The sequence below is a fragment of the Callospermophilus lateralis genome, chromosome 5, assembly GCF_048772815.1.
Source record: "Callospermophilus lateralis isolate mCalLat2 chromosome 5, mCalLat2.hap1, whole genome shotgun sequence".
Taxonomy (NCBI): domain Eukaryota; kingdom Metazoa; phylum Chordata; class Mammalia; order Rodentia; family Sciuridae; genus Callospermophilus; species Callospermophilus lateralis.
In genome coordinates, this window is record NC_135309.1 from 76,076,270 (window position 1) to 76,148,358 (window position 72,089).

Sequence of the window (72,089 nt, forward strand, 5' to 3'; positions counted from 1 at the left end):
GGATTCTAAAATAATTTCCTTTTACTTATTTTGGAATGGCATTAAGCAGCAGTATTATTTTTAAAGTTTTGCACCAGGATTCAGGTCAGTTTTAAGGTAAGCAGAAGGACAATTTTTAAATGCATTTCATATGCTTTGTTTTGTATGGTAGGATAATCTGGATAAATTTTTCCTTTGAGACATTCCTTTCATTTATGTCTTTGTTTCTGCAACAGCCTCCTTGTTCTTCACCTCCAGGAGAAATAACTTGTCTTTTCCAGGGATTTTCAATTGTTTGCAGATGTTGGACAAGATACAAGTTTGAAAGCACTATGGTTTTCAAAATTTCCTCACCTCTTACCTGCATCCTTACCTGTATCCTGTATCATCTTTTAACACCTTGTTCATCACTTTGTTTTACAGACTGATACAGGGTACAAGTCATGCTATATCCACTTTTGTGTTCATATGTTACATTTTGCTAAATTCCCATCTATTTTTCCTTATATTGCCAACATGCTAGATGTCAGTGTTTCAGTTCTTAGATATTTTGTGTTCCTTCCTGAAGCTTAGAGAATTCACAAATTTGAAGGCAATTTTCTGAATATATTCTCAGTGTGGGTTTCTCAGTGGCAAGGTGGAGAGTCTCTCATCAATGCTGCCCTTAGCAGCTGTGTAAATATAGCTGGAAAGTCGCAAGTGGACAGGGTCAATTGTAAATAGGTTTTTTTTTTTCCTTTATGTGTTTTGGGATGCTGTTCTGAGAACCACAAACCATGAATTCATTTGAGTCCCCAGGAGTGCAACTTTCATACACATAGTTAAGTGGCCTTCTGGGTTTGAACAAAGCCTTGTCCTGGGTGGGATATATCTTCTTTAGCTATACAATATCCCAAATCTCCTAACAAACACATCTACATATTTTGTGTACATATTTTGTGCAAAGGAGGTATATTCATTTATTAGGGCTGCCATAACAAAGTACTACAGACTATATGGCCTGGACAACAGACATTTATTTCCTTATAATCTGTAGGTTAGAAATCTGAGATCAAGATATCATTTATATAGGTTTCTATGGAGCTTGGCTTGTTGATAGCTGTCTTTGCCCTGTGTCATCACATAGTCCTCTCTCTGTGTCCTCATTGCCTCCTGTTAGAAGGACATGACTTCAAATTGGCGACCAATTGTATGACCTCATTTTATCTTAACTCTCTCTTTAAAGACCTACCCTTCAAAGGCAGTTACAATCTGAGGCACTGAGGGTTAGGGCTTCAGCATATAAAGTTGGGGGCGACACTGTTCAACCCATAAAAGGAAGGAATCATATGGAAAATGGAGACAGTGATAAGAAAATTAGTCCAGCTCTTAGAACATTAAATAGGTGGGATTTACATTCAACAGATACAAATCCAAGCTCGCTATTACCTACTTCTCTGCCCAAATCTAAAGTTATTCCTGTATTTTCTGTTTTATGAAAGGCCACAATCATCCAAGAAGGCACAAAAACAGAAACCCAGAATCATCTTAGATTTTTTTCTCCAGTTAATTTTCCATGTTCTATGAAGGCCACAAGGAGTTCTGCAATTCTACCTCCAAAATTAACTACTCCCCTCTTCTTTTCCATGGCTTCTACCTTAATTTGGCCTATTCATAATTACTCTCCTGGATTACTTAAATAGTCATAAATAAACACACATACACACATATATACACACACACACACATACATAAATTGCTCTCAGAATAATATTTTTGAAAGAAAATCTGTTCATGTTACTTTCAGTTTAACTTTTTAAATAGTTTATATTACTTTAAGGCTTGCATACAAATTTCTTAACTCAAATATGCAATGTGATTCTTTCCCTTTAGTCTGATTGGTTGAACTTAGGTCACAAGCTCATCCTTAGCCAACTATCAGATCCAGGTAATTCAGTACACTGATTAGCTAAAATAGTTAGGATCCTTTTCTAAGAATCACCTTTCTGGGCCTCATGGGCTATATGATGAAAGGTGGAGACCAGGACAAAATCAAGGTTCATTAAAGAGGAGGAAAGTGCCAGAGGATGTTAGGTAGGCAACCAGTAATGTCTACTCTAGTCTATTTCTTCATGACATTTATGGTCTAATGGTGAAGACAGAAAAATAGAGTCAAAGTTAGAATCCAGTGTGATGAATGCAAGTTGAGAGTTCTGCACAGGGTGTACTGTGAACACGAAGATTCCTTCCTAAGTGAGATTAGGGACTCAAAGACAGTTTTCTAAAAGAGGAATGCCTATTTTTTTTTTTTTTCCAGTGCTGGGGATTGAACCCAAGGACTTGTGTGTGCTGAGTCTACCACTGAGCTATACTCTCAACACTTCAGCTAAATTTTTGAAGGAGCAAGAACCAGCAAATTGAAGAAGGGAAAAAGAACATTCCAGCCGAGGGAACAGCTAGTGAAAAGGCCCAGGAGTTGTGCAACCGTGTGAGTCACTGGGGAGCTACACATCATCCAGCTCACCAGAGAGGCAGAAGCTGAGCAGAGGGAGAGGCCCAGACCGACCATGAAATATCTTGTAAGTTTTAGTCTAGAAACCTACCTGTAACACCTATTATTACCATGTATATAATGCTATGTGCCAAGCACTGTCCGCAATTTCACTTAATACAATACTTTGGTACTGTGGTATGAACCCCAATGGAAAGATGAAGAAATTGACAGGTTTCTGTTAAATAACTTATCCAAGAGCATATAGAACCAGCTGTAACTACTTTTCTACATAGCCTTTTGCCTGGAACTCAAACTCATGGAACTTGTTACCCCAAGCAATGACATTGACTGAAAATTAACAAAGTTGCAGGAATATATATTTATGAGAGTTTGGGCTATATCAGGATACTTTTCAGAATGTATTATCTAAAGGAGAAGTAAAATCCTATATTTAAAATACATCCTCTCCTTTTGCCCAAATAATGAAATATTCTTTGGTATAATTGCCAAGGATAGAATAAAAGGGTCAGATTTTGATCCAGGATTTTAATTTTTTCACACCACCTGGATATTACCAGCATCAGTCAAATCTCTTAGCTCTGTCCCTGCTTCTGCTTGAAATGCCCCCTTCCCCCTTCTTCAATTTGCTGATTCTTGCTCATTCTTCACAAATTCAGCTTAGGCATCAGCTACCTTAGGAAACTTCTTGAATCCCTGGTTTGATTTAGAAAGGAGCCTTTGTATTCACCGTGTACCTTCCACAACTGTCCTTATTACACTTCACCATGACTTTGGCTTTGGCTCTCTTTCCATCCCTTTACCCTAGACTACAAACACCATGAAGATAAGGACATTGATTGCTAGCTTTTTCTCTTTCCTAAGAAAATCCTAATTTCATTTAGGTGTTTGTCCCTCCATGTATTCCATAGATTCAAAGGGGACCACCTGTTTATACCACAAGGAATAGACTTGATTAAGTCAGTGTTTCTCAGCTGGGATGAGTTTTCTTCTCCAAGGAACACTGGCAATGTCTGGACACATATCTGGTTGTCACAAGTAGGGATTGCTACCAGTGGGCAGAGGCCAAAGATACTGCTAACCATGCTAAACTGCATAGGACAGCCTCCTCCCCACCTCAATCCGTGTCCTATCAAATATTTATTGGGCCCCAAATGTCAATATGACTGAAGGGTTAACATATGCTGGTTTGACTCAAAGTCAATCTTTGAGTGACTTTGCTTCCTGACTGGTGATGGTCTAGGGATGAATATATGCCTTAATATATGCCTTCAGTGCAACCAGACTAAAGTGAAGGACTGATATTTCATGATTGGGAGAGAGATGGATGAAAAGCCTGGAAAGTTAGGTCTCTGTCATAATTGAGGCTAAGTGTGACCTTTATCCTGTAATGGAGCTGAGGATATCCTGATTAAAAAGCACTGTTAGGAGAGTGAGTCTACTGTGCAATTCTCAGACTAGATGGGGGAAGAATAGATCATAGTAGTTAAGGAGGACTGTGAAACAGCTATTGCTAGAGTTCCTGAGTGAAATGATATGGTGTGAGTTCCTTATTATCCTACAGGGGTTGGAACAGGCCCCTACACCTAGAAGGGACTCAGGAATATTTCTTGGGTAGTTGGAATATAGCTGTTATCTGGAATATAGCAGATGAATAGGCTCTGATTCTAAGTCAATGTTGAGTATTAAAAACCTATCACCTGAATATATATAGTTCCAATGAAGAAAAACTAACATTTAAAAAATTCCCAATTTTCCTGTTTTAAAAAACATCTTGGGTAAGCTTTGCATAAACCCTAAAGTCCACATGTCTGTGTATGTTTCCTTGTATAAATAACTTTTGAACAAATATTCCTGGGATAGATTTTGGTGATCTTTTCCAAACTTATGCTGAGGTGACAAAGTTCTCCAGGTGGAAGAAGTGGAAGTGCCTTTGACCAACTGGTTAGGATTTAGATAGGAGAAGCTGCCCTGGACTTCACCTTCTTCCACAGGGGGCCTACTCTTCACATTTTACTTCTAGCACTTCCCTGCCAGGTGAAAAATGGCCCTGAAGGCATCAGGGAAGTTTGTTGAAATTTGTTTTTTCCTTTTTTTTAAATTCATGATCCCCAGGTAAAATGTTTTGCAGGAAAATGATAGAGATATTTTAGATGAATTCAGAGAAACTCCTACTGGGCTCCTCAAACATCACACCTGGTGTAGTCTAAACAAGTACCTGTGGCTACAGTGACTTTTGTAATTTGCTAGGCAATCCATAGTCCTGTAATGGGCTTATAGGGAAGTTAATTTATTCCTTTTGAATTATGAGTGTAAACTATTGCTTTTTAAGGTTTGCTATTTCTGTACTCAATATGCTTGAATCTAAAAAATAAGACATTCTGTAAACATATGTCTAAAAATTGAGTTTTGTAAATTTGTCTTATTTTCCTTGACTGTTAAAATGGAAAACATTGCTTACAGTGACTAGGGATAAAATGTGGGTAGCAAATTTAGAAGATATTAGGATCCTTTATATATTTTTTCTTGGCAAAGTAATTTAATTAGGAAATAATCTTTCCCTCCAACATCTGACAATTACCATAAAATGATATCCTGACCTGTGGCAAAAAAAAGCCAGTTCGAGTTCTTTGCAAAAATTTGAGCTATTATTGTACTATGAAAAGATAGATATGAAAGAAGACGAGCTTTTTTTTTTTTAATCAGAAATAGCAAAGCTCTTTATTTTTTTTTAAAGCAACCCTCAATTTTAAAAAGTACAATTTCAGAGGGGCAGTGGGGAACGCTTAAATCCTTCCCGGAAGGAGAAGTAGCACCAGGGCAGTAGGTCTTGGGCTGATCACGCCAGGCCACAGCTCTAGCTCTATGTGCTTGTGTGCATGAGTGTGCCCCAGTGCTCTCTTGTGATTGTGTGCACGTATGTGCACGCGTACACTGCGCGCGCAGCCACAGAACCTGAGCCCGGTTTTTAGGGGTGCTCCCAGCCTTGGGCTTCCCCATGGGCGGGAGTGGGCGCGCGCACTCAGCCCAGGCGGCAGAGCCGGTTCCCAGCCGTGAACAAACGCGTGCAGCCCAGGCTCTTTGTGTACGGTTCTACGCCGCCGTGGGCACCATTTTCTTCTTCGCTCAGGACAGGCACATAAAAGGGAAGGCGGCTGCCGCCCGTCGCTGTCCTCTTTCCCTCAGATGCCCTCTGCTGCAGGTTTATTATTACAGTACGGGCCGCGCCGCCTCTCCCCACGGCGCTGGCGGGCCGCCGGGCTGTGCAGCGCCCTGGCCGCCTTCACGCCTGGCGCGCCCCCAAACCACCTCCTCCGCCTCCTTATTTGTCTGAAAAGCAACCGCACGTCGAGGCGGAGAAGCCCGCCAGGGCGTGGGAGGCAGGGCCGGGGTGTGTGCGCGCCGTGCTCCCGGGGCGGGGCCGGGGCGGCGCGTAGATCTGCGGGTCCGCTTTGTCCCCCAGGGGCCCGGCACGGCACAGTGGGGGCTGCGCGGCGAGCCGGTCGCCCCGGGCACGGGCGTGGGGTGCTGGCAGGGCGCGCGCGCGCGCGCGCACTCGCGTGCTGGCCGCTAGCCGACGGGGCCCTGAGCCGCCGATTCCTGCCGAGTAAGCAGTCTGGCTCCTCGGCGGCAGCACAGTGGCAGCAATGCTGGGGCGCTGGCGCCGCGCCAACCCCATCAGAATTAGCTCATTGTTCACTAGTACACTAGCGGGAGGGAGGGCGGGAGGGAGGAGAGAGAGAGAGGGAGAGAGAAAGAGAGGGAGAGAGAGATTGATTTAGAGAAAGAGACACAAGGCACACTCTTGGAGAGAGCGCGCAAGGCAGGGAAACCTTCCCCTCCTTCTTTTCCAAGGCTGCACTTCTTGGAAGTGAAGCCGGTTTGGGTTGTTTCCCTTCCCCCTCCTCCCTCCTCTTCCTCCACCCCTTTCCCCTCCCCCTCCCCCCAGCTGTCTTTCTAGCATGATGCCCTTTTTCATCCACATTTGTGTTTCAGGTGTAGAGAGGAGAGAGAGTGAACAGGGAGCGGGGCTTTTGTCTGTAAGTATATGCCATTCTCATCCCCGGCTGGGAGCGCTGCTTTCTCTTTTGTGTCGATTCCTTGCCGTTGCTCTTAGCTGGACCCTTCAACCCTGCAGAGTTCATGCTTCTTCCCTCTAAATTTTAAAGAGCTGAAACAGATACCTTGGAGAAAATCTAGCATTTTGGTCCTGCTGCATTAAAGGCTAGAATTTAACTTGAGCTTTTTTTTTTTTTTTTTTTTATGCACAAGTTAAGAGGGAGAAATGAATTCTTTTGAGAAGGGGTGGGGTTTTGCTTGCTTGTGTGGGTAATTTTGTTCTTCTTGCTCATAAAGCATTGTTAGCAACTATTTTGTTTCTTTGCATTAAATGCACTTTGTTGCATACAAGCTGCCCCCCACCAACCTCAATGAAATGAATTTGTGTCCTTCCATCTGTGCACTTGATTACTCTTTCCTCTTTCAAAGCTGCTGCGGCTGAGGGTCTTTTCATGCTTTCAATCTTGCAACACTTTTTTTCTGCATTTTCTTATAAAGCATTTGAACTTGGGGTGGGGGGAGCTTAAAAATACATGACTTTTTTTCTCTTGGTGATGATGATAATCTGATTTGCATTTATATGTATCTATAATAACATTATAGGAAAACTCCAAGAGCTTATGACACCCTTTTTGAGAACTTTAAGTTTTTCCATTCATCTTAATTTTTGCCATAACTTATATTAACAAAAGAGCTGTGCTCTGATAGCATAAAGGTATAAAGGTTGAGGGAAGATCACTATAGCATATACGTTAATGTTTGTTTGGTTTGGGGAGAAGGGCATAATGGTGTATATTCCTGACTTTTTTCCCTGTGTAGGTTTTTTTTTTTTTTTTTTGTTAACACGGAAGGTTATGTAATGCAGTGCCATTTCCAAAAATATCCACTCTGAGGCATTACACTACACAGTGGAAGGCTGATTCCTATTCTGCCGTCTTGATTGCAAATATACTGCCAGTAGTATGTCTGGGAACAAAGAGCAGCCAGAAAACAATCTATTTTTATCACTTGATTCTACTTTTAAGTTGCTAAACCTTTTGAACTCCTCTAATTTAAAGATGAACCAAACACTAGGAGTAGCCCAAGGCTCTGCAGAGCCAGGTACCAGGGATTCCTTTGTCCCTTATTTAAACCTATAGACCACTTGGAAAGCTCTTTCAGAAACCCCAGTAGTTACTGTAATTTGCATGCATGTAACTTATCTTAACCTTAGAAAGTGGTTGGTTGTTTGTAACCTCTAAAGAGGCTTTTTTTTTTTTTTTTTTTCATTTGCTGACCTGTGGTGAGGCCATGTGTCTACTGTGTTTAAACGTATTTTGCAGGTTGGTCTCCCTGGACTGAAGAGAGGGAGCATAGAAGCCCAAGACTTTTAAGATTCTCAAAATGGTAAGAATTGGTCATCAGAGGAAATTCTCAGTAGCTTCTTATCAGTCTTTATTACATATAAATATCAGCCACCCACCTTCATCTGCCACAACCCTTCATTGTTCCTACCCCAGCTGACCTTTAAAAGGTTCTATCTCCAGCATGTGGGAGTTTTGCAGTGCAGCAATTTGTGTGAATTGGATGTAGTGAATTAGATCTTTTGACTTGCAATCATTTTAAATAGAAAAGGAAAATTCCTCTTTCAGAGTGAAGATTTATTCAACTGGAACAACAGAAAGTATTCTGTTCTTTAAGAATGACATGTTGTGATGTTCATGAAGGGGGTAACACTGTGTATCATTCAGACAAAGCAATGGGTCTTATATTACAGATAGCAAGAACTTAGCCAAAAATTATGGGTCTGTGTCCAGCTCCAGTATATGCTATCTTTAAAAAAATGAATTTTGTATTAGTATACTGTATCTGTGTAATTCAAATATATTTGTGGAGTTTTGTTGTTGTTGTTGTTTTTACTGATTTATTACTGTATTTATAAGAAACATCTACTCAGTTTTAGAAGTCAAGCATGTTACCTCTAAATAAAAGTGCAACTATTTCTGACAAGGATTATGATCCATAGAGAAGGCAGTTTAATGTCTGATAACTGATCAAATAAAGAAATAGAGGGAATGCACATTAAAAGCATCTGAATTACTATATTAAACTTGTTTGAAAGATTTCCTCTTTGGAAATAAGGTTGAACTAAAAAAATAATAAGAAATGCTATAAAACTTTTCACGTAATTACAGTATGTCTTACTGCAGATGTTTGTACTTTTTAAAACACCTTTGCCACTTAGAATGTGTACCCTTCAGAATTAGTTTTAGCTTTTTCCTTTAAAAGAGGGTGGAATTTAGTTAATCAAAATTGAATCTGATATACTTCATGTTATCTTTGAGAACAACCCAAGAATAAACTTCTAAGGAGAAAAATGAATCAGAGGCAATTAAATGAGTCCAGATTGACTTTTATTAACAAGTAAACTTTTAAAATTTTTTGTTTGCCTCACCTGTCATTTCAACAAGTGGGTATTAAAGCACTAAATAAATAGATCTTACTTGGGCCAGTATGGTAATGGCCAAATTAGGACACCTGGGGTAGGAAGACAAAAGAAGTTAACATAAAATTAAGGTAGTCAATGGGTTTCTACAAATGGTTTCTAACTTCATATTAAATTCCTTACTGGCCATTGGCATAGAGTAATAGGATGATATTAAAATAGACTGCTGTGAAGTTTTTGTTTACTTAATTCTTCTACTGTTATTGAACAGACACATCATCTTGCCTCTGGTTTTGTATCCAGAACCGTACCATGGTGTGTCACTGCAGCTAGACCACGAAGATTTTATGTTGCAATATGTCAGTGATGATTTTGGTTAAACATAAATATGACCACTGACCCTGCCATACCACCCCTATAGGTCAAGAGCAAGATGCAAATATCATGTTTCTTCAGTAGTGAGTGGAATGAGCTTTGAGAAGGCAAGTATCCCTGCCAAAGCCAAGAATGAAAGTTGGAACCATTCAAATGCAGAAAAGCAAATGCAAATTAATATTACATGTTAATTTCTTACAGTTGTCATTTATGTATGGTGGCAGAAAGGGAAATCACAATTTGTTGCTCTTGGAAAGATTTTTACTCATGAAAAAAATTCTTACAACTTTTTGGTGATCCTTTCATCAAGATGTCAGTCCCTTTTGGCACAAGCCCATTGCTTGAAATTAAACCACTGACAGTTATTGTCTGTGGGTGATTCCAAGTAACTTTCTAGCAATTCTCTTATTCTGAAAGTCTGAGCTCTTAAAAAGTCTTTGCACATATTAATGTAATAAAAAAGTTTCAATTTTTAAAAAATTTATATTAGTGAACTTATATTTTTAAGAACTTTCTCCTTTTTGGCAAAATGAAGTTAATTTTCTTTTCCTTGATTAAAACTGGAATTACTTTGCAGATCTCTATATCTGGCTTACTTAGAGACTTAGCCCACAAACAATAGAAACTTTGTGATGGAAGCTGATTTAGCTCCTAACCACCTCTAAAAAATATATATATATCCATACATACACGTGTGTGTGCGCGCGCATGTATGATATATATGTGCATGGCTTTTTTGTTAAACTTGTATTTCCATTAATATAAAACACTAAAGAGTTCCTAATTTTAGTGTATTTAGGCTGTTTGGTAAAGGGTTTATTTCAAATACAAATTAATAATCAACTCAATTCAGTGTAAGAGACTTACCAATAAGCTCCAGAATTCTAAACAGTGATTCAATATCCAATTTTTTCATACCCTAAAATGGTAATGTTTCACAACAGAAATTTGGTAACATGTAGGAATCCTACAGTGCCTTTTGCATTATCAAAAAAAAAAAAAAAAAAAAAAGACACCACTTTGTTTACCTCTGAGGCACCATTTGTATTGTCTTTAGTGTTTGGGCCCCTTTAAGTACAACTGCAGGGGGCGCCATTCACATAGATTATAGTGTGTATGGTAATAATACCTGGGGTTGGGCAACCTTGAGTAAAGTGTTAATTTTGAGTATAAAGTTTTCAATATCTTAGTTGATCCTTATATTCTTTTCAGTAACTTCTTCAACATTTTCAGTTTCTAGGGAACATGCTCCTGCCCTTAATTTCTGCAACTGGTAGAGTCTGCAGAGTTTTGCAATTATTGTGAATCAGCAGAGATCTTCAGCATTTTTTTTTCATTTATATTTTACTTTTTTGCTATATTTTAATTTGTAGGACTATATTTTTACTTAGGTATTTTATATTAAAGGAACTAGACACAGGTATGTCAATAAGAAGAATACACTTCAGAGTGAGCTGATGATCCTATTGAGTAATTTGAAAAGCTAAATTATTTAATCCAAGGTTAAGTCTTGATTTTCAACATGATTACCCTCTACACAGTAAACTTGCCTCCCAGTATGTGTGTACCGTGGAATCATCATGGAATAAGTAAGGGCTTATTATGTTTCAACAGAGACCTAGGAATTAGAAAAATTTAAGTTCTCTTTATGGCTGATGCTGAGCTTTTTAAAAAGATGAGTTGACTCCATTGTACCATTCATAGAGCTCTGCTTTCTGCTTAGTCTGTGATTTGGCATTCATGGGCTTACAAGAAAACTCTTTTCAATAATCTCTCCATTAACATAAGGTTTCCCTGTTTAAAAAATATACATGAAGATTGGAGAGGGCTGAGGTCCTGTTTGTAGCCTGTGCCATTGGGTTTGGAATGTAAATTGACAAGTTGCTCTGGTGACTCTTGATTGTAGAGATGCTGAAGATAGTTTCATGAAGGTAATTTTATATTGTACTTTATTCTGTTTCACCAAACCTTCCAATGCACTGTGAGGGGGAGAATTAGGAATTGTTTGGGGAATTAGGACAGTAGAGAACATCTATCTGGGTTTAATTTCAGTCAAGCTTCCTCTTGAGCTATGTAGATAATTCAGATAGAAGAAGATATTTGAACAGAAATCTTAGAATAAATAGCTATTCAAACTCCATTTTAACCTGATACAGTTCTAAAACCTTAGCTATAAATCATATGAAATACGCTGAAAAATCCACTATATTTTAAATCCTAAGATTTCTTTTTTTAAAAAGATATTTTTAGCTGTAGAGACAATACATTTACTTTGTTTATTTAGTTTTTTTATTTGTTTTAATTAGTTACACGTGACAGTACAATGATCTTGACATATCATACATTTGAATCAGATGGGGTATAATTTCTCATTTTTCTGTGCCTCACACATGCTAGGCAAATGCTCTACCACTGAGCCTCATCCCCACCCCTAAATTCTAAGATTTCTAAAATAGGAAAATATGCTTCTATAATATAAATATTTTGTTAAAATAAATGAGTAACCCCCTGATATGAATTTTGCATGTTTGAATGTTCCTCTAGCTGGTCATATGAAGAACAAGTGCATTCAGATGAATCAGAATGACTGGGGAGCTTGGTAGGATATACATCGCTTCCTTGGTCCAAGTTTTTCCTTGGTGCTGTTCCTGGGTGGAAAGTCTTTTAAGGCCATATCCTCAGAGCCTAAGTGAAATGGAGGATCAAAATAATTATCTGAATAATTATGCTTTAAAAAAAGGCCATGATTTTGTCTGATTCATCTTGGTAATTCAGAATGTTGCTGGAGTGATGTAGGAGTGGGAGGGATTTGCTTGAATTATCTACATAATTCCTGTGCTATACAAGAACAGACTAGTGATAGGAAATCTTACCAGCAAATCCAATTCGAATATACCAGGGGAAAATGAATCAAAAATACTTGGACTGTGTCATCTTTGCTGATCAAGATATATTGCAAGATTCCAACTTTAAACTCCTCTGCTTTGAACTGGAAAACAGATTAATCATTAATCTGAACCCATATCTGTAGAAATTATGATTGCTAAAAATATCATTTATCAGATCTAAATTTATCTGAAATAGATATTTCTAGAAGTATTTTTCACCCAGAGAATCCTCAAGAGTACTTCATCTCAGTGATTGAAAAAATAGCAATGATCCTAAAATATCAATTCCATTATTAGAAGCAATGACATGGTATTAATCTAGCTGGCATTATTTGTTAGATGGGTCATATGCATTTCTTTGACCCAACTGAATTATAGCCTTCCCACCCTTGCCAGAGAATTTGTGAACTTCATACACAGTTTTAGGAAAGTATTAAATACGTGATAGAAACAATAAATATTTGGTGTATGCATGCTAGTATCTATTGTTGGAATTTTTATTAGGTTTTAGTGAGTTAATAATGATTAATTTTTGTAAACTAGAAGTAATTTGCAGCCTTAACCTCTCCTTCTAAAGAGCCAGGAAATGGAAACAAATGTAATTTTAGTTTACACAGCAAATTATTTCCCATTATTTATTAAAAGGCTAAAAACCTTTGTGGTTAAGCTGTAAAGTATGGCACTTGCCCAAAAAAAAAAAAAAAAAAAAAAAAAAAAAAAGGCTTGTGATTGCTCACCTTTACCAGCTTTCAGAGCCACATTGTGGGTAATATGGTGAGTGCTGCCTGTCTGGGTTTGATCCAGCTGTGGTGTTCAGAACTCACAGCAGCTATAAAAATCCCCTTCTGAATCCAGGAGGAGATTTGCTCCTCATATTGGAACTTTAATGCTCTCACATATTTCTAGTATAATCTGATTCTGTGATCCTCAAAACACAAAGGCAATATACCTGAAAATACTGAATCAAATGAGAAGAGTTAGAAGTAGGATTATATATACCTTGATTCTCATGTCAGTTGAGCAACAAGTGTTGTTTGGACATTGTGTTTTTCTTTGCATTGCAGAAGGTACACACTTGGCCCCTGCCCTCAGCAGATTTATATTTTGTTGTGGAAGGAAGACAAACATGCATGAGAAACTTAACAAGGCAAGACAATATAATCTCGGGTAGAGTTGGTAAGAATGCAGAAGAATGATTGAGGACAGGCGACTGGAGATAGCAGTGGAAAACTTTTGTTAAGAAGGTACAAATGAAGCTAGAGCCAGAGAAGGCAAGAATATAGCATGTCTGCTACCACTCACTCCTACTCCGTGGCAGGTATTGCTAATCAGCCTTGACACCCATTATTATTATTCACCTTGAATATAATGTCAGAACCCTCAATATAGTGTTCCAGGAAACCATTCACAGTTGATTGGCATTGACACAAAATTTCGAACCTAGAAGTGAACTGTTTGCTCCTTGAGAGCAAGTACCGTGTCTTATGAAGCTTATTATTCCTTCATTATGGACTTAACACTAGTCCATAACAAAACATTGAGTGAATGCAGAATTAAGAATATTTGAGTAGATTTAGATGAGAGAGGAGTATTCCAGATAAAAGGAATATATTAGAAAGTGATGCTTGCAAAAATGCTTCCTCTCTGTTCAGGGTCTCTGTGCTGTCAAGGATGGACCTCACAAATTAGACCTATTTGTCAAGGATTTGATGTGCTAAGGAGTAGGAAGCCACTGAGCAGTCATCTCAGAAGTTACCCAGTGTTCTCACAGCCTATCAAATTCTTTCAGGTTCTTTGCTTTTTGATTGTGTCTAACAGAAAAGAACATAGATCCTCACTCACATATATGTTCTGATTGAAGATAGAGCTTTCTTTATTGCTACCTCTCACTACCATTGAGGTGGTGGGGAGAAGAAGGTCTCTAACTAGAAAGAACTGGGAACTTCCCAGGAGGAGGCAATAGCACTTTCACTAGGAATCCCTGCAGGTTCAGCATTGTCTGAACAGGGGATATTGCTGCTGTGCTGGTCACCCAGAGGAGGCACCATGCTCCTTTCAGTGAGGCAGACTGGGTGCAGGCATGAGCTAACCACGGGTGCTCAGCCACCTGACCCTCTGTGTCTTTCTAACGGGACATAGTGAGTTGCACTCAATGTACAAGCCAGCGATGAGCATCATCATAATGAAACAATTTACAACTTGAGGCCTACAGACTGTTACTCATGTAGTGAAAGAATTTGGCATTCTTTTCCTACCAAGTGGAAGGAAACCCAAACCTTCATTGACGTATTCTAATGTGACTTTGGAATGGATCCCACATCTGTGAACCAGTGTGATCTCTGCTTCCATACCTAACCAGGGTCTGGCATATCCCCAGTGATCAATGAATGCCTAAATGTCTCTGGAAGAAGTGAATGAGCCAGTGGCCATGAGTACCAGACAATTTGTTGTTTCTGGCCAGAACCATGTGGCCTAGTTTGGGATTCAAAACCACCAACAGCCTGACCTTTGTTATAATAGCCCAGGAAATGAATAACCACATACTGAGTATAAATTCACTGCTCAGAGCCCCTCTCACTGAGTATTTCAGAAGCTCCAGTGTTCGGAAGGTAAGGGGGAGAGTTATGTGAAATCAAAGCTTCCTACAAACACGGCTCCTGAATTTCATGTCCCCTTCTTGGTTGTGAGAAAGTTCAGAAAGCTAGGTTTGTATGGGCTTCTGAAAGAAGAGGGTCAGCTTAAGGTAGAGTCCCACATTTCATCCAAAATGTTGGCTGTGGAGTGCCATCGCACACTAGGTTATTAGTGGTATTTTTCCCACAGGCGACAGTTTGTCTCTCAGGGTCTCATTGAGGCAATCTTGACAGTAGAGCAAAGTCTGCTCTGGTTTCACAAGATAATGAAATCTTTTTAAATAGAATTATTGCCTTGATAATGCTTTTGAATGTTTTCTAATCTAAGCTTCCCCCACCCTCTTAAAGTGTTAAGATTACCTAGCTGGATGTATCTAAAAACCCTTGATCTTAGACTCTTTGGTTCAGTGTTCATCCTTACCTTCTTAGAGTACGACATAAAAATAACTTGAACTTGAGAAGAAGGAAAAGATCCATAAGAAGAGAGGGTAGCCAAAGAAAGAAAGGTCTGTTTGCCTCTTTTAAGGCTGAAATGGGGAACCCAGAGCCATTGATTAGAAAGGAAGGAAGAAGAGCTGAACATTTTGTTGCCAATAAATAAAATATTGAGCCAAAACCTCACCAGTAGGTAATTAGAACAAGAGGGGGATTCATAATGTGCACAGAAGTGTTGGTGTGACTGCCTGGTTCTGGCTGATCACCCCCTGCACTCAGATCACCATCACACACCACTGTCCTTTGATTACTGGGGCAGGTAACAGCCTTCGTGGCTGGACTGAGTTTGATACAAATCCAGCAAGGAAAAGTACTACCGTCCAGTGACTGAACAGAGAGAAGTTTACAAAAGTTGTTTTGTTTAAAACAGGTCCAGGCATTTTGAGGACACTTTTATTGGCTAAAAGTTGGTGTGTATGTAAGGAGCCTATTCTGAGGGAAGAGTAGAAAGGAAGAGAAAACATTGCCTCTTTGACAGCCCACATTCTGAACTGTCAAGGAAAAGCTATGGTCAGTACTGAGATGGATAAAACTTATTGACTAAAATAAGTTTGACCCTGGTAGGGATTTGGTATGAAGTGCTTCCTCTGTAAGGTACTGCTTCATGCCCTTCACTAAATCATCCTAGTGAAAAAGATCCCAAAGGCTTAGTGGGACCATGATCTCAGAGTCTGTCCTTATGCACATCTGCCCGGTGGTTGCTGAATCTCAGTATTTGTCAGTGTGCTGTGCAGGTTTGGCAGCACATTTTCAGGCACTTAGCCCAGTGTCTGCTACTTTGTAGGAACTCAGTTACAACTCGCTGAAATGAGGACTACAGTGCAAGGGATTCACCCATGGTTTGAAAGCTTGCACTATCAGGGCAATTCAATTGTATGGTTAAGAACATTAGGGTTTGAAAAGATGAATTGTATTAACTAGCCCACCTGTCTCCTGAATAGACCTTCCTAGGATTTGGTGGCTTGGGTTGTACTTATTTATTTATTTATTTAAATGTGCATATGTGTATATGTGGGTGGTTGAGACAGGGTTTCGCTAAGTTGCTTAGGGCCTCACTGAGTCACTGAGACTGTCCTCAAACTTGTGATCCTTCTGTCTCAGCCTCCTTAGTTACTGGAATTACAGGCATGAGCCACGATGGTGGTTTTGTTTTGAAAAAAACCTTTTTTGAGGGGATTAAAAGTTTTCTTTGCTCCTCTGACAATTCCAGCCCAAAGTGATGGGACACATTCTTTGATAAGATGCTCATTCTATAGGGTTACAAATTGTCTACCAAATATCTAATACCTCAAAGAAAGTAAGTACTTAGTAAATATTTCTTGGGGTAATTGAGATTATATACCTAACCACTTCAGGTAATACAGAATCAGAAGTCATGCTCTTCTCTTCTATGAACTCTTCTCATCTTCATGATTTTAGTTCTTCATTACTTGGACTTGTCTTTTCCAAATCCTGGGTGCTACAAACCAGTGCTGACTCTCCACTTCTTACTGCTCTGTGGAGACTTGGGTCTAGTTATACATTTTAAAGTGCCCTGGCTTGCATATTTTTTTTTTCTTCTTGATAATAGAATCTTGAATTCTTCTGATCTTGTTGTTGTGGTCTGGGAGCCAAGTCTCCATGTCTTTTCATTTAGTCTTAATCATTAAGTAACCCCTCCCGCCTTTTTTTTTTTTTTTTTTTTTTTTTCTGTGAGGACTGCTTTTTAAACTTTAATTTTGTTATCTGAGTCTTGGCTATCTACACTCACAATCAATTCAATCAGAGATTCAATTAAATTTGTTCCTTGGCCTCATAGAAACAATTCATCTGATAATTAATGTTTGAGTTTTTACTGAGCTGTTCTTTTGCTGTTTAGACAAAGCTGAAGGGATACCACATCTTTGAGGCTGAATAGACCACTATGTATATAATCTGAGGATCAAATATGGTGTACTTCATTGCTTGCTATTTGATATCTTTGTGATGTGAGTTACTAATAATTGGCTTCTTACTCCATCTGCATCATTCCATTAGTCTGTCTCTAGAACTGTCTGGATTTCTAATATATTCATTTAAAGTTTCCAAATGGAATCAAGTTAAATTTATTTTTCTTTATGAATTTACAATTCTTAGTAGTTATTCACTGCATCTCTGCTCTAATAAGTGTTTATTTTCCTCCTTTTCCGATTAGGATCACTTTATATTTTTATGCAGTGTGTGGTTTGTGTCTCTGCACATCATTCATAGAAATGAGATTTTAATTCTCTTCACTAAGCAGTTTGTTTTTAAATTGATTAGAATTTTGAAAAAGCAAAGTTATAGTGAACATGATTCCAAATGTTATTTGATGACAGATAGATACATGGAGTTAGATCATCTATTGGTAGCTCATCTGAGGAGGAGCTGTTTGAGAGTTCATTTGGGGGTCATATTAAAACAATTTGGTTTCTCAGTAAATGCCTTGTATAATTAGCTGCAGTGATTGCTAGATATTTGTATTTGCTGAACATTTCCTTCCAGGGAATACTGAAAATAGACAAAACTGTGATTACCATTATTGCTTGGGTTTAATTAGATCCAAAGTCTTAATGCAGCCACACCAAGTTTGCTGCTCTCAGACTAGTCTTTCCTCAGAAGCAATGCAGCTCTTGAACACTGGAGAACATATCCTCTGTGTCCTTAAATGTGGCTTATTTTTTTTTTTTTTTAAGGTTTAGTCATGTTTGAAGGGTGGCTATTGGAAACAGGCAAGAGAACAACAGATAATTTGGAGAAAATTACACTTGACAGTAGGTATCAGAAATCTCTCTACATTTTATCACAAGAGCACTAAAAGGAGACGCTCAGCACCTACTTGGGAGATGGATAATAGGCCTCAGCTTTCCAGGGGCCTCCTGGTGACACTCCAAGTGGCTCTGGGGAAACCCTAGTATGGATCACTTCTGACAGACAATCTTTGAGAAGAGGGGCTGAGCTTGTCTTCTCTGTTTCTTGGTTTTGTGACCTTGGGCCGGTGCTCATGCTGTCTCCCTCCCATGGTATTCTCATCTGTGGAATGGTGAGGAGAATGAGCAAAGGTCCACTTTGGTGTCTGATCCTATCACCAGCACTTTACATATATTGGTTCATTTCATCCTGGCAATAAAACTGTGAGGATTAAATTAGTGCACCAGGAAAGCATGACTAAAATTTTAAAAAACAAACATTATAGGCTGGGCGTGTATAGCTCAGTGGTACCGAGTGTGCTTAGTGGTTCATCCCAGTACCCCTGGCAGGGGAAGCCAACCCTTCCCCCATCATTATAATGGATTCTATGATGCTTTTTTACAGGGAACTTCTGGTCCCCAAATACACATATTATGCTTGTGTGGGTTCCAACAACCCACATGTATTGCACATAGTTCTCTTCTTTGGGGGAAGTATAATTTTGATGTTTGGTTTACAATGGAAGAAAGACTGAGGGGGGAAAAAAGTAAGTATGAGGTTGAAGTCTTGTTGAAGACAGCATTTGGATGAAGGTCTCTAGTTTCCAGGGCCATCTTTTTCATGGTAATAAGAATACAGATGATTCCTTTTCCAGGGCACTCCCCCCTCTTAATTTGGTGTTCTTTTTGCAATTACTTTCACGACTCCTGAAGCATGTACTTCTTCACTGACTCCTAGCCCTGAAACATCCTGTCTCTCTGGGTTAGGGGCTTCTCCCTTTGTTCTTTTGTGCTTCCTATGTGTGAAGGAGCCCTCATCCGAGAGAAGCCTTTGCACTGTCCAACTTGGCTCTGTCAGTGGGGTTGAAAACTCAGGTGGTGTTCAGGGCAGTAACCCATTCATTCTCACCTTATCCAATTTCTCTTGTAGTATTAGTTTTTTTTTTTTTTTTTTTTTTTTGCTAGTTTTTCCAAAGAACAGGTTACAGGAAGCCTTTTAGTGGCCTCTTTTATGACCTGAACATTTGTAGCATGCTGATAGAGATCTGGATATATTTTTCCTTTTTTTTTTTTTAAAGGTCAAACTTCTTATAAGAAAAGATATATCCTCCTGCATAGAAATCACTTTCCCTCCAAAGTTAGTGGTCTGTTATGATGCTTTTGCTGCTGAAGAGATATCAGTCTTTAAGTGACCAGGACAGTGCATGACAAGCATTGAACTGTGAAATGACTTTAGCTGAATGTTGAGGACTTTGTAACTGCCAGGACAAGAGAGTACATTAATGGAAAGAGTGAGTAGTTTCTCTTGGAATGAGCATTTGTGGAGAAAATGCAGGTTTTTCTGGAAAGCTCAGTTTTGTACATGTCAAAAAAAAAATCCTTTGGAACTTCTTTAGACTCTTCAAAAGCAACTGACTGTGTTATCCCAGGCAGACCATGGAAAATTCCAAATCCTATGTATAGATAAGTAAGGATGATCCCACTAACTTTTGACTGAAGGCTTTAACAAAAGAAATGGGATTTTTAAAGCAATCCATGCTGGTGAAAATTTTTCCACAAGATTTTAATGGTTAACAGTAATTTTTGGACAGGAAGAAAGAAAGCATTCTTGGTGACTAGAAATCAGGCTTATAATAGTTATCTGAAGGTGAAACCTGGGGTAGCATATGTAAAATTATTCAAACTAGCTAATAAAGGCAAGTCTGGATGTTTCCTATTAACCTTGGAATGTGTTGGAAAAAGTCCTACTATCCAGATGTCCAGTATTGGAGAGCATAGCAAGAGCATTACTCTCATTTGTGGTAGAGAATACTGTTCTAAAATTCACAATTGTGGTTTAGTGTGCTAGGGCATAAAATATAATTAATATTTAAGCATCCTTCCTCTTTTTCTTCTTAATGTACCTTAAAATTAGGGGAAACAGCACAAGATGTAATGTTTCTTATTTCTTGGTTGCAACTGAAAATCAATTTATACAACGGAATAGGTGGTCCAGACTTAGAACTGAGATGTGTTAAGTAAATATTTACTTGAGAGGTAAAAGATTTTATTAACATATTTGTTGGGGTCATCGGGTAAGGAAAAGCTTATGCTATGCATTTATTAAGTGCCTGAGGGGCCTTTTTGCTGCAAGTTGACAAAGACTATTTTTCCTTTCTTTCATTTTTTAATTTTTTTTTTTTTTTTTTTTTTGCTGAAAAGAGCAAATACCTTCTATTATGACCTCTACTTTCTTATTGTTCATTCAAACTACATAATCTCAAACCAGTTTTAAAAAGCTCCTTAATTTTTTTCCTCTTTGTTTGGAAAGTCTTCTTAGATATTACTTAGGAGATTTGTTTCCAAGCTTTATTCTTGTACTGTTTCTCCTGGTTTACTTTGGGCTGTTATCAGCTATTTGAACTTTGTTTTGTCTTCATTACTAAAGAGAAAAATAGCCCATTAAAAATCAAGATTTGAAATGTTGAACTTACTTCCTTGAGTTCAGTCCACAGTTTGGCTCCGATTTCTGTACCAGGCTGACCTCCAGTCCAGGGGAGGGTGTCTTGGCAGAAATCTGAGAATTCCTCGATTGGAGACTCCCTTTTTTGGATTTTTGGAGTCTTTAGGTGGATTGCTTTGAGCTGAGCATGTTCCTATTGGACAGGAGCGAAGCTGAGATGAGAGGAGGAGTTTGCGCAACCTAAATATTTGCAGTTGACCTCAGAGTTCACCCTGCTTAAATAAGCCAGCGGCTGCCGCCCTGGCCTTGAATCACACACCATCAAAGCCCGGAAAACTCACATAAGGAACGGTTTTAAATAGCGGTGAAGAAGAAAAGTCGGTACTGTTGTCAACCTTTTGTGGCTTGCCCCTGACTTGATTTGTTGCTCCCCTTGCAAGTCTTTGCTGTTATTCTTAGAAATCAAATTTTAAAAGACTCAGCAGCCAAACAAACAGAATATTCTATCGTGGAACAGAGTGACTATGGAAGCTCTTTGTGCTGAGGATTAATTTCACATGTAAACACTTTCATTTTGTTGCCAGTGAGGAGATTTTCGTTTCCTTTCTCTGCCTCGTTGAACTCTAGAAATAAAATTCCACAGCTGTCAGTCCCACATATTCCTCAGCTTCCTCTCAAGGTGGCTTCACAATGAGCAGAGTGAATTTAGAGGATTCCACGATTAAAGTCTACGCAGCTTGTTTCAGACACCACAACTCACAAAGCAAAGAAATAATCTTTGGCCTGCCTGACATGTGAAGTTGAACAGTAACATAATCTACTGCCCTGTGTGAATAAAATGTGAACATTCCCTGGGTTCATCCTGGGGATATGCACCCAAAGCGAAGCTAATGCCAATGGGTTTAATCAACTTGGGAGCTCTTATTGTATTCCTTATGAAATATAGTACTCTCCTCCCCCCGCCCTACACTATTGCTATAGGTGAAGGACTTGTTAGACCAGGCCACTCTCTCAGGAAACCCTGAAAGTGTCAGCAAGGTAATGCAACACAGTCACAAAGGCCCTCCTTTCTTTCTAGCAGGAGCACATTTCTGGTTATTGAGCACAAGAGTCAGGTGTTCATTCGTGACTCTGTAATTGCCCATTGTTGCCACAGCCAACTCCTGTGTGTGTGTTTGTTTAAATGAGGTCAGTGCATATTTCATTTACTGTCCAAGCAAGAATGTTTGCCAATTTAGGCACTAATGCTTTTATTCTGCTTTCTAGGGTGTGCAGAGATTACACACATCATCTGAATGGCCCCGTGTTCTGTGTACTTACCTTTTGTCTTCCAGGAGCAATGGTTTCCCCCACTGTGTGCTTCTCTTGAAGAACATTTGCTAGGCTAGGTGGATCTCTAAGATGAGGTCTCCAGAGGGACAGCACAGCACATCATCTTTTGACACCATCTGACCTTTGATGTAATGTTGTTCAGAAAAAAATGATCCCTGCAATTCATTTATGGTTTCGGTTTACGTTCTGCCCTCACATGACCAGCAACACTTGGGAGCTGAGTGGCTTTTCAAGAAGATTCTTAATAGTGTTACTTCAAAGGGTGTTTGCAGAAATGAAGTACATGTATAGGTACATATATTCTTTAAATGACAGGTTTCACAAACTCTTGGCCAGTTATGAAGAACAGAACATGTACATATGTGGGTACACAGAGTTTAATTGGCTGAGAGATTATGAAATACACTCCTTTATTACACAAAGAATTAATTATGCAGGTTGGACACCTGCTGCCCTTAGCTGCTTTCTTAATTGCAGGGGATACACCTATCCTTGTTAAGTCTAAAGGGGCCACGTGTGCACATTCTTTAAATTCACAGGACCCCATCAAGAACAAAAAATAATATTATGATGATGATCTTGAGCACCAAAATTATGCATCATATCTTTATGTCAGATTTCTTTGAAGGTGTGTTAACCAATTAAGTAAGCAGCATTTATGTATATGGTATGTTTTTTATCTGAAGAAAGATATCACCCTGCCTTTGAGGGTCATTAGCACAGGACAGTGAAAAGAAAGATTGGTAAAGATGGTAAATAAATAGGAGTGAATTTTAAATTTAGAAAGAGATAATAGATATAATTTGAATTTTACAAATGGTATAACAGAATCGGTAGGAAACATCAAAGCACTTTTAGATCAATTCTGTATATGAACAATGCTGTTAGAAAATACACAGCAAGTTTTGAAACACAGAGCATAAAGAATTTAAGCAGTAATCTACTTACATATGTTTTTCAGAACCTGGAAGAGAGGTCTCTGGTTTCCCCTACATTTTATCTTTCTAATTTGGAGTGCTAGTTGTCAGCTATAGTTCATATCAAGTAACAATTGCTAACAAAATAGTTGCCTTATAGGCTTCAAAAATGAAGTAATTTCATTTTGCACTGTCCAGAGAGTAAAACAAGCCTCAAGAGAAAGAGCATTTTATATACAACTTGTATGCTATGATGGAGTCTCAACCTGCAAACACATTTAAAAGAATCAGTAAGAAATAGTGCATTTTCACACAAGCCATATTTAAATATATAGTAGGTTTAAATGTATGACATGCACATGAAAGCAACATATTTATCATGACTAGTGAATTTAATTCAATGGGTTCTTCACATTGTTCTGTTATTTTTAAAACTAATCATTGGTGAGGATAAAAGTACCATTGTAGAAAAATAAGTATTAACTAATAGATCCAGTGAAAAATATAAACATATTTTCCCAGAATTCAAGAAAAATCTTTACATGGTCTCCAAGTGGAAATTAAAATTTCCTATTCCTCTATATTTACATAAACCTTCATATTTTCTTAGTTATTGAGGGTATGGCTTCATTCCCTCACTCTCTATTCTACTTGTAAAAGAATAGTGTTCTAGAGAGTTCTGAGGATTTTATTTGTGCAAGAGAAAACAGTTTATTTTATACCTGGAAGATAGTTTTAAAAGAATGTATACTTGTGAAGATTAAGGCAAACTTTGGTTTAATAAAACAAAACAAAAATCTAAGTATTTTCATGTGTATTACCCAGAATCTTTGATTTCTGAGATGCAAACCACTTGCAACAAGAGAGAAGTCATTGAAATATTAAAAAAGAAAAAGTTAGTTTAGTTGGTCTTCATGAAAAACACCAACTTGACTCCAGAACAGTGAGTGAATGGGGCACAGTATAAGCCCCAAGGTCATCCTTGGAGCATCAATTGACTGACACCAAGAAGTGTAAGCAACTTTCCAATCCAGCAAGGACAGAAGGACAGGGAATTTATCTCTGTTTTCTGACCTTCAAATTGTCAGCATTCAAAATCCTTGGTCACAGGGCCATTGTCAGCTCTGAGTCTTCTGAATGAATAAGAAAGGTTGTGGATAGCCATCTTACATGGTGTTCCCTCCCTGTGTCTATACCTTCTTCTTGGAAGGATAACAGTCACTTTGGATCTCAGCACACACTGAGAACATCTTTTTAATTTACCTCTGTAAAGCTCCTCTCTCCAAAAACATTCAGATTCTGAGGTACTGGTAGTTAGGACTTCAGCATATGAATTTGAGGGAATACATAACACACACTTCTAAGATTATCTTTGCATGGGTTGGTCACCGCTCCTTGCCCCACTCCCGGAATTGAGCTTCTGGACAGCAGGAACTCTATTTCTCTTCTAATCCCCAGAAGTTTCCACAGTGGTCGGCACATTACAGCTATTTCATGAGCTCTTAGTGAATGAGTGCATGGAGATTGGTAAGAAATTTGGAGTTGAAAAGTGGCGCGGTGTTCCTCACTGGCAGTGGTAGAGCTTGAGTAGTAGACTAGATAATATTCACATGGGAAGATGAGGCAGAGAAAACACAGTGCACTCAAATCAAGACACTGAAATGGAACTTGCTTGTTGCTGTGACCTCCTATTCTCTATGTCCAACACTGAGAGTGAAATGACAGTTGAAGCTCTCGTGCAATCCCAAAGGTCAGGTCTGAGTCATTTGAGAACAAGGAGAGTGATTGTCAATAGATATCTTTTCCTTAACTTCTTCATTTTAGGATCTCAAAATACCACAGGTTTAAGAAAGAATAATAATATATAATAGATAGTATTTATTTCCATTGCCCACTGCCTTTTCCCCAAAGCAGCTGCATTTAAGGGACAGAGAGAAAATGAGAAAAAGAAATTTAAATAGACCCTTCAGATACTCTATCTAGGGATCTGTACATTCTTAGAGACCAGCCAAGCAGGTTTTAGGGATGTATCTGACACTCCTCTGTAAATGGCTTAAGGTCTTGACTTTGAAAGAGATTGGAAGACTACCTCAAGGCCAAAATAACATTTTTTTTTCCCTGTAGTATACAATGATTATTTTATGATTCAAATACAAAACAATGCCTAATTAGAAATGTCTTTGGTACATTTGTGACCAAATAAATACATTGCAAAAGAAGGAATACATCTGAAGCAAGTAAAAAATTTTCTTTAGTTGTGGGTTTTGCTATCAAGTACTAAATATTCCCAAGTTCAATGACAAAAGTCATTGGCCATTTTTCTTAAGAAAAGGAGATTCCTTTGGAAAACATATTGTTAGAATAAGTGTAATAATTTCTGAAAGGCAAGTTATTTTGACCTATAAATTAGACTTGAGTTATTGATGCTTTGAAACTAGAAGTTAAATCAAAAGCATGGCGATTTCCTTAAAATGGTATCTCAGAGAAGCACAAGAAAGAGAAATGACAACATTTACTTGACTTTGCATCTCATTGCTTCCATATACTTATTAAGTTTTTACATGAACTTTTGTCAACATTTTCGGCTTCTAAGGAAACACTAATATTATAATATTTTAAAATCATGTTTAAATCGTGTTTCTTAAAGGGGTAGTGTTGGAAAATGATCATTTTATGCTCATTTACATTAATTGAACTCAAAATTTGGGGTATCCTAAAATTTAACTGGAATTCTATATGTTATGACTTTGGTATATGCCTTGAAAAAATGTGTGCGTATCTTTTATTGTAATTTTGTTGTCATTACCCATTCTGGGCTCAAGAGAATGTCAGGAGTGGTTGCATGTCCCAAAGCAAGGCAGATGGTGTAATATTTCAAGAAGGAGCTGGGGAGAGGAGGGGAAATCTGTGGAAGAGGAAGGTGGATTAGGTTTGAGGGAACCACTTGGCTCAGACAGCAGACCCGGTACAAAGTAAGAAAATAGCATCAGTTCTTGCAGGATGAGCTCTCAAGTATGTAACACTCAGTGTGGGTGGTGACCGTGGACTTGTGTAATTTTGAGGTAGAGGTGGTAGGCGATTTGCATTCTTGGATAATGTGAGGGCAGCAGGATAGTGGAAAGAAGAGGGCTTTGAATCTAGAAACCTAGTATGAGTTACATTCCTACCCAACACGGTCTGTGTTGTTTTGGGTAAGTTGGTTGACCTTTTTGAGTTTCAGTTTCCTCATCTGTATAATGATATTAAGACCAACTCACAGGCTTATCATCAGGATAATTATATAATGTATGCAAAATTGCTCAGTAAGCTGGGATGTTCTATAAACATTACTGGTGAAGAGTGAAGATAGTTGCTATTATATTATCCAAAAGAGTGAATGCAGTTAACCATCCATATTTCCTACTCCAGACCTCCTCTGAACCAAATCGATCCGCAGGGACATACAAAATATTACATTCAGTGCAATGATTAGTGCTTTTAAAACCCAAACTGACATCTAAATCCACTTGTTCATCTATTAATGAGGTGTGATTCTTAATTGTTATTTATTAAATGTGGAACTTATTTATAAAACTTAGAGAATCAGATCTGGAGGGAATGTTACCTAATTTCATCCCTCTTTTCCAGCAGGGCTGTAATCAAATGTGAATTAGCCCTGACAGATGGTTGTTGGATTCTGTTCCTAAAATTTTTAAAGAAGATTTCACAGTTTTCTTCTAAATTCTTTTAGTAATTGAACAATTCTTGTGCCAAGTTCTTTCTTATAGCTGACCTAAATCTGTAGTTGTAATTTTAAGTCCTTTCCCCCACTCCTGTCTTTACTGGAGATGGAGAACAGCTGGTCAGCAGCTTTATGCTAATAGCTTTTTGTATATTTAAAGAAGAGTTACTCAGTTTGCTTCCCTCTCTCCACCTCCTCCTACCCTCCAGAATCCATCCCCTAGTATTCTCTGAATCATTCATGACAATGCTGCCCAACTCCCTACCCCTCTCTCAGATGCTTGGCTGTTTCATCCAGCTGGAAAGAATGTGTTGTTAGTGGCCACATGGCCCTGGAGACAATCAGGAAAGCTCCTGCCCACTACTTTGTGCATAATCTTTACCCTAAAAAGAAATGATTAGAATAACTCCTGACAGTGTTTGATGGGTACCTGACAGACACATTTATGTCATAAACATGGACCTTTGCAAGGATACGTACACACAGGTTGCTTTGCAAGTTAGGCCTCCCTGGTGACTTGGTACACCTGACATGCCATTGAGCTACTACTTTGCTTGCTAAAGATAACATTGATTGATATCTCTGCTCCATTGGACTTGATCTTAGAGGACATTTAGCTAACACTCCTGAGTATAGTGTACATTCAGAAGCACACTAACAACTGGAAAGAGTTAAAGGGTTTCTCCAGCACTCTTCAGTTGCAAATGGGGGAAATAAGTGACCATTGAGAATTGAGCTCATTAAACTGATCCCAGGTGAATTTCAGGTGCTTTTAATCTGAACATGTGTATTTTTATGTCTCTATAGGTTTACTACCCAGAACTCTTTGTCTGGGTCAGTCAAGAACCATTTCCAGACAAGGAAATGGAGGGAAGGATTCCTAAGGTAAGATCCTGATCTACCATTTTTGATGGGTACCTGACAGACACATTTATGTGAACACTATTTTCAATTTAGTGGTATTTGGGGAAAAAAATGTTATTTCTTTTTCATTTTAATATCCATTATATGCTACTGTAATGGTCCATTAGCATGATACTGTGATGACCTTGGAAAGAATATATATTTTTTGAAAACATAAAGTAAAGTCCTATGACTCTTATAGTTCATTTTATCTTCCCTTCTTGCCAAACAAGTAAAAAATAAATTTTTATGTAAGAATCATGGAATCAATTTATCACATGTGCATTTTACAGATTCCTTGTTGGACAAACTCAAATATGATAAATCTAAAAACTAAAAGAGGTGGTTAGAATCAAGGGATTTTTTTTTTCAGTTGTAGATGAATATAATACCTTTATTTTATTAATTTATTATTTATGTGGTGCTGAAGATTGAACCCACTGCCTCCTATGTGCTAGGCAAGCACTCTACCACTGAGCTACAACTGAAGTCCCGAGGATTTCTTAAAAGTGTGAAATGATGACCTTTTCTTCTGCTAATAATTCCTGATGTCTGATAAGATTCCCTATGAAACAAAGTGGGAAGAACATAAAAACTGTTTTATTCATTTTCCTAATTTGTAAGTTGAAAAAAACATATTAATATGGTTTTGTTGCTTTGACATCTTAGTGTGACAATTCTCTGCTTTAAGAAAATTTTTAAAAATTTATGTTTCAGCACCATTTTAAGACAAACAAAAATTTATCAGTTTTTACTATAGATACCTTTAGACTTTGCCTTTTAAGATAAATATCAATTTGACCTTAGGGAGGAGGACTGTATTTTTTAATCACTGACACTGATTTTTCAATGAATAAAGAAAAAGTCTGTTGGAAATAAAATTTATATTCAAAAGTTTTATATGTGGCATTGACTAATGGTAAAGTCTTCCCCCAGAAAACACTGGTATTTCAATGTTTAAGAAATTCTTCTTTACTCTAAAAGGTTTTAATAGTTGCAGGAGTTGAAGAGATTGTGTCAACTGGAAGTTCACACTGAAAGAAAACAATCTTAAATCATTTTTAATCTTTCAGGGAATTTCTTAAGGTCAAGGTTGAAGTCATTGGCTGAAAAGTAGAGGAACAAAACAGCTTAGGCCCTGCCCGATCTTCAAGGTCTTATTTTCAGGCCATAAGCAGTCAGACAAAAATACTCATCTCTTCCTTCATCATCCCACACATAATGGTCCCTAAGACTGAAGGATTTGAGTATTCAAAAAGGCTGGGAATGGGGTAGGGAAAGGATGCGTTCAGTGTCCCCCACAGACCTGCTCTTCTAGAGTTGAAGAGAGCTAAAATACTAGAGCTCTCTCCACCTACAGCAGCAGCACAGCACTAGACTGTGTGTGTGTGTGTGTGTGTGTGTGTGAACCAAACCCAGGGTGCTCTGCCACTGAGCTACACTCCAGCCCTTTGAAACATATATACTTTTCCCCTAGACATTTTTATTGAGCCAGATCAGGGCATAATTCCCCTGAGGCAGCTTAGGGTGAAACAGAAATACAAGCATAGCCTTTTCCTTAACTCTTGCTTCCTTAGGCATCCAAAATTCTTCTCTTGGATACTGGTGACATCAACCAGATGGGTAAGAGCAGGTGAAGCTCCTCAGTGAGGTCAGCAGTGTCACCCTTAACTCTTGGAAAGCCATCAGGGATCAGATCTTGCACACATTGAAGCATGCATGCTCTAGGGGGAGGGCCCAATGGATTGCAAGATCCACACCCTCTGCCATTTTAAGTTGCCTCCTCTCTAAATAAATGAGTAATATTTTAAGCATACACTATTTTTCTTTCTCTAGCAGTTTTGTTTTGACAAAGCACATCTTTGCATAATTGTAAGGAAAATAATCTTGATTTACTTGGTCCAAAGCACATTACTGAGTAACTGGGGGCTAATCTTCTAGTAATCATCAGAAGGGAGGGCCACCTACCAGAGACATATCAGCTGTAGTGACATCCAGGAGAGTAGGTCTGTGGAGGACACTGGACACCTCCGTTCCCCACCCTACTCTCAGCCTTTTTTTAAAATATTAATCCCTCAATCTTTAGGGACCATTTTATGTGGTATAATGGAGGAAGAGATGATTATTATTTTTTTTTTCTGAATGCTTATAAGGCCTGACATCTGGAAAAACAAGATGTCTTTGTGTCTGTTCTTCCCTCTTCAAGAGGCCTCCTTCCCTAGTTGTTGAATCCTAAAACTCCTTTAGTGTAACAGAAAGACTATTCTTTAAAACAGAATGGGTGAGGGATAAATGGGAGGCAGACTAAAATCCAGTAAGTCCAGGGTTCTAAAGGGAAAATGCACAGAACTGTGCCCACCCACCACCAGGACCTCCTCTCCTTGCAGTCTGTGGGCCCTCAGGGTAGGTCCTTCAACAGCCACCTCCATGCACAACCTACCACGTGGGCTTGCTGGTGCCCCATTACTTGGTGTCTGTCTCCCATGAGCAAGTTAATTATGAGCAGGTTGGGCAGGGAATGTTTTTGTTTCTGTTTTGATCTCTGTGGGCTTAGAATCTAATAGAGCGCTCAAGCACTCACAACATGAATAATGAATGAAAAAATGCGTGAGTATTTTTAGGACCTCAAAAGGAAGGGGGGGGGGGAGTAAAAATGTGAAATACTCTGCTTCACTTTTTTTTTTTTTTTTTTAAAAGAAGTACCTCTTTCCAAATTACCAGGTTTTCCATTTCATTTTCTTGTGTATTTTTCATGGAGGTGAAAGGGTACTAAGACTGAAACTTGTGTTCAGAATGCAGTTGTTCAGTAAGATAATTTTTATGAACTTTTGATTTCCCTTCCTTGCTGGACTGTTGACAACTAACAGCTATTGAACTCCTTGTTTATCCAAAACCTAAGTTTGTCAGGTCCTGACTGTGCTAACTGATTGACTGAGGGGGAGGTAGTGGGTGTGACATTATTTTAAAAACACCAGCAGATTTCTTTTTTTTTTTTAAATTTTTGAATTGAAATTATTTTCACAACTACAAGGAGCTGACCAATATTATAGCATTTTTTCTTCTTTTTTCTTAATCCTTAATGATATGTGAGTGATGAAATATATTTTAATTTAATTTTCTTGGTTTTCCCATTGGTAGATACCCAAACAACCTCTGAAATCACAACGCAAGCCCTGAAGCATTAAAGTATATACTATGTGGATTTTACATACATCCTACAAATGTTATATGCTTTCAAAGTCTGAGGTATTTAAGCAAAATTTAGGCACACCAGTTGTTTCATATGGAAAACCTGTTCAGTAAATAAAACTTCTTAAAGTTCAATTATCTGCTGCATTTTGTTCAAACTGAGGTTGCTGGAAATGTTTATTCAGTTTTGTGTTGTTTAGAAGAAGTTCTCAACTTCTGAATTCTTGAAAATAAATTCAAATGTGATAATTTAAAGATCACCAAATAAGAATATCACTTTAGTCCAAGTCCTTATTTCTAATCAAATTCATTTTTATTAAAACTGTCCTGTTAGTACCTGTGACCTGAGCAAAAAGCAAAAAGAGAGAGAGAAAAACCAGATCCTGTAACAGATCTTTTAAAATCACAAGGGAAAATTTTTTTTCCAAGAAAACTCCAGCAATTAATGGCTTAAATAAAAGAGAGTCTGTTGTCAAGCTTCAAGCTTTAGTATATTCATAACTGAACAGGGCATATAGTCCCTGTGTGGTTAGTTAAGACTTCTGTATTGCTTGGATAGTGAGCCTCATTATCCTGCTCTCTTGCTGCCTGGTTGGGATGGAGGGCTGCTGTCTACTGCTGGCCCCTTCAGTGTGTCAGCAGAAGCTGTATGGTGGATGATCATCTGTCACACTGAGGTTGGATCATTGTAAGTCAGAAACACAAAACTTTGCTCATCAGGTTTAGAAGAGCCCCATTCAACCCAGACCAACTGAATCATGCACTTATCTGGCCTTGTTTTCCCACTATCCTTCTCTTTCCTACAGCCACTGTTCAGGCTCCCCTCACATTATTTTCTTACCAAACACTTCCATTATTGGTGTCCTCTTCTGGTTCTGACCATTAGGACCCACATAGAAAAGATTTATGCAAGTTGTTTTAAAATATTTTTGTTATATATTAGAAAGCAGATTGTTACTCCTCACCACACCACCTGCTGCACTTTAAAAAAAAAAATTACCTATGAACACTCCTCCGAGCACCTCTCATCCAGCCTGACGTTGGGTCGTATCTGACACTACCAAATATCCCCAGAAATCTGACTCTCAGGAATGCTGCCTCACACATGGCTGGCCACCACCATTAGAGAACCACTTGATTGTACTGAAGCAAAGGCAGTTAGTGTTTAATTGCTTCATGCCCCCACAGACCTAATATTTACATTTGGGTGAACTGTGTTTAATATGTAAACCGTTTGCAGAATAGCAGGAGTTCAAGGATAAAAAGTGGGTAGGAAGGTTGGGGATGTAGCTCAGTGTGGATCCCTTGCCTAGGATGTGTGAGGCCCTGAGTAGGTAGGAGAAGCAGAATTAAAAAAAAAAAAAAATGGTTTCAGAAGCATGACTAAGTTTGTCTTTTTTCTCTGTGTGTGTGTGTCTGTCTGCATCCACCTGCTTTATAGGGAAGACTTCCCGTCCCAAAGGAAGTGAACCGCAAGAAGATCAATGAGACCACCGCTGCCTCCCTGACTCCACTGGGCAGCGATGAACTCCGCTCCCCAAGTATCAGTTACCTCCACTCTTTTTAATCGTAACACCTCCATTTGTATTACATATGGTGTATGGGTATTGATGAGGTCATGGTATCATATATGGGATTTTTTTCTGTATAAATCATCAAGTATACGAAGAAACTATGGGACTCTGAGCCTTGCTTTAGAGAATTTACAGTGGACAAATAGGTATCATCAAACCAGTTTTTAATCATTCTGACTCAAGTGAAAATGCTCAGAATTTCACACTGTGAATCCACGTTTACAACCCCCCTACAGGTGGGCCTTCAGGCCTGGATCGCTACAACAGTGTCTTCCACAACTCAAACTCCCACTGCTCTCACACAACTGGTCCACTCCTGCCTTTTCACTCACACAGCTCCCGACTGCTTCTTGCAGAGGCTGAGAGTCCCCATTTTTTTTTTTTTCATTTAGATGTAACAAGCCTAGTAGTTTATGTTCATCAATTGTCTGTATATCTCTATATTTTATCCATGTACTCTTTTGATGTATAGAAGTAGTTTGAAACTCATTGTTTCCTTGTGGTAAGTGACCGAGATGCTGCCACAGGACCTGAGACACTGATGAATGGTGCTATTTTGGACTTTCAACATGCTCCTTGGCGAGGTAGCTCTGATGGAGTTATTTTTTATTTCCATGTTCTAAGAAGGTGTTGGTACTCTGTTTCCCTGAATGTTGTTCTCTAGACTGGATTGACTTGTTTTCCTTGTGTCTTCAGTGTGGCTTTCTTCCTCAGTGTTGTAGGTTGAGCGAATGCTACCAAGAGTGTGAGAGATTGTCTCGATGGCTGGCACTCATGGATATGCAGTCATGGTAGTGGGAGCAATCACAAAACTGTAATTTACTTACCAAATCTCTTCCAATCTGTAGCCTCGCCTGCCTGACTTACAGAATGAAAAGCAATAACTTTTCAGGCATTTTGAGATGTCTCTTTGGATTCTTTCTTTTTGACCAGATAATTTTTGCAGGGTGGGTGAGGGATGGGGGTGGGTGGGAATGGGGTGGGGGGAAAGGTCCACTCTTTAAATAAATGCCATGTGAAAAGAATCCAAAACACTGGCATCTGTAGGAATATGAAAATTACACCTTTCCCAAGAATTAAGTTGAAAAACTGTATTTACAAAGTAATAATAATGATGATGATAAAAGGCAGAGCAATGTTTTTGGGCAGTTTTGACAAGCAAGGGTAGATTTTACATTTTTGTCCTTGCTCCCAGTGAAATGGATAAACAAAAATAAAACCAGATAATACCATCTACTCATGGAATGTTGTTGTGTTAGCCAGTCTGAAAGCCCACCTTAATTTTTATATAACTTTGTCTTTTAGCTCTTCCTTTGACAGGGCAGGCCTTGTTCTGAACTGTTCCGCTTCTGACTGTTAAACACCGATGACGCATGCGCTGCACTTCGTTCTCTTCTTGCGCCCCCATTGGCCTGAGTTTCTTGTGCTTTACTCCCACCCCACCTCCTTTGTTAGAATAGGTATATCAGCTGTGTAAATAGAGCAAGAAAACAGTATTCTGCATCTGTGGCATTTATGTAGAGTTGCAGTTGTGTACTGCTGAAAATGCAGGCTTTTGTAACAATGTGATCTTTACTGATGCACTCACAAGTACCCAATGTATTTTAGCTATTTTAGTAGTATTTGTTCAATAAATATGCAAGCTGTAAAGGAATTGTCTGATTTGGCTTATCGTTGAAGAAGAGTCCTACTTTTGAATGTCTTCATTGGTGCATGCTAATTTTTGTGTTCCCAGAACCCTTCAAGTCAGGCCTGTAAACCCAGGGGCAAATATCAAAAGAGAATCAGTTCTGCCTTTCATGCATTTTCCCTTTTGAGGGCTTTATGAGATTAGGAGCTGGGCAGAGCCTCATTAAGATGGTATTAGCAGAGCTGCCTCTGGACACAAAAGAAATCAGACCAAGATCCTTCTATTTCTTGACTCTTTCTTCCTTCCAGGGCATTCCCACATACCTCAAAACTTGTTCTTTCTCACTCCTTCCATTAAGACCTACTCTGTGGTATTCTTTATCCTTACCAAAAGATACCTGACCTTGCTTCATGAAATATTTGCACTTTTACACAGACAAAAGGCTTAAACTTGTAAGAGGATAGAATTTTGAGATAGAATTTTAAGTCACTTCATTTAGACGTACCCAGATACATGGAATTCAGCAGATGATAGAATGGCCTCTCCAGAACCTTCTGGAGGTCTCATGTGACCTTGAAACCTGGCAATTCAGGGGATTCATACTCCCCAAAATGGGAAAAATCTGCTGGTCTCTTCATGTATTATGGGAGTGGAACTTTAATTTGTCTGTGTACAAATCACTAAACCAGGTGATTGGGTTCAGATATTGAGGGATCACTTGAACAGAGGCTAAAGAATAGAATTCTGAGATAAAAAGCCAGAGGAGGAAGAAAGAGGAGCTGAAGAATGGGCATCAGATGCGGTCTGGTAAATCTTGGGTTCTTGATCATGCATGTCAAGAGGGACTTCTAATTTTCGAGTTGCTGAATTTACTTTGAATTAATATGCTTATCAAATTTTGATTGAGTTTCCTACTCACCCTCAACTTTTAATCTTTTAAGAGAAAATATCCTTAAGAAAGAACTAAATCCCAGGTGCCTACCACATAATCAGACTTTTTTCAACCTGAGGGGAAAATTCTTAAAATAAAGACACCCTCACTTCTTTGTAATCCCATCCAGAAATTGATACATCTGGATGTAGGGGAAGCCCTTCTTATATTTGCTTTCCTTTAAACTTATAAACAGGCCTATTTCCCTCACCCACCAGGCTCCCATCGCCTGTGGGATTGTCAGATTGTCAGGGAATAACCCCTGACTTCTTGCCTTGTTCTGAAAATAGAAAAAGGTGATGAGATTGAGCCATGGGGGTGGAACAGATGGATTGCTCCTATCTATTTCCACATAAAAAGAAAAAAATTTCAACCACATTTTGCATCTTGTAACAATGAAAGTTTCACATCTCACAGATTCTGTTGATCAGGAATCCAGGAGCAGTCTCACTAAGAGTTGTTGCTCACAATCTTGCGGTTGCAGTCAAGATGTCAGCACGGACCACAGTCCTCTGTAGGCTTGACTGGGGCTGGAGAACTGGATGCCACTATGGCTCAGTCCTGTGACTGTGGGCAGGAGGCCACAGTTCCTCTATTCATGGGCCTCTCTATAGAGCTGCTTGAGTGTCTTCTTAAGTTCCAGCTTCCTCAAAAGTAAGTAATTCAAGTGAGGGCTAGGAGTAAGCCAAAATGCCTATGATCTATTCTCACAGTGCACCATCATCTATCATTTTCTGCTCATTAGAAGCAAGTCATTAAGTAGAGCCCACACTAAAGGAAGAAGGGAATTAAGCTGTACCTCTTGGAAGAAAACCAAAGAATGTTTGGACATATTTTTTAAATCAACACACTATCTGAAGTTAAAGCACTCTGGTAATTGTAGAGCAGGGGTCAGGTGTAAAAAGAGGTAAAACTAGAATCATAGCTACGTCTTTCTGCTGAAAAAGTTTTCCAGTCCTTTGGAGCTGAGAGACTAAAGGTAGAAGAGGACAGCAACCAGGAACTATAATATTTGGGTTGCACAGCCTCCATTTATTAATCCACACAAAGGATATTTGTAGAATGTTATTAGAAGCTTTAAAAACAAGGAACCTAAAATAAAAGACGTTTAAAGTTCTCTGAGCAAATTGTGTACTGTGGGATTCATTGGTAACAACTCCCTTGGTCTCCAAAAAGTTTGAAATATTAGATGATTGACCCTGCACTGCTCTTTAAAGGTACAGGAATCATGGGTGAGGATCAGCTATAGACTTGTTAGGGTAAATAACTGCTGAAGCAGAGCTAAGAATTGGAGTTGGCTGGAGTCAGAGACCCCAAACTGCTTTGTTCTTTCACCTAGAGACAAACATAGCACCATGTTATGTTTGGGTGGAAATTGCCAACCAACAATCATGGACTACGTATAACCTATAGGCTAGTTTTGTTTTGCCTACAATGTGTTTTATAAAAATATTAATTTATTTGCCACTATTGACAAACTGGAAGATTTTGCATGAAAATCTGGATTGAAAATGAGAGATCTAGGAATAGTGGAATTGGAGCTGAGATGAAGTCTCTTCCTTTGGATGAGGCATGCCCCCTCCTTGATTCAGTCCTTACCACTCTTTTCTCACACCCTGCCTGCTTCATGCACTTACATCACTGCCCGCCTCTGTTGGTCTGGCAGTTTACAACACTAATCCTCTGGTTCTAAGGGATGGTGATGCACTTATTTTCACCAAAAAAAAAAAAAAAAAAAAAGACTAGGAGACTTATACTCTTTGTTTTGATAGTTGGAGCACTTGGAGTACCATAGACAACAGATTGGAAACAGAGGCATCTTTTCTTTTTTTTAAAAAGAAATTTTTTATTGGTTGTTCAAATGCTGATTCCAAAACTTGTCTGCTGTGATCTCATTTGAGCCTTTGCTGGGCCTCTTTGAAACTATTAAGTCATCCTCCTCCCATGGTAAAAAATCTTGGATGGGGTCAGGCTAGGCTCTGTATGGGTAGAATAGATTCATGATTTTCAAACTGAGGTTTGTGTTCCTCATGCAATGGTTTTCCAACGACTGTATGCTTATGTATAGTTTTAAGATCCTCTGTATAAACTATATTTTTTTCCTAAAATTGGTTGTTGAGAACAAGTCTAGGTTTATAATAGTTCTTTCCCCACACACCTTTCTTATAAAAGATATATAGAAGTTTTACCCATCCCAAATTTCAGTATGATACATCACCCTTAACATGACACCCCAAAACCCAGGTGTAGCATACTGAAAATTTCCTCGAATGATAATAATTAATCTGTAGAGCTTGGGGCTTTCCTTTCTGAAATACATATTAAAGGTGAATATGATGTTAATAAGGTAGAAATGGGGCTTTTGGACTCCCATGTAGATTTTCAAAATTCAAGTATGGTAAAGTGAAATGATGGGCATTTCAATTTTGATTTCCTTTTCTTTCTCCTGATTTTTATTAAAGAATGTGTTGCTCTTGAAGGAAAATCCTGAGAGAGTAATACAATGGGACATTTGTTAAGAGAGACATCAAATACCCAAAATGGCTTCTTTGTGTGATTTTTTTTTCTTAAGTTGTCAATGGACCTTTATTTATTTACATGTGGAGCTGAGAATGGAACCCAGTGCCTCCACATGCTAGGCAAGCGTTCTACCACTGAGCCACAACCACAGCCGTCTTCAAGTGATTTTTAATAGTTGTTTTTCACTATTTCAATATCTATACCTAGGTTGTATCTTTACTAGGAAAAAGTTACTAGAAGTAACTTGGGACAGCTGGATCAGCATAGATTTGCAATGCTGATTTATTTTAATTAATTAATTAATTAATTTTGAGACTGAGTCTTTCTATGTTGCCCAGCCTGGCCTCAAACTCTCAGATTCAACCTATCCTCCTGCCTCAGCCTCCCAAGAAACTGGGACTAAAGGCATGCACCACCGTACCTGGTTTACTGATTATTTTACATGTAACTAGTAAATTTTCACAAAATACAGTGTAAAATGTGTGTGATTTGGTTAAATCCAAGGATTAAAAAAAAACTTTCATGTGGATTCTTCCATATTTGATGTGCATTAGTTAACAAAATTGTCAAAACCTATTGTATCAACTAATGGCATGAAATTTTTATCCAATTACAGTCAATTATCATCATCTTTTCTCTTCTAAAAATGTTTATTATCTTTTTCATAATTGCAACAAAAAGTGTATGTGCTGTCAGATTGATTACCAGCCTAGAACTTTTCTATGATTAGTGGAGTTTCTCATTTTTACACTAGTTCTTACGTAATTATTGTTCAAAGCTAGTCAACAGTGTTCAATAGCTGCATGTTATTTCTCTAGAGATAGGATGTACTTTGTATCATTTTTTTCTTGTATAACATGAGGGTATATTGATCATCTTGTTTTTACAATTTATTTAAACATGCAAAAATTGATGATATTAGATCTGTATTATCTTGATTTTTATTGTTTTTAGTGATCAGTTTTATAATATACTTTTAGTTTTCATAGATTTTTAAAATAGTCCTTGAAATAGCTATTCGAAATGAAAAATGAAGTCAACCTTTTTTTTTCCACATAAAATGTATGTGATTTGGCTAACCAGTGTGACAGTGAAGATTAACCTTGCTGGTGAGTTTTTTTTGTTTTGTTTTGTTTTCTGTTTTTTTGCCAAACATTTCCTGTGAATGAATTTACTCTGTACTCCAAAGTAGAGATAATATATTTGAAGCAAGAAATAAGATAAAAGCAGGGCTGGGGTTGTGGCTCAGTGGCAGAGCGCATGCCTTGCACATGTGAGGCACTGGGTTCGATCCTTAGCACTACATAAAAATAAATGAACAAAATAAAAATATTCTGTCCTTGTATAACTTAAATTTTTTTTTAAAAGATAAAAGCATTTTATAAAAAGCTATTGTTCAGGCAATAGCGTTACCAAATTTAAAATATATTTTCTGCCTGAAGAGAGAGAGTTTCAAAAGGTAGGTCTAAGTGAAAGTATTATTGTACAATTAATAATAATTGATAAATCGTAGTAAAGATCTCTTGCTATACTTCTCAGAAATTGAGAAAGTGAATTATTCAAAAACTGGAGAATAAATCTCTTTGCTAGTCAGGTGCTTTCCAAAGTGTTGCTTAAAAAAAAAAAAAAAATATATATATATATATATATATATATATATATATATATATATATAATCTCACCTTATCAAGTAGTCAGATGACGGAAAATTAAAAATATTTTTGATAGTAGGTCATTACATGAATTTTGACATATAATAGAGAAGAGTTCCAAGAACTGAATTTCATTGCTATAATAAAACATTTTAAATTTATCCAGCTTACACCTATGAAAACAAAAAAAGTAGAAATAGAATTTATGTTGCCCTCCTGTTCACTTGAGCAATAATTATATTCATCTACAGATTCAGGAACTAAAAAAAACCAAACTCATCTCATTGAGATACATTTTTGTGATATAATTTCACTTTAAATGTTAATGGTTAGTTTTGGTTTTCATGATGTTTTAATCAGTGGCGTATTAAGAACAGTAATAATTCAATCACACATTTTTAATGCTTAGAGCTTTACAGTCAGAGAAAATAAAAGGAAAGTTCAATTTAGATAGATTTTAATTGCAGATAAATGTGGTAGGATGGTTAAATACATGCAAACAAAAATCATATTATATGAAGGTAAAATTCTTTGGAAGAAGTGAAAATAAAATTTAAGGAGAAAAAAGGGAAAAAAGCCAAATTTCTGAAAGTAAAAAAATATATATTTGTTTTTAAAAAATTGAATAATGGTATGTTACCCATTGTCGTGGCATTTAGATTTAACCACATATATTTATACAAGAATTTTGGCTTTCATTTTAAAGTAGAAACATTTATAATATGCCCCGAACTACATCCTTTGAAAGTATTTAAACTTAAGATGAAAAGCTTTACTGTCTACTTAAAAAGTATACAATGGTACATTGTTAAGAATATTTTTAGCATGTATAAGAGCAAAAGCATTTGAAAACCTCTGGGTTAGACAACAATCTAGGTGTTATATTTTGAGGAACTTGCTTTTGGGGCCAGACATACTTCCCACCCAGCCACGATGCTTGAATTTCCCCCATTATTCTTTCCTTTTCTTTTCAGTACTGAAGATTTAACTCAGGGTTGCCTTACTACTGAACTACATCCCTAGCCCTTTTTGCTTTATATTTTGAGACAGGGTCTTGCTAAATTGCTTAGGGCCTCACTAAGTTGCTGAGGCTAGCCTTGATCTTGGGATCCACCTGCCTTGGCTTCCTGAGTTGCTTGGGTTATGTGTGCATGCCAACACACTCAGCCCCTATTCTTTTTTAAAAAAAATATTTTAATTAGATATATATGAGAGCAGAATGAAAAACTTAACAGCATATTATTTTTTTGCTAGAACTTTTGAAGGTCATTGTCATATGGTACAATAGGGAATAAGACCCTAAGGGAACCTAGCACCAGTAATGTTTTTGTGGAGAAGGGAGGAAAAGGTGAAGATTACCTTTCAGTGCTCTACTCGGGTGAGCTGCAGGGACCACTGACCATATGGGGCAATAGTGGAGGAAGGTCCTAGAAGGCATCATTTTGTCTTACACTGCAAACCTAATGACTCTGTAAAAGATCACCAACTCTTCTCAGAGCCTTTACTTAATTCCCTTACTGATTCATGTGTCGTTAGTGAAAATATCCTTTTCCTTCAGATTCTTCGTTATATCTCTATATAGCACATCAGAAGTGCTAGTCAATGATCACACTTATGGAATGAAAGAACCGCAGTCTGCTAAAGAAGTAGGACTTTACATTGGGCTCCAATTCTTTAGTCCTTAAGACCCCAGCACCCCTGAGGGAAAGACTATAGTGCACGAAGTAGCTCATAAATCTTAGGAAAAGGGGGTTATTTTTTCTTTTATTGCATGTGTCCATTAGGCTTACCTCTAAACATAACTGTACAGAAGGAATACAAAATTAATCTATTCCCTCACACAATACACAATGCCATTAGAGCACAGCTTAGTTGTTTCACCAAGAGACCCATGTGGCTATGTGAAAGCCTCATGGAAAGAGAATTTTAAGAATGCATTAATTTGCTGATTCTTTCAAGTTGAGCAGCTTTAATTATTAGTTGAGACCTTTCTGAGCCCAACGCTCCTATTAATTTCCACCAACACATTGGTCCTTGCTGAGCTCTCAGGCTGCACAGAGAGCTGCCTCTTTCTTCCATGCAACCACATTCTACATCCTTTTCCCTGGTCTTTTCTCCTTCAGGCTGAATTGCGATGGTTCTTTTAGTCAGTTTCTTCCTGATCCATTTTCTGGGACTTTTAACACCCCTGTTGCCTTCTCATATAAACCCTGTCTGTGATGGACCCAGCTCCCTTTTAAAAAGTGATGGCTTCCACTGAAGAAGCACATTGTGTAATGCTGTGGTTGCTAGGGCATTCTGACATAGCTAAGCAGAGGGAGTGAAGAGTGAGAGTTAACATCCAAACAGCTGCTGGAGAGCCCCATGTGCTGTGCCCCACTTCATGCTTTGGGCAGCCCCCATCCTAAGTGAGATCTCCACTACATTCCTTACTGTAGTGCTGTTCCCACCGCACCCTGAGAAAAGGAGAGATGTTCACTTCTTTTCTTGAAGACCCTACATCACGCTTGTTCTCTCCTTCCCTGGACTTTGTGACAAAGCTGCTGGATATCTGGGAGAGGGAAGCAAGCAAGAAGCCTCATCAGCCCTTCTCTGGAGATGTCTCCCTGGCTTGTTCCATAAAATACCAAGGCTAGTTTCTGAAAAGCAAATGTTCCCCGCAGAGCTGAGGGGCATTGCTTTCTAAGAGACAGGGGTAGCTGGAACACTAATTTGTCATTAACAGCTGGGATCTGCTTTGTCAGATGTGATAATGAGGGAGTATTTGATGTAAGTTCTTGTGGAGGAGGAGGATTAGCTCAGAGGGACATTTTTAAGAAATGTGGTAGGCAGCCCCTGGGAAGAGTGTGAAAAATAGCCACTTGTTCATTTCATGTGTAGGACACTTGAGGGATTGTCACATGTATCATTTCACATATGGCCCCTCCATAACACTATGAAGTCAGCATCATTATCTCAGTTGAGGGATAACTCATTGCTCAGAGTGAAGTGTCTTCCATGGTACCCCTTTAAGAAACCTAACCTTACTATTTCCAATTTCTCTCCCTCTTTTTTTTTTTTCATGTTCTTTCTCACTTCTTATATTAGTCCAGAAGAAACATTAGAAACTAAGAAAATTAGTACCAGAGAAACAAAGTCAATTTGTTTATCTACATCTAAGAGATCTATTATCAGGTATCAACTCATACAGTTATGGAAGCTGAAAAGTCTTATACCCACCATCTTAAAACCAAAGACCCGGGAAAGTCAGAGTATAGTTCAAAACTCTGAGAATCAATGGTGTATATTCCATTTTTGATCTGATGTCCCAAGACCAGAAGCACCAAGCTCTGAAGATCAATGTACCAGTTTAAACAGTCAGCCTGAGAGAGAATAAAGCAAACTTCCTCTGTTTATTTTGTTCTCTTCAGACCCTATGTGGATAGGCTAATGTCGCTGTACTGGGAGGTCCATCTGCTTTTCTCAGTCCACTGATTCAAATACTAATCTCTTCTAGAAGCACTCACAAATAATGTTTAATGAAATATCTGGGCATCTCATAGCCCAGTCAAATTGATGCATAAATTAAACATCACACTTCTCCAATATGTAAATTTTCTCTTAAAAAGTATAGTCATTTTGACCTAAGAACTAAATGGCTAAAGAGGTGTCTTGGTTTTCATGAGTATATATGAGATGAGATGCTAAATGGTGAGGTTTCAGACACCCAAGATGGGAGATGAGGGACAGAACAGCATTTTCACACCTGCATGATGAAGACTCTTATGGTCTTTCTGAGCCTGACTTTCAGCAGGCTGATGTCAGCAATTTGTTCTTGGGCAGCAACTCTTTTGCAAAAATGCTTCCTCCCCTGAATTCCACATTTCTAGAGTCTCTTTATGTGCATCGTCTGGCTGGAACATCTGCCACTGTGCTGATCCCCAGGGTTGATTTGACTGATCTGACTGGCTGGGTGGCTGTTCCCTTTCTCCACCATTATTCCACACAAGTGCCTCCCAGAGTTGTGTGGCAATTAGAAATAGACAAAGGCCGTTTTCTAGAAAGGGACACCTACTAGTTACACACAGAGAAAGTGCTCTGACCTGGTTTGTTGGTTGAAAAATTAATAGTGGATTGGGAAAAAAAATGACCTTTTACTTTTTGGTGGATGAAAGTGACAAGTGACAAGATTTTTGTTCTTCCAGTGGCATGACAGAGCAGCCACTCTCAGAGCTGACTCCATCTCTGATGTGGGCTCCAGCCTCCCTAGTCAGCCTTCACCTTCCCTGCGCTGGGGTTGGGGAGGGACCCTATCCTGTTGAGTGACTTGATGCTTCTTTGGATTTTGGCACCAGTGCTCCAACTTTCACCTTAATCATCTTCACAGTCTTGGACCAGTGGTTTTCCTGTCACTTCTCTTTCTACTAGTGAAGAGTCAAGAGCAGGAAATTATTACGTAGCTTTGCCAAGTTCAAAAAGAGTCAAAAAGAGTCAAAAGCTCTATTCTTTGCATAATTTTAAGAAATATGAAGGTAATTTAGCATTTGAGAGTCATTTTCATTCAGTAGTTTTCCATCCTGGCTACATATTAGAGCTGGTTGGAGAAACCTTGTAAAAAAACAACTATGGCCAACTTCACCATTAGGAGAATAGAGTAACTCCTCCACTCTCTCCTCCAGGACAGATCCTGGGTGTTTTTATCCTATTTTTTTTTTCCCAAGTGATTTGGAGATCTGTCAATCCTTTCTCTATCCATGATCATATATAGTGAAAAGTTACATAATGATAATTGAGCCATATACTGAAGGCCAAATAGAAGGTACTGATTAGATAAGGCAGCAGGTACCACCATAACATAAAAAAGATAACTAGTGGGAGGAATTATCCCCTTTCTGCAAACCCACAAGGCTCAGGTCAAGTCAAATGACATCTTGGTTTTAGGCTTTGGCCCTGCTCTTAACCAGCTGCTTCTTTATCTTGGCATGACTTAGTTTTCTAATTTGTTATATGGGAAGAATAATACCTACCTTGTTAATTGGAAAGAGATGCTGTGAGAATGAAGGGCACTTCCTTGTGAGTGGTATGTGTGTGTGTGTGTGGGGGGGGGGGTTAAAGGGAATGGCTATTAAAAAAAAAAAAGGAGAATGAATAGAGGACAAGTATAGAAAGGGGTAGAAAGTCTGTGGCAATCATCTAGGAAAACATCCAAGGAGAAGTAATATGGAAAAATTCAAGATGGTAGAACTTGCAGGAACAGAAAGGAAGGCAGAAAACAGTTGTAATCAAGGTACATTGTATGTCATCTTTGGGAGACAGGGCAAGGAGTACATGAAGGGCAACAGATCTGAAGAGGCATCCGATTTTGTCCCAGTAAGTACATAGAAAAATAGAAACAGAAGGCTAAGAGTAGAGTTAACTTCCACAAGGTATTAGAGTGGAGTGAGGGGGGGTGGGGATAGATGGTAGGAAGATGCCCCGTATTCCAGAGAAGGTGCATGTTGGGATGATGATCCACAAAGGTGTGGTATAGAAAGCCTCGTTATTTCCAGGTCAAGTTGGTGAGCCCTAGGGACTTATGTTTTGCCATTTTATTCCTAAAACAGAAAAAATTGAGGAAGATATCATTTCAGCAGGAATGTCAAGTTCACTTTGAGCCTTAGCAAGAGAAATAGGACAAGAATTTTTGGCAGAACTGTAAAGGGAGCCACTGAACAGAGTTAAGCCAAAGCTCCAGGAGTATGATAATGAGTTCAAAAGACTTGAATTATCCCAGATAAACCATCTCCTTAGGACCAGTAAAATGTCTGGTCACAAAGGAATTCAGGTCATGCCAGTCATGAAGAATTCATTCCAAGTACATAAGATCAAACCACAACAACGGGACAGTAGATAAGACTGACATCTTCAAGAACTTGACATGAAAGAAGAATTGGAACTGAGTGGGTTAGCTGCACCCAGGATGTACAGAAGCAACCTAGGGTGGTAAAAGAAGCAGAAGAACTGAAAGAACATAAGGGAAAATACATATATAGGAGCTAAAAATGATTAATTTCTTGAGTTGTTTGAAGAAAAATTTTAAAAGCATTAATAATGGCAGAATACCTACAAAAAGATCAGTAGTAAATCTAAAAATAGAAGGTGGCTACTGTTGAAGAAAGAAGATGGGAAATGTGAATATCAAATCAGACCTTCCAGGGAGTAAACCAAGACAGTATTATGTGGAGAAGTCAACTAAGACTGTGAAGAAGATGCTGAAGCTGCCCTAATAAAAGTTGTAGCATGTAGATTGTCAGGCAGAGGGGGTCAAGAAGAGAGAAAAGAAAGGAGAAACTGCTCAGCTTCTGGAAAAACAGAAGAAAAATGGCATGACCACATAAATTGACACAGAAAAATCTCAAGAGTACTTTAAGGGAAAAAAAAAGATTTAATCCCGTGAAATCAAAGGAAAATTCAAAAAAGAATCAATATACTCAATTCTGTCACCTATATTTGGCATTTTGTTGTATGCTATTTAATATTAGCTCTTATCACATTAAAATCAGGTAATAAAGAAATTATTACCTCCCAAAAAGCAGGAATTCAATTTGACAGAATTCAATTCAAAACCCATTCATGAGAAAGTTCTTTAAAAAACAGGAACAGAAGCAAATTTCCCAAAATTGATTTAAAAAAAAAACCAAAAAAAATTTCAGCCAACAGTACACTTGACAATAATAAACTAAAATTTTATCTCCTAAGACTGGGAATAAGATAAGAATGTCTGTTATCACTACTTTTATTCATCATAGTGCTAGAAGTTCTAGCCAGTGCAACAGGGCAAGAAAAGAAAAAGCACATAAGCTGTACTATTTGCATATGATACTATTGTCTATATAAAAAATCTCAAGGATTGTACACAAAATATTCCTACCACTAACTGAATTCAGCAAGGCTTCAAGATACAAGAAAAACAGAACAAAATCAATAGTGTTTCTGTATATCAGCAATGAGCCCATGGACACCAAAATTTATCTATCTATCTATGTATATTTAAAATAGAGATGTATTTATATATGTGTATATACATATAGATACACATAATTTATAATCACTCAAAATATAAAGGAAATATTAAGGAATAAATCTAGAAAAACATGTATAGGACTTTTATGATGAACATTAGAAAATGCTAATGAAGAAATCAAAGAATTTTTCAAGTGTAGAGACAAGCTATGTTCATAGATTGGATGACTCAACACAAAAAAAGATGTCATTTCTTCCCAAATTGTTATATATGTTCACCACAATTTTTATCAAAATCTGAGCAATATTTGTTGTAGATATAGACAAGATTATGCTAAAATTTTATGAAAAAGCAAATACATTGAAATAGCTAGAACGATTTTTTAAAAAATAAAGTGAAAAGAATCAGTCTATTAAATTTCAAGACATTGTACAACTATATTAATTAAGATTATGGTATTAGCAAAAGGACAGATTCATAGGTTAATTGGACAAAATAGAGAATCCAAAATAGATTTACATAAATATGCCCAACTAATGTTTGATTAATATGGAAAGTAATTTCAATAGAGAAAGGATAGTCTTTTCAACAAATGGTATAAGAGCAATTGGGTATCTAGAAGCAAAAAATAAAAGAGAAAGAAACTCTGTCTGATAACATATAAATATTAATTCAAAATGGATCACAGGCTTAAATGCAAAATGTAAAACTACAAAATATTAGATAAAACGTGGGGACAATATTCAGAGTCTGGGCTTAGACTTGACACCAAAAACAGGTGCACAAAAGGAAAAGTTGACAAGCGGGACTTCATTAAAATTAAAGAATTTTCTTCTATGATAGACCCTGTCTAAAGGATAAAAAGATATGATATAGATTGGGGAAACAGGGTTGCAAATATCATATTTGAAAACTAATAGTATCTAAGGGGGTAAGAATCTCTCAAAGCTAACCTATACAGTCATACTTTGATGATGATAATGTAAAGTGGTGAAGCAGCTTTGGAAAAGTTTGACAGTTCTCTAAAAATTAAACAGAGTCACCATAGGCACAGCAATTCCACTCCTAGGTATTTATACAATAGAATTGAAAAGATGTGCAACAAAAACTTGTATAGGAATACTCATAGCATTATTCATAATAGCCCCCATGTGGAAAATACTGAAATGACTGATGAATAGATAACAGAATGTGGTACATTCATTCATAAAGCAAATATTCAGTCATAAAAAGGAATGAAGTACAGATACATGCTACAACATGGATGAACACTAAAAATATATGCTAAGAGAAACCATTTACAGAAAAACATATTACATGATTCCATTTATATTAAATACTCAGAACAGCAAATTCATAGGGAGAAAAGTAGATTACAGGCTGCCAAAGGCTGAGGAAGGAGGGAAGGAGAAGTGATTGCTAATGGATATGGAATTTCTTTGGGGGGCTTTTGAACATGGTTTGGAGTTATATAATATGCAATCATTATACAACCTTTTGAATATAATAAAAACTACTACTGACTCATATAGTTTAGAGGGGTGAATTTTAAGATATTTGGATTGTGTCTCAATTTTTAAAAGTTCAATAGTAAGAAAACAACAATCCAATTAGAAAAATACAAAGACATCAAATGACCAAATTCACCAAGGAGAAGATACAGATGGCAAAGTAAATGTATGAAGATACTCAATATAATTATTTACAAAGAAAAGCAAGTGAAAAGCCACAATGACATATCACTACAAACCTATAAGAATTACTAAAATAAATCAGTAACAATACTAACTGCTGATGAAGATGAAAAAAAATTGAATCACTCATGCATGGCTGGTGAGAATGCAAAATAGCACCACCCCTCTGGAAAATAATTGGACAGTTTCTTACAAAATGGAACATGCTGCTAGTGTATGACCCAGTAGTTGTACTCCTTATGTTTAACTTCCTAGATGCATGGATATTTATATCAGCTTGATTCATAATAGCCTCACAGTAGAAACAATCCAGATGCCTTTCAATGGATTTGCAAGGAACTATACCCATACAATGGAGTACCATTCAACAATAATAAGAAGTGGATTATGGACACATGCAACAACCTGCATACATCTCCAGAGAATTATGATGAGTGAAAAAAAGAAAGAAAAACAATCCCAAATGGTTACATACTTTGTGATTCCAAGCATATAATTCTTTTTGAAAAGGTGAAATTGCACAAATAAGAAACATGTTGGTAGTTGCTGGGGAGTGGAAAGAGGGTACAGGCAGGAAGGAACACATAAAAGTGCAACATGATTGATCTTGGTAATGATGAAAATGTTCTGCATCTTCACTGTATCAATGTCCTGATTGTGATATTGTACTGCCCCTGTACTTTTACACGATGTTCTCAATAGGAAAACTAGATAAAGCTTATATGTAATCTATGATCATTTCTTACAATTGTATGTGAGTCTACAAATATCTCAAATAGAAAGATTAATTAAAACAAAGGAAGAAAAAATATTGAATGTCTGAAAAATATTCCATGATGGCACAATTTCTTAATTATTGTCTACATTGAACATTTAGGTTGTTTCCTATTTTTTACCCCCTAAGTAAGGCTGTGATGAACCTCTGTGTCCTCAAAGCTTTATGTTTCTGTTGTGTTTTCCTTTGTGTTTTGTCAACCTGCTTTCCCAGAAGTTTGTATTGAGTTGTTATGGTTCATTCAGATGTGAGGTGTCCCCCAAAAGCTCACGTGTGAGACAACTTAAGAAGGTTCAGAGGAGAAATGATTGTGCTATAGCCTTAACCTAATCAGTGAATTAATCCCTGGTGGGATTAACTGAGTGGCAATTAGAAGCAGGTGGGGTGTGGCTGGAGGAAGTGGTTCACCGGGGTCGTGGCTATGGGGTATATATTTTGTATCTGGAGAGTGAAGACTTTCTCTGCTTCCCAACCATCATGTCAGCTGCTTTGCTTGGGCATATTCTTCCTCCATGATGTTCAGCCTCACCTTGAGCCAGGAGGAGTGGAGTCTGCTGTCTATGGATTGAAACCTCTAAAACCACAAGCCCTCAAATAAACTTTTCCTCCCCTACAATTGTGTTTGTCGAGTCTTTCAGTCACAGCGGTGAAATAGCTGAATAAAACACAAGTTGAACTCTTATCAATAGAGTAGACTGGTGTCTGTTCTAGGATACTTTTACCAGATGTGAGATGATTCCTCCTTTTTAATCTCTGCTAATTTTGTATGTGGATTACAAAAAAGTGCTTCATTGATTCTACTTGCATTTTTGTATTAGGGAGGGCTGAGCATCTTCAAATGCTTACAAATCATTTATATCATTTTATGATTAATCTATTAAGCAGCAACCAAGGGATTCCTCTAACACTTCATGCATGACACAATGGGCACTGGAAACATTCTGAGCTGGTTAAAAATTAATTGTAATTGGTTAAAAGTTGTAGCAAAAATAACAGACATATTTGGGTGTTAGGGGAATCCTGAGGTGAATTATAACCTAGAAGTTGGAGGGATGAGCAGTGTACCACAGCAGAGTCAGAGGTGAGAACCAAGGTACAATTTGGGCTTGGGGGAAGTCAGGAAATGATTTCTATATGGATAGCAGTACTCCAGCAGGGACCTCATGAGTAAAGAACTAGGTATAAGCTTCTGGTGGAAGAGGAGCAGAGAGGTGGGTAAATATACAAAATTGTGCAAGAATCAAATGGCATAAAAATACAAACGGCAGAAAGCTTGAGAGGCAGTCCAGGGCACAATTTAAATTCCAGAAACAAGGTCCTATTGTTTCGGTGGAGACCAGTCCCATAAAAAAAAAAAAAAAAAAAAAGTGAGGTTGGGATTGATCGAAGATGAATTATAAATTGGAGAACGCAAACATTCTGGTACATGTCTATGCACTTTTACCAGTGAAACATTATTCACATTGCTTATAACAGGAATAAAAATACGGTGGGAATGCTTTTGACCTTTTTTGTTTGTTTGTTTTTGGAAAAATGGCACAGAGTTTGAATGAAGAAAAGAAAAATACAGACCAATCCGTAAAACTACAAGGCCAGAGAACCCTCCTGTGAATACAAATGGAAAATTATTAAGAATATAAATTATACCTAGAAGGAAAGAAAATGGGCCAATATTCCAGAATCTGCATGTTGCAGAACAGTAAAGAAATTTCTCTATGTCTAATCCTCTCCTCAGCAGGAATCTCTTCTGAAACATTCCTAACACCTTGAATGAATTCTTCTTGGACAGTGCCCTTGGATAGTGCCATTTCTGATTTCTGATTCTCACGGGTAGATCTTAACCTTCCTTCTGGAACTACACAACAATAATAATAATAGTTTGTATTTAAAAGTGCTAACTATGTGACACTATATACATCATTCCCTTTAATTCCAAAAATGTTAGCAATAGGCAGTTTTTATTGATGCCTTTCAGATGAAGAAATAAAGTGCAAAAGAGATTGTATAGCTTTCCAGGCCAGTGCAAAGGGACAGCCAACATTGAATCAATGCCTATGTCTCAGGCTCTTTTCTCTTAAGCATTTTGTTAGGTTCTGTTAAACTGCCTCATCAATCTAAACTTGTGTTTTGTTGTTGTTGTTGTTGTTGTTGTTTTTGAGAGTTCTGTAAGTTTTGGAAGCAAGATATCCCATAAGAGTAATAGATTTCTGCCACTAATACATTGTCACATCTGCCTCTTGTGATTTCCTTATGAAAGTATGGTCAGATTACACTAAAGGAGAGCTGGGATTTCGAGTTGTGCAGACTGTCTGGGGTAATGATGCTCATTTAATAAGTGTCTGATAAACTTGTGGCAGAATTTAGTTGGAGACTTGCTTTTGTTATAACGAAGTAGGGACTTTGTAGAGAGGTAAATAATCTTACCCACCACTAACTATTATCTATCCAAACTATCTACCATCATCTGCGAAAACAAAGAAAAACCTCAGAGTCAGTGAATGATCTCCCTGGCTCAGGAAAGTAAGCAACAATTGGTCTCAGGCAGGTTTCCAGGAGTGAACATAATGGGCCAAGTGATCTGATCAGTATGGAATGGTGGAAGGCCATCAGTTTTCTCTCCCTGGACACTTCTTCTTGCACAGCTTAAGGTTGCAGCAGTTCTTGTCAGACTTTGCAGTGACCTCCAACAGGGCTATGAGGCTCGGCCTGGAGCTGGGCCATTTATATTCTTGCTGCAGAGCCATCTCCATGAAAGGACAAGGTGTTGAGAGGTTTTTTATTGTCTCATCCAAAGGTAGCTTTTCCATGCAGAAAAGACTATTCAGGCATTTATTTATTTCCAGAAATTTATATTCAGTTTATTAAAGTCACCAATTTTTAGTAAACTTACTCTTTCTTAAGCTCCAAGTTCAATGTATAAATCTCTAAGCCTAGCAATTTCAGCAATCACAGTAATGGCCTTTGAACAATACTTAATCCTATTTAAAAAAAATAGCTAATTAAATACTCTCACATATCTTACACTGCATTTGTAAGTTTAATATATTTTATTTCCCTTTAGCGTAATTTGATTGCCCAATTGGCAAACTTTCCCAATAAGTAATTCATATAATTTAATAAATTAAGTTCATAAATATTGTGAGTGCTGAGTTCTTTAAGTGTTACAATTTCCATTGTATATAATGTTAATAAGAATTTCACTGTAAACCACTAGTCTGAATAAGTTACTTAATTAGATATTTAAATTGAAGTTGCACTATCAACTAAAATATAATTCCTAAATATTACAAGTAAATAAAGCATTGAATATTGTTTCCTTAATTTTAAAATGTTAATTTATTAGGTTTTAGTTTTCTAAAAATATTTTTCCATTTAATTATTTTTTTACTTTTTTTATTGATTTTATTATTTTTTTAAATACATGACAACAGTAGAATGCATCACAATCCTTATTACACATATAGAGCGCAATTTTTCGTATCTTTGCATATAAAGTATGTTCACGTCAATTTATGCCATTATATATATACTTTTTTTGCATTACAATTCTTAATACACATATATACTACAATTTTTCTTAATTCTGAAATTGAATGATATTTTCCTCTTAAGGACAATAAGTCTCATTCTAGTTAATTTAAGTTCAAATGATCAGTTTTGGGTCTGGACACATATAGAATGCAATAAATTTTACTTATACAGGATTGCATAAATTTAAGGGAGATATTTCATGTCGTCTATATTTAAGCCATTACCTATTTCTTCCTGGATCTATTCATAGAAATCCACTACTCCCTAGTTCTTGCCAAAGGGAATTACATGATTGATTCTTTACTCTTAAAATATGGAAACTTTTCCCCACCCTAAACACTTTTGATCATGGCTAGCTTGCTACATTCTTTTTTGTTGACTTAATAAAATTACAAACGTTAAAGTGAATTTTGGATGTCTCCTATATGACTTAAAGGCACGGTTGATATGAAATTTTTACTGATAGTCTCTTTAAAAAAACACAAAATTAATATTTAGTCTTTATCTGGTTAGGCTTTGATAAGATCATTTTGGATGCTAACTCTGCTCTCTTCTTCAGTTTCATTACATCCTTGACTTTGATAAAGTTCTCCTCCTTATCTGGGGCTTTGATAAAGGTCTTGACTAGAACAGAACCCCGCATGGTATTTTGGAAAGTCTCTGTCCAGTGCTTCTTTGGTCTATAAATCAGCTTCCTTCAGGGATGCCGCACCTGCCTGAGCATGGGGCTCATTTGGAGAGCTCACTGAAGCTTGACTTTTGCACTTCACTCCATAGCCTCAGGGGCTGCCACTGGAATCTTGGGCTGTTGAATAAGTTCCCCCAGGTGACTCTTAAGCAGCTGTTCTGGCATTAGTGCAAAGACCAACTTTCAAAACTGCCATCTCTATTTCTGTCTTGACTATAATGACAAGAATTAGGCACTGTCAAGCGCCTTGCTTGGGTCCAGACTCACTACACTAGGTCCCCAGCACCTCTGTCTATCTCAGGAATAACCATAGCCATAAAGACAACAGTCTGGCAGGACTTCTCCTTGTGATGCAGATGGGCTCTGAAAGATCATCTCCCATCTCACCAGAGCTCAGGACTCCCCTGAGATGGAGGTTAGTTATTCACCATGTTCAGTCTTCAGAATCTACATTATTTTCTCTTTTTAAAAATTAAGTCCTTTGCATTCTGCTGTCATATATATATATATATATATATATATATATATATATATATATATATATATATATAAAAGAAGGAAGGAAGGAAGGAAGGAAGGAAGGAAGGAAAAAAAGAAAGAAAGAAAGAAAGAAAGAAAGAGAAAGAAAGAAAGAAAGAAAGAGAAAGAAAGAAAGAAAGAAAGAAAGAAAGAAAGAAAGAAAGAAAGAAATTAAGTCCTTTCCTTTCATTTGGGTCTCCCATTCCCATCTGTTCCCAGTGATCATGGTTGGTGTTTTAGCAATTGCTGTGGGGAATCAGGTTACTAATTATCAGCTTTCTCTTATCCATGAATGTATGTTTTCTAGGCCTGAAGATAAAACCACAGAGAGTTATTTTGGAAAAAAAAGTACAACAACAAAAACTGTCACAAGCCGTTCATGGGCTGTGTGTGTGAACCATATGCATAGTAGCCATATGAGGGGACAGGTGTGGCATTGCACGCTGATTGGGCTGTGTGATGCAAGTGAGCTTCTCCTTTTGCTCTGCCTATGATCCCACACAGCACCTGAGATGGGTGTGACTTGCCAACATGTGGATCAATCTGCTGACCACAAAACATCAGGAAGCAAGACTCCACCCTTGAAACCTTATCCCCTGCCTTATTTGGTGAAGAACATTCTATGGAAACTCCTTTGTGGGTCCCCCCCCCATGAAAATAAAGAGATTCCGGGTGCACGCTCTTTTTCCAGCTCTTTCCAGCATGGAAGCTGACTTTTAAGGTCATAGAACAGTCCCGCCCTCCATATGAAAATTACTGCTGTGTCCTGTGCTTTTTCACCATTTTCTTGGCTTAATCCTGTGCCACCACTTTTGAACCCAGTTCATCTCATCAGTTCAGGTCTCTAGTGAGAAAAAACAAAAACAAAAACAAAACAACAACAACAACAACAAAAACAAAACAAAACAAAACAAAAATCCATATCAAAGAGAATTTGAGTAAATATATACAAATTAGATTCCCAATCAACAAACTCTGGTCATCTCGGTCACTTGAAGAATAATTCATCTGGTCTTTATCTGAGTAGCCCTTGGGTGAAGTGACCTTCCTGCATTTGTGACTGATAATCACTTGGTGGTTTCTGCTGTTCTCTTTGTGTTCCTATTTTGTCCAGTTCTCCCAAAGCTGCGGCCTTCTCTTACACCATTGCCTAACCTTACTATCTTCTTTTTCTAATTATTCTAATCTAAACATTTTATTTTAGGGAACATACTGGCACCAGAATATCACCTCTTGTGTGAATCCCTTTTCCAAACCACCGCTTACTTGAAGAGTCATCCATACCTAACAGTCCGAGGAGCATGGCTGAGTGGCTACTTCTTTGACCTGGAGGAAGAGTGAGGACTTCCTTTTGGAGACTAGCTAAGAACAGGAGCTGGAGGACCTGCATGACAATCTGCTAGGGATTGCGGTGGTCTTAATGTTGGTGTACCCCGAAGTTCCTGTGTGCAAACCAGAGCCTTGGAAGGCGAGGCCTTTCAGGTGGCTCCACTTTCATGATTAGGATTAGTGCCTTTAAAAAAGAGGTGGAAGGGAGCTGCTTTGCCCATTCCATCATGTGAGGACTCAGCATCCATCCCTTCAGCTCTTCTGCCACATAAAGGTGCTGCAACAAGCTGCCTCTGAGGAGTGGGCCTCACCAGACATTGAGTCTACTGAAGCCTTGATCTTGGACTTTGCAGCCTTTAGAATTTAAGAGATAAATTCAATTATTGGTAAGCTGCCTAGTCTGAGATGTGTTGTCACAGAAGCAGGAACAGACTGAGATGGAGACCATGAAAATTTCAGCACTCAATAGTCTGTGCATAAGAGAAGTGAAAGAGGTGGGAGTGTGGAGGTTGGGTCTTGAACAGAAAGATATTTGCCACATTCCAGATATTTCCAATGAGAATTCTCTGATAATCCAACCACCTGAATCCCTTCTTTCTTTTCTACCTCAAATGTGGAAACTTTGCTGAGTACACTGAAAAGAATTCTAGGATTCTGGAGAAAGGGAGGTCATTTTAGGTACAAGTCAATAGCACTAAGTTTCTGTAAATATTATAACACTAAACAGAATTTTTCAAGGTTTTGAAATCCTACTCTCATTGCAGCTGAAGATATTGTATGCAGAGATTGACAGAGATGGAAATGAGATTTGAAGGTAAGAACAGCAGTGTTTCTGAATGTTGAACTAAATTGAAGTTCTGAATAAGTAGATAATCAGATTTATTATTCAGTGGTAGAGGCTTCATATTACTACACAAGGTGTAAAGTTGTCATTTTATGGTTCTCACCACAATAGTGTTGTTGACTAAAGCAAATAGGACTACATCCATGGAAGAAATATCTATAAAAACCTGTCCATTGGAAGATCACTGTTGAGAACTTAATGCATCTCCTTGGTCTCCTGGAGTGTTTGATTTTTAGCAACCTGCAGGAGGAGAATGAGGTTGGCAACTGCTATCCATCACCCACGCATGCACACAAGCCACCTACTTCATAACACCTGGAGCCACCCATGGTTTCAAGTTCAGGGAGAAATTTTTTTCTCATCAAAAGGAAAGATATCTAGAATTTTAGCATATATTTGCATGTTGACTTTTAAACATATGGAATCATATACAAAAGTAAGTTTGATCGCATTTTTACTAGGCCAAACTCAATTCAAGGGATTGGCATGTGTAAAGAATTCTAAATTGATTAGATTTGGGCGTATAGGAGAAAACACATTGGGATGCATGAACTTGAAGTAGAGAAGTCATTTTAGGACCTTCCTAGAATCATGAATAAAACTTTATAAAACAAATTTAAACTATAAACAGTCTAATCAAGTCTACCTTCAAAATATCTCTTTGTTTAATGTTACCTGCAGTTCTATATTCAATTCAATAACAGAAAGGCATTTTTTTTTTCTTTACTCCTTCTAGAAATTCTAGGAGATTTCCTCAAGTTTATCGTCAAGCTGCAGCAGCACCTGAAGCAAGTTAGATGTGGACAGTAGGGAAGTCTTGACATTACTAATGTCACTAAGAATGATTTGTATGTGACTGCCATCACTTTGTGGAAATGAAGTACAAAGCAATTGGTTTTAATCAAGAGGATTCTCCCTCCTTCTTGGCTTTTAGTTTCCTCTGAAAGAAGAATGTGTTGTGTTTTGGTCTCTTACCAAATGCCCTTGATTGACCTCCCTCATTTCCAGAATTCACATAGCAACTGTTGCTATATTTTTCTGAAGTAGGATTTTTTCTTTCTTTTTTCAACTCTAAAGGCAAAATAACTGAAAACACAAGTTCAAATGTTCAAAGGAGGTAAAAATGTCCCAAAATCATATAGCCAAGGGAAAACCTCTTTATCTTGAAGATCTTTTTGCTTGCATACAGAATTTATACATACATCATGATTTTATTTTCAAAAGTAAAATTGTTTTAAGCATAGTAAATGCAACTTAGTGCTTTTTTTTCTCAGCAACATATTGTGAACATTTTTAATGCCAGTTTATGCATCTCTCTCTCTTCTTTTGCATGTCTGCTTAAGTATTCTTTTTTTTAAAAAAATATATTAGAATTTAATTAATGAGTACCATATTGGTGAACTTTTAAATTATCTACACTCATTCATTATTACAGATAATTCTGCAATGAACATATTTGAATAAATATTCTTTGTTCCCATGTGTGGGTATTGCAATGGGGAAGGAAAGTAAGGTGTCTTAAAAATGAAATCGTAAGGAAAAAGTATGGGTAAAGTTAAGGTTTTCAAATTTTTTTGCCGAACTATCCCCCAGAGAGACTGCACTAATTTATAAAACCACCAACAGTAAATGCCAGAGATCAGGAACATTTTCTCAGGCTTCCTACGTATAGGTCCATTGTGCTAGGCCACTGCAGATGGTATGATGTGGCATCATGGTATCTCATGACATATGGAGCTTCATCCTTACCCCGCACAGTTCACATGGCCACATGAACTCAAGTTAGTAAGCTGCAAAAAGGGCAAATACTTCCATGACCTGGCTCAGCAGTGGGCTCTATTGACTTTTACTCAGAACCTCTGGATCCATTTCACATTACTGGTGAAATTCCAAACCTGACATCTCAGGAAACTTAGTATTTCTAAGGTGGAAGAGGCCAGAATGGAGGAGGATGTGGTCTATTTCAGCAAACCCAAAGTTTAAACAGTGCTCTTATTTTTCTTCATATTGACCCTTATTAAACCTTGTAGTGTATATAGCTTTCAAATGTCCAATACTTGAGATACACACATACATATGAGTGCACACACGTAACATACATATAGACACATGGAATCTGTAAAGAACATTCATTCATTCATTCATTCCCCCTCATCTAACAAACACAGAATTTCTTTGTGCCAGGCATCTTGCTAGATGCTGCGAAACAGGCAGAGTGGTGAACAAAGCTTGTGTCTAAACTGAATGTTGTGAGCCCATCTCTAGGGCCTACCAAGTTGGTTAGTTAGACAGAACCATTTTTTTTTCTCTGCCACCCTATTTACATGTCTTCTCTAAAGACATTTTACCTCCTAAAATCATCTTTAAAAATGTTAGAAGCAGCACAGAAAATTACTGTTAGTAGTTCAACAAGCATAGGAGACATGCTATGTTCAAGGCATTAGCTTAATATTGTAGGAATATAAAGATAAGTAAGACACAGTCTCTGTCCTCAAAGAACATATCTTGTAAGGAAACTGACAGATTTAAGACACCTGAATTATAGATACCTAAACACAGTGTTACAACTTAATAGAAATTAAACAGATCAATTCTTCATTAGGCAATGTAGTGAACAGAATAGTGATTCCCCCTAAAGTGTACATGCTACCCCTGGAACTGTGAATATGTGAATTTTAATAGTAAAAAGATTAGTAAGTATGATTAAGGATCTACAGTGGGGAAATTTCTTGGAATATCTAGGTGAGTCCAGTGTAATCATAAGACCTCTTTTAAAAGGGAGGCAGGGAGGACAGAGGAGAAGACAATTAATGATAGAAGCAGAGTAGAATTTAAAGATGCTGCCCTGATGCTTTTGAAGATAGAAAAAGGGCCTTAAGGCAATTCGGTGCAGATGCACTGAAGTAGATGAAAAAAGCAAGGAAATGCATTCTCCTCTAGTGCTTTCCCAAGTAGCATAGACCTGCTGATCCTTTGATTTTAGCCCACTGAAATCCATTTTTTTGTTATTGTTGTTGTTTTTACTTCCTTAACTGTAAGACAATAAAATTTTCTTTTCATTTTTAAATCACTACATTGTGGTGGTTTGTTTCAGCAACAATTAAATACAGAGCATTAGGGAATGTTAGTTGGGGAGTGGTATTTCAGGGAGAATCTTGATGTATCCCTGAGATTCTGTAGGCAGGAATGAAAAATGGAATTACAGGCAAGAAAGCAGCAAGGGAAAAGGGGCAGATGTGAGAAAGTACAAGGTGTACAGATTTTAAAAAGCCTGGGAGCCTCTAGAAAAAGGATAAACCTGGATACTGACAGTATCCAGGATGGCTTCAGAGTGAGAGGTGAAGGAGATCACTTTTTCTTTTTTTATTTTCTTTTTATTTTTGGTGGTGGTTCTGGGCATTGAACCCAGGGCCTTGTGCATGTGAGAGAAGCACTCTACCAACTGAGCTATATCCCCAGCACCCAGGGGATCTCTTGAACACAGCTTGGGCAAAGGAGAGGAAAAGTGGGGAGAGGAAATGGGGGCAGAAAAGAATAAGGAATAAGATGAACATCATTACTTTGGGTACATGAATGACTGCACATATGGTGTGATTTTACATTATGTACAACCAGAGAAATGAAAAGTTGTGTTGCAATCGTGTACCATGAATCAAAATGCATTCTGCTGTCATATATACCTAATTAAAATTAATTAATTAATTAATTAATTAATTTTTAAAAAGAATTTGGGTCTTAGAGTTTCAACTAGAATTGGGTGAAGAAGAGTGTGGGAAGGACACCCCTGGCCAAGGAAAGAGGTGGACGAAAGGGGACAAGAAAATGGCAGCAAGAATGAACAGGGTAATGAGGGGTTTCGAGAAAGAAAGCAGACATGTCTAGGACAGGTTAAGGAGCAGCTCTAATATCTGACCAAGGAGACTGAACTTTTGTAGGGAAACACTGAAGGAATTTGAGAAGGCCAGTGAGACAATTTGTCTCCTGTTTCCTTTTTCTCTGTAGAATGAGTATACAAAGCTATCCCAGTACCATTTAGCTGCCCCAGGAACTGGCTGATGTGTGAGATGGACAGAAGAAATACCTTCAGGCTTTTGGGGTGCACAGCTTACTTACCTGGATGTGTAATTTTGTTTGACATGCAAAGAACTGACTTGTAAGGTTTTGATGCTAACCTTTTAAGACCAAGTCCCTCACCCACTGCTTGCCTCTAAGTAACCATGTGCTTTGGCTTCCTTGTTTGCAAACAGCAAGTCACTGAGCAAAGCCTCAATTACTATTTGGTCCAACAGAACAAGCAGGGAGTCCAGAGCCAGGACTGACTGATGCTACTGCTAAGTGGCTAGATGGGAGGCAGAGGACACTGTTGGCTGGATGGCATTCTTTAGAATGTGGGCCTTTGCTGAAGACTGAATGAAAAAAAGCAGAAAGTGAGACCACAGAAAGGGGCAAAGAGCAAATTATGCTTCCATCATTCATGCAGAGCCACAGCAAAAACGATAAGCAAACAACTTAAAGCATGGAACCAGCCAAATTTTTCACATATTACAAGAGAAACAACGGGGCCTCAAAAAAATTGCTGAGGGTTTCCCTGGTAATTCACATTTATGACCAGAACTCATCTTCAGGTTCAAAGGACTGACCATATGAGTCATCCATTAAGCAAGAAGTTTTGAATCAGCCATAGGCTAAGTGCTCATCTAGTTGTGGCTATGACAAATACTGGAGATACATATTTTAAGGGTAACCCTGTGTCACTGTTGAGAGTTCAGTTTGTATATTTTCTTGGAAAATTTTGGAATCCTAGGGCCATTTTTTTTTTTTTTTTTTTTTTTTTTTTTGAGGCTGGAGATGGGAAATGGATTTTGGCAAGATTTACATTAATTTGGACACAGTGACTTTGACACAGGGCGTTTTTTTCTCATATCTAAATACATCTACACATATAGACAGTGCGACCTTGATGATGGTGCTGCTTTGGAGCCCTCCTGGCAGTTTGCACTGAACAATTTCTCATGGTCCTTCCTAGTTTTATGAGTTGATGAACCCAGTAGGTCTCCCCAGATGTCATCTTAAGCCAAAAGGAGCACCCAAGGTGACACCAGATAACATTGCAGTGTAAGAAAAAGAGCTCAATGAGAGAACACAGTAAAAAAAAAAAAAAAATGTTCATTTTAAATCTTTGTTACTTGTATTCTTGATAATTGCCATTTTGACAGGAGATGAAATCTTAGCGTAGTTTTTTAAAATATTTTTTTAGTTGTAGTTGAATATAATACCTTTACTTATTTATTTTTTTATTTTTATGTGATGCTGAGGACCAAACCCAGCGCCTCACACACATGCTAGGCAAGCAATTATACTGCTGAGCCACAACCCCAGGCCCTTAGAGTAGTTTTTATTTGCAGTTCTCTAATTGCTATAAATGTTGAACACTTTCTCATATATTTATTGATTGACTACATATCTTCTGTGAAGTGTCTGTTCAATTCACTAGTCCATTTATTGATTGGTTTATTTTTTAAAAAATTTTTAGTGTGTGTGTGTGTGTGTGTGTGTGTGTGTGTTAAGTTTTTTGAGTTCTTTCTATATCCTGGAGATTAATGCTACATCTGAGGTGTGTATGGTAAAGACCTCCCATTCTGTAGGCTCTCTCTTCATGTGATTGATTTTTCAACTTTGCAGCGGAGAGGCTTTTAAGTTTGAATCCATCTCTTTTATTGATTCTTGATTTTACTTCTTGCCCTTTAGGAGACTTGTTAAGGAAGTTAGGTCTTAGGCTGACATGATAAAATTTGGGCCTACCTTTTCTTCTATTACTTGAAGTGTATCTTGTCTCGCTCTAGTTAGAATGGCAATTGTCAAGAATACAAACAACAATAAATGTTGGTGATGAAGTGGGGAAAAAGGTACACTCATACATTGATAGTGGGACTGAAAATTGAGGCAACCAATATGTAAAGCAGTATGGAGATTCCTCAGAAAACTTGGAATGAAACCACCTTTTGACCCAGTGTCATGAGAGGGCAAAATTGTGACGTATGCAATCGAGGGGAGAAATAAAGAATGTCCATGCGCTTCTGCCCCTTCAATGCTTTATTCACTCAAATTACTCAATACAATTTCACTCTATAGGTTTTTAATCAAGAAAATGACAATCCTTAATGCCAAGCACTGCAATAGACATAATTAATTCACAGCAAACAATCCTAGATTAATTCTTAGCCCTGCAAAACACACTTAATCATGATAAGCTAATGACAGACATTTCCTCTGCATGCTAAGTTCAAAAGTCTTAAGCCTTAGGCTTTAAGTCCAGAAGATGCACACTCACTCAGACTGCGGTGACCAGGTCCGGAACCAAGGCAGGCTTTTCCTGGAGTGGAGTGGATGACCGGTTGAGGGTCGTAGGGAGAAGTTGCGTCTCTCACCAAGGTCCAGATGAGTTGGTAGAGTTGAAAGTGGTGAGGATCACGCAGAGGCTCAGGAAATGATGACAAGTGATGGGATATCAGGTCCTCATCAGGTTCTCCAGCTTGAGTGCATCCTTATTTTGGCTGGCTGAATCCCTGTTCATTTGCTCTATCATTTATACTAAATTTGGGGGTTTTGACCCCCCTTTCAATCCTTATCAGCTACCACCAGATTTCTCAGTGAAATCATTTACCCTGGGGTCAGAAACATCTGGTCTGGTGGTCTCCACCCTGATCTGCCTTTCCCTCTTATCAAGAGAGGACAGCCTGCCAGGGGCTTCACTCTGTTTATCAGGGTGAGGGGAAGTAACTTGTTTGAGGCCATACTGGAGGGCTCTGTGAGTGTTGACTGGTGAAACTGCAGGTTTCAAACTGGAGTTTTTAAAATGGAGTTGCTTAGGCTCAGGCCCAAGGCCATCCTAACACCCAACTATCCCACTCCTCGGTTTATACCCAAAGATCTTAAAATCAGCACACTACTGTGACACAGCCACATCAATGTTTATAGCAACTCCACTCACAATAGCTGAACTATGGAACCAATCTAAGTGCCCTTCAACAGATGAATGGATAAAGAATCTGTGATGTATATACACAATGGAATACTACTCTGACTTAAAGAAGAATGAAGTTATGGTATTTGCATTAAATGGACAGATCTGGAGAATATTATGCTAAAATAAGCCAATCCCAAAAACCTAAAGGCCAAATGTTTTCTCTGACATGTGGATACTAGTTCACAATTCAGCTAGGCATGGCAGGTGGGTGGCACTAGGGAAGAATAGAGGTACTTTGAATTAGGTAGAGGGAGTGAAGGGAGGGGAGGGGTAAGAAGGTAGGAAGGATAGTAGAATGAACCTGACATTTATTACCCTATGTACATACATGACTACACTACTGGTGTGATTCTACATCATGTACAATCAGAAAAATGAGAAATTATACTCCATATATGTATGATGTATCAATGTGCATTCTACTGTCATATATAACTAATTAGAACAAAAATTTTTTTAAAAACTTTATTGCTGTTGTTATTGGAGAATCAGTAAGTTGGAGAAATAAGTCTGTGCCAACAAAACTTGACTAAACTTGTTACTACATGGCCATTGGCTTTTAATTGCTAAAAGACAGATTGCTTCTGACCTAAAAATTCAGAACTTGCTTACCAAAAACACTAGGACTAACTTCACTGGCATACTTGATGCTTATGCCAATAATATTCTTTGTTCCAGAAAGTAAAATTCAGAAAACTCTGAAGAAACTTTGAAGTAAACTGTGAGGCAAGTGGCATATCAACATCCTGAATGCTTTGTGTAATTTTCTCTGTCACCATTAACAAGAAGAATGAAGTACTGGAAATCTGCCAGGGAAATACTCAGTGAGTGTTTGAGTGCTTTGCCTTGAGTGCATTTGAATGAAGTATCCGATGCCCAGAGGTGGTTGGGAAGTTGAGTGCAGAAAGCAGATTTGCCTGCAGCACAAGTTGCCTTCTCTTAACCATGCTCTTATGTGCTGGGCCTAAAGACTGGAGGCTTCCTTCCTTTCATGATTTTAGCCCTGCAGCCCTTCCCATCATACCATAGCACGAAACCCTAATGGAGGTCTCTCCATGAATATATAAGTTAGCCTCCAGAGATAGCCTGGGGTTCCAGAAAGGCAATCAGTTAAAAATGATGCCATGCTTTGCAGAGGACAAGAGAAAGGATCAGAATAAAGAAAGAGGCTGTTATCCTGACATTGATGTTGATGCAGAGAAGGCGTGGGGAGACTAAGTAACCATGGGAATCTGCAGTTCTTGCAATCTCACAGGGAAAATTTCAAATGAATTGCTTTGAGCTTATTGGAAAAGTGAGAAATGAAGATAACATACAGGATAGGCATTGCATGGTCTGTCTCCCAGGAGAACAGTGTGGCTTTTCTGGAGTTGGGGTCTTTTATGGATTTTGTGTCCTTTTGTCTATTTCTCAGCAATTTCCTTCCTTTCCTTCCTCCCTCTCTCCCTCCCTCCCTTCCTCCCTCCCTTCCTTTCTTCCTTCCTTCTTTTTTTCCTTCTTTTATTTTTTGTGAGAATTGTTTGTAAAAGAACAGGAAGAGGTACCAGAAATGCACTTACACAAAGGAAAGGCCATCTGAGGACATGGCAGGAAGGCAACTATCTGGGACTGGGGTTGTGGCTCAGTGGTAGAGCGCTCGCCTAGCATGGGCGAGGCTCTGGGTTCGATCCTCAGCACCACATAAAAATAAATAAATAAATACATAGATAGATAAAGGTATTGTGTCTAACTACAACTAAATAAAATGAATATTAAAAAAGAAGAAGAAGGCAACTATCTACAAGCCAAAGAGAGGCCCCACAAGAAGCCAAAACTGCCTACACCTTGATTGGACTTCCATCCTCCAGAACTGTGAGAAAATAAATGTGTGTTGTTTAAGCCAAACACAATGTGGTATTTGTTATGGCAGCCCTAGAAAACTAATTTAACTACAATGTCAACTAGTTCTCCAGCTTTCTGGGTAACTTTTTCTTTCAGTTCAAACGATGATAATAATAAACACAGACAACACAACAGTGATCTAAAGCCTCATTCTGTGTGGTATGGAAATTGGTTTGACCAAATTCTTCTTTACCCTCCCACCATGCTGAGAGAACTTTTGAGAACTCCCTTAGGAATGCTTTTATGTTCTATTAAATGACTGAGTCACCTCTGAACCCTTCAGCCAGCTTGCTTTCTCTAATCTGAAACTTCTTTTATGTCTTCTATTTTCATCTTTTGCCATCTAATAACTTGTTCCCTCCCTAAGCATGGACAATGAACTCTCCCATATGGACATGGTAGTTGCTCCAAGTACCAACTAAAACTATGCAGCAATGATTAACAAGGGATTAAAGAAATACTGGGAATAAGAGAAGGCAACTGCAATGCAAAAAGAGAAAATTTACAACTAGCTTCGAGACAGGATATTTTCTAGAAGCCCCATCTACAGTTTTCCATGGGGTTTTCCCAAAGGCTCTCTCATTCCTTAGCTCCCTACATCCTAACTTCTGTAAATAGGAGGACTTACTTTGCTCTTCTTTAGCCAGAATTGAGGACTCCAATCTCACCTCAGTTCAGAGAAAAGGGAATAGTCCTTTTTTGAAGATAGGGTCATAGATGGAATGGAAGTTTGCAGAGAGAAATCCCCTACCCTCCAGAAGGCATCCCCACAGCCACTCACAGGATGTGATCTTGCCCACAGCAAGGCAATCCCAACATTCAGGTTTCATTTCTCCAATTCTGCCACATAGTTGCACAACTAATGGGAGTACTAGTACAGGAGCCCTCACTCAAGGTAGTGCGTTCTCCTCATGACATTCATTAATTTAAAAACAAGTCCTTAAAAAAAATCACATACCATCTTTGGTAGGCATTCCATTCCTTGATTTAATAGAGAGCAAAAGAATCATACCTCAGGTTATTGCTTTCTCAAAGACTTGCTTACTGGTGGTGAAAGTTGTGAACTAGTATGAAAATTTTTCCCAATGAAAGAAGATGACTTTGACATACCTCAATTAGGAGTACATGCTTTTCTCATGTTCTTTCTTTTCAACACTAATCTTCTAATGTCTCACTATGGTGATGACAGCCACACCACAGATCTGCCTGGACTGGTAACTGTACTTTCTATAAATATAACAGCAACAACAATAATAGTAATTATAATACAGATAACAGTTATTCACATCTTAAGGTGTGAGAGGTACTGCATTATCATTTTATAGACATTATCCTGATTTATCTTCATCATAGCCTCCTCTGAATTAGGTAACATAAGCCCCCACTTTATAAAAAAAAAAACCTGATTTAGAAAAGTGAGCAATCTGACCACCAATCCTACCTCTCAGAATATTTTCTCCTTTTTTCACTTTTATTCCCTTTATTTTCCTTTTCTATACTGATGCTAGGGATATATCAGTGTATACATATCATGAGATATAAGAGATATAAGAATATGATACTGACAATATTTTATTTGATTGAGTACTGGTATTCCTGTTAGCCAGGGTCATAAAGAATATGTTTGTTTCTTCCAGGAAAACTAAATATCTGAATTTTTTTTAGGGGGGAAAACAGAATTTGTTTTAAAATTAGCTCTATTTATATTGATAATTTAATTCAGTTAGACCAAGATTTAATGAGAAGATTGAAAGATCAAGATGTATGCTGTGCCATGGTGACACCAAGTAGAAAAAAGGAATGTCCCTTCTTCAAGGATTTTACATTGGAGTTATCATTAAAGCCTCCTCTTTAGGGATAGGTTAACCTGTACAAGCTTTCTGTAAATATTTCAAGCATTCTTTGCTCTCCGAGAATAAGAATTGGACTTGACCACAGGAACCATTTGAAAGTTCATCTGGAAACAATCAAAATCCCACAGCTCTTTCAAAAGGCACATTAAGTGATACCCCTGGAAATTGGTGTCTAAATGTTCTCAGAGAATTAAAACCTTCTATTTTCTAACCACAAATAAAAAATAAAGGAATTGCTAGCCTGACTCCTGCTTAAAAGGCCTTTAGGGGAAGGATTAAGGTGGCAGACTGTGTGCACATAGTCAGGTAATAAGGAAGGACATATCCTGGGGCAGCCACTAGTTTAAGCAATCCCCAACTTACTAGCAAAACATTGAATAAAGGAATTAGCTGATTGGGCAATGGTAAACCTTGGGTAGGCAAAGGTCAATGCTACTAAGATTTCCTCATTTGGAAAATGATGTCAGGAAATTTAGCATTGCACAACAGCATCATTTTTTTTTTTTTTTTCAAAAGGAGAAAATTCTGGTGTTGTTTTCAGAAAAGCTAATAAATACTATAAGATATTTCTGGTGAATAACTATCTGGTGGACATAATGCTATAATTTTCTACTGCTCAGAGGCCTATGATATGGTGATGTTGGTCCTCTTTTGAGAGAACAGAGACAGTACAGTATGAGGGTGGGATCACTTCAGCTAATGAGAGACAGTTGTTAAATTTTCACAAAATTTGAAAGCTGAATTTTAAAATATTGGAAGTTCGAAATCAGCTGTGGTGAGGGTATTTATACCAAGGAAATGAGCAAACACTATACAAGAAGACTATTTTTTTTTTTCTTGTGGAGAAAAAAGTTTTCTAGTGCACTCATGTCCAGACTTTTAACTATTGCTGAAAACCACTCCATTCTGTATTTACTCTGAAACCTGTGTTTTTAAATTGCTATGCTGTGTTGATTTATTTCTACTGTGAGGAGGAAGATACTGCTATGGCTCTCCAAGTGCTAGCTAATGGAAATATAAACCTTAAAATATTTACAGTGTATTGTTAAGGGTACCAGGAATTTCTAATAGCTCACATTTTCCAACTTTACCTTATTTTTTATGTTCTTTCTCAGTTTCAACCTCCAATCTTTATCTAATTTTTCTGTGTGAAACATGCCCTTAACATGACACTATGTAACTCTGCTAAAGAATTCCAGGTAATATGTTGTAGACATCCCTCTGTATGTCACTAACTGTGACCTTTCTCCCTGGCTCACTTACCTTCCCTAAGACAATGCCGGCTCCCACTTGCTCTTGTTTCCAAAGGTTCTGCCTGTTCAGACACTATACTTCTGAGGGCTTTATGCATTAACATGCCACTCTTGCTACCAATGGAGGAGTTCCTAGGCGCCCCTGGAGATCCTCCTGCTGGAGAAGGAAGAACAATTTTAGAAGACGATGAATGAGGTTGGGAATACTTTTGTATGGAAAATCTCATATGACTCTTTCCTTTCTCTATGGTAGATGTTGGGGGGCAATAGCAACTCTAACCATCCCTTTTTTTCCTCTTTTCTTGCACATACATCTTAAACTTCATTCGAACTTGTGTCCAATCATCTTCAAAATCTGTAACTGCTTCCTTTTTTTCTGTTTTTTTTTTTTTTTTTTAGAGCTTGCTTTTTATTTTCTCACATTTCACTTCTTTCTCTCAAAATCATTAGGAAAACATGGCATTACAGTCTTAGCTATTGGAATCAAAATTAAAAAAAAAAATCAGAGACAGTTATACAGGTCTCATAGCCTGGCTGCCATGTGGGTGAGTGTCTACAACCACCAGTGATCTGGGGTGCCACTCCCTTTTGGGCTGATTACTAGGGTAAGAATTATACTTTGTCTGTCAATAAGTGTGGTCAAAGTCGTGTTCGTTGAAGGAACAGGAATCTCACCTAAAATAGGGAATCCTTAAAAGAAAATGAGTTTTTGCTTTGCAAAGTATATTCAGATTGAAATATTCTAGAAGAAATGGAGCAACAGCTCAGAACACAAGTCTCCCTCCAATCAATTTTTTCCATTCCGAGTGCCAGAGATCACCCTAAACAAAATCAGCACACACTGATCCAGGAGTTCACCACTATTTGTGTCAGCCAAACCAATAGGAGCCACAGTGGAGGCAAAAAGCCAGAACTGCAGACATTGCAGGATGAAAAAGAACTCTCATCTGTGTAGTGAGAAGTAGTATGTACCTGGGAGTGAAGGTAAAGAATGGAGGGTGGACAGGAAGGCGTTAGGTAACAACTGCAGGTGAAGAGACCCAGGGAATCAGCAAACATACTCACAGGGCTAGCAGTGAGAACCCTCTTTGTGATGGTACTAGACAGTGACACCAGATGATCTCAGCAGGTGAAACATGCACGGCACTCCCATAGCAGCTTCACTATAACTATGGAGCTACAGGGAGAATATTGCATAGTGGCCCAGCCAGAAACTCGGGTGTTAATATCTTAAAATGCACCCCAAAAGAGAAAAGAGACAGGCCTGTGTCACTGATCCATGGTTAATTTGTATGTAATTTATATACCTAGGATCAACTTCCAAAGAATACTAGGATCAACTTCCAAAGAATACTAGCTATAAGCCAAGTGTCAGGGTATTAAAGATACTCATGATAAGCCAATCCCCAAAACCAAAGGTCAAATGTTCTCTCTGGTATGTGGATGCTGACACACAGTAAGGATGGGGGAGGGAAGAATAGAAGATCATTGGATTAGACAAAGCGGAAGGAAAGGAAGGGAGAGAGGATGGGATTAGGAAAGGCAGTAGAGTGAATCAGACATAACTTTCCTATGTTTATAGATGAATACACCACCAGTGAAGCTCCACATGAATAGGATCCTAATTAGAATAAGTTATACTCCATGTATATATGTCAAAATGCACTCTGCTGTCATGTATATCTAAAAAGAACAACAACAACAACAACAACAAAAAGAGATACTTATGCATGCAGCACTCAGTGAAGAAAATTATAAACCTGGCTCCTTAGATACCCAATTTCTGAGAAAGGGATCCATGGAGTTTGATTATTTCAAATCTGAAAATAGCTAAATTAGAGGAGGAAGATAAAATCATAGAACATTGGGATAGAAAATGTGAATTTTCCAATTCCATTATCTATTCCTTTATTTAAAAAAAAAGTGATACAGAGGTATAGTTGACATAAAATAAACTGCATATTTTAAAACATATTGATGTTTTAACATTTTTTTTAGATCTATGAAACCACCACCACAATCCTCAAATTTTCTTCCTGTCTTTTTGATCCTTCCCACTCTACCTCCTTTGCTGTAGGCAACTATTGAGTAACTTTCAGTCTTTATGGTTAGTTTGCATTTTCTATAAAAAGAATCATAGACCCATAGAGTGTGTATTCTCTTTGAATTTTTTAACTCAGCATAATTATTCTGAGATTCATCCATGTTCTCCTGTGTGTAGGTGATTCATTTCTTATTGGAGGGTAGTATTCCACTGTGAGGATGTTGTCTATTCATTCCCCTAACAATGGATATTTTAGTGCTTTCTTATTTGAGCTTTACAAATAAAAATGCTATGAATATTCATCCTTTTTAAAGCCAAAAACAAAACAATCAAACAAAACTCTAACTTTATTTTACATATTAATATGATGAATCAGGACTGTATTATAACTTCAGAGTCCTTAGATGCTTTTGCCTTTGTGGGCCCTTTCATCCATTTAAAAAATAAAATTCAGATTATATTTTACAACTGTGCTGGTATAAAATCAAATATAATTTAGACTGGGTGAATTATTATATATTCATATTTATTCTATTCTTTTTAATTCTGATTTTAAAAGAAAGTAAGCCTAAACATTTTGGTAGGCCTCTAAAAGTATGGTGAGCTTGTGGTTTGCTTACTATGCCTAATGGTTAAGTTGGCGCTGTGCCTAACTAAAAGTACTCTTTCTCAGACCCTTGCCTCTGAGGGTAACCTTGTGATATGAACTCAGAGCTTAAACATTCTGGAAGGGATGTTGTCCTTTCCTTCTTCTCTCAGCCGACAGTTAAGAACATGAATTTCATACATGTAGCAGCCATCTTGCAAACATGATGTGATAATATTTTCTTTTTAAATATGTTGGTGCATAAAACAGAAGGAGTCTTGTTCCTGTGTCTCGAACTCCAGCATTAGCCAAAAATCTTGTTGGATAAGGAAAAAAAGAAATCCTAGTTGTTTTCATTCTTTGTTATAAGCACCTAACTTCTCTCCTAACCTGTACATTACCGCAGGGCCTTTACACTCTTCTTTGGGTCAGGTATGAGATCAGCACTTCACACAAATCTGTTTTAAATATCAGGAAGTAGCCTGAGTACCTGGGAACTTATGAAGTGGCCATCAGCACAGATGGTAAATGTAAGACTTAATAATTCTCTAAGAATAAGGACAGTGTGGAGAACCTTTGCCTACCTCCCAGGTGAGACTATGAAGCATGTAGTCTGTAAGAAGTCATGCTTCTTGTCATGTAGCTGGTGGCATGCTGGGGTGGGGTGGGGGTTTTACTTACTCTGTCCTGAGACAGAATCTTGAGGTCTAGGCTTTTACTGCTTGCCAATGCCACTATGTCTGCAGATGTTGGGAAGTCTTAAGGGGGAAGAGTGTAATATGAGAATTGACCCAATCTTTTCAGAAACATTCAGCTCCTGTAAAAGGTATCCCTTAAGGATGAAGTCAAAGGCTGTACTCTATTGTTCTAGATTCTGTTCAGGTGATGAATGAAGCCCCCTGGGGAGAGGCTAGGGACAAAATGGGGCAGTTCCTATTCCAGCTTTCTTGGAATCCCAGGAAGTAGCAGGCACATGTCCCTGCATCCCTGAGCTGTGCTGGATTCTTTATTAAGAACATAGTAACAAGTGAAAAATCAACTGTGAAATAAAAACTGCAGGAAAACTTTCTTGATGAAACTCATAGAGTAAAACAGTCAGAAGGTAAAGAGCAGCAGTTCTTAAAGTCTAGGAAGAGAAAGTTGGACAAATTATTTTTAGGTAAAAGACTTTTGGGGACACCCTATTCTACTGGGGGCTAGTGTCATGGATAATATCTTCTACATATTCATTTTAATTTTAATTTATATGTTTTTAATTTTTTACTTACTCAGTACATTGAGTACTAGTGTGAGGTAAAAAATTTCCTGCCCTCAGGAAATTACTGAGCTAAGATGGCCCATTGGATGAGAGTGAAGACAAACTAGGCATGAAGACTAATTATAGCTATGATGAAAATACGATGAATGCAGTGGTTCCTAAATTTATCTGCCTATTGAATCACCTGGGTATCTTTTGAAAATTCCAAAGCCTGGGCTATGTACCAGATCAACCACAATTTTGGGGATCAGGCACAGGTACTGGTAGGTTTAGAAGTGATTCAGGAGATACAAATGCATAAACAGGTTTGTGAATCACTGATAAAAAGAAGGATAGAGCCTCTATTCCTATAAAATAAAATGAACTGAAGCCCAGTAGTAGTTTGAAATAAGCCTTAAAATCTTAATACTCAAAGTGGGGTCTCTGGAAGCTGGTTAGGAAAGTAGAAATTTGGGACTCACTCCAGAACTACTTAACGAGGCTTTGCATTTAATAAGATCTGCAGGAGACCTGCTGCAGTTACAGTGAAGTCCGAGAAGCACTGCAAAGTAAAACTCAGGCAGGCTGTTAGGAAACTAGGAATGTCACATGTATACAATATGTATAGGGGAGAAGTAGGAGGAAAGGTTGGAGAGGTACATCAGGCCAGCCAGATAAAGGCCTTGAGTAGTCTTCAAAATGTACCTCTAGATGATATGTAAATTCTGGCAATTCTGGAACACTTTTGCTCTCTCTATATATGCTTGACCTCAGGAAAAGTCA

General features: G+C 37.9%; 1 protein-coding gene across 3 annotated transcripts; it reads left to right on the forward strand.

The window, feature by feature from the left end:
• Window positions 1-5,921: 5,921 nt before the first annotated feature.
• Window positions 5,922-32,702, forward strand: Nrep (neuronal regeneration related protein). 3 transcript variants are annotated; one of them, XM_076856925.2, is made up of 5 exons: window positions 5,922-6,077; window positions 6,467-6,510; window positions 7,852-7,915; window positions 27,472-27,549; window positions 32,198-32,702. In XM_076856925.2, exons 3-5 carry the CDS (start codon window positions 7,913-7,915, stop codon window positions 32,321-32,323), a joined length of 207 nt encoding a protein of 68 aa, XP_076713040.1. In that variant the 5' UTR covers window positions 5,922-6,077; window positions 6,467-6,510; window positions 7,852-7,912; the 3' UTR covers window positions 32,324-32,702. The 3 variants fall into 3 exon arrangements, with proteins under 3 accessions (XP_076713040.1, XP_076713041.1, XP_076713042.1); XM_076856926.1 differs by lacking the exon at window positions 5,922-6,077 and adding an exon at window positions 6,227-6,293; XM_076856927.1 differs by lacking the exons at window positions 5,922-6,077; window positions 6,467-6,510 and adding an exon at window positions 7,599-7,630.
• Window positions 32,703-72,089: the final 39,387 nt, after the last annotated feature.

What these genes read in the sequence shown, in the direction of transcription:
- Nrep (XM_076856925.2), top strand. An exon ending in TGGAGGGAAGGATTCCTAAG is followed by an intron (nt 27,550 to 32,197) that starts GTAAGATCCTGA and finishes CCTGCTTTATAG; the next exon opens with GGAAGACTTCCCGTCCCAAA.